The sequence below is a fragment of the Pelmatolapia mariae genome, linkage group LG16_19, assembly GCF_036321145.2.
Source record: "Pelmatolapia mariae isolate MD_Pm_ZW linkage group LG16_19, Pm_UMD_F_2, whole genome shotgun sequence".
NCBI classification, from domain to species: domain Eukaryota; kingdom Metazoa; phylum Chordata; class Actinopteri; order Cichliformes; family Cichlidae; genus Pelmatolapia; species Pelmatolapia mariae.
In genome coordinates, this window is record NC_086241.1 from 16,510,796 (window position 1) to 16,582,884 (window position 72,089).

General features: G+C 38.6%; 2 protein-coding genes across 9 annotated transcripts in view; both read left to right on the top strand.

The window, feature by feature from the left end:
* The first annotated feature begins 5,945 nt into the window (after nt 1-5,945).
* rapgef4a (Rap guanine nucleotide exchange factor 4a) lies at nt 5,946-44,544 on the top strand. 8 transcript variants are annotated; one of them, XM_063497910.1, is made up of 31 exons: nt 5,946-6,051; nt 9,054-9,196; nt 9,291-9,379; nt 9,912-10,058; nt 24,370-24,442; nt 28,011-28,072; nt 29,056-29,106; nt 29,176-29,282; nt 30,829-30,950; nt 31,049-31,232; nt 31,313-31,397; nt 31,825-31,885; nt 32,022-32,098; nt 32,217-32,363; nt 33,361-33,476; nt 34,386-34,471; nt 34,842-34,920; nt 35,046-35,196; nt 36,216-36,304; nt 36,459-36,489; nt 36,581-36,659; nt 38,346-38,492; nt 41,616-41,713; nt 41,954-42,079; nt 42,223-42,401; nt 42,478-42,568; nt 42,654-42,704; nt 42,807-42,894; nt 43,011-43,075; nt 43,168-43,222; nt 43,870-44,544. In XM_063497910.1, exons 1-31 carry the CDS (start codon nt 5,984-5,986, stop codon nt 43,995-43,997), a joined length of 3,075 nt encoding a protein of 1,024 aa, XP_063353980.1. In that variant the 5' UTR covers nt 5,946-5,983; the 3' UTR covers nt 43,998-44,544. The 8 variants fall into 8 exon arrangements, 6 of the variants coding, with proteins under 6 accessions (XP_063353980.1, XP_063353982.1, XP_063353985.1 ...); XM_063497912.1 differs by lacking the exon at nt 29,056-29,106; XM_063497913.1 differs by lacking the exons at nt 5,946-6,051; nt 9,054-9,196; nt 9,291-9,379; nt 9,912-10,058 and adding an exon at nt 11,054-11,144.
* A 4,694-nt stretch (nt 44,545-49,238) lies between these two features.
* map3k20a (mitogen-activated protein kinase kinase kinase 20a) overlaps nt 49,239-72,089 on the top strand; it is a 27,481-nt gene continuing 4,630 nt past the window's right edge. The window contains exons 1-11 of the mRNA XM_063498288.1: nt 49,239-49,326; nt 50,788-50,977; nt 53,195-53,282; nt 57,068-57,169; nt 58,693-58,758; nt 58,850-58,878; nt 59,847-59,984; nt 63,809-63,895; nt 64,781-64,855; nt 64,932-65,038; nt 67,064-67,199. Coding sequence (XP_063354358.1) covers nt 50,819-50,977; nt 53,195-53,282; nt 57,068-57,169; nt 58,693-58,758; nt 58,850-58,878; nt 59,847-59,984; nt 63,809-63,895; nt 64,781-64,855; nt 64,932-65,038; nt 67,064-67,199 — 987 coding nt within the window. The 5' untranslated portion in view covers nt 49,239-49,326; nt 50,788-50,818. The remainder of the gene's footprint in view (nt 49,327-50,787; nt 50,978-53,194; nt 53,283-57,067; nt 57,170-58,692; nt 58,759-58,849; nt 58,879-59,846; nt 59,985-63,808; nt 63,896-64,780; nt 64,856-64,931; nt 65,039-67,063; nt 67,200-72,089) is intronic.

A 72,089-nucleotide genomic window follows, 5' to 3' on the forward strand; every position in this document is an offset into this window, starting at 1 on the left:
TTGGCTGCAAAGGATTTTCACCCAAGTATTAAAAACAGTCCTCATATTTCAAATCACTGTATTTTGTTCAATTACTTTTGAGTTAATGCAAAAACTTTTGTTACACTCTTTGAATTAAAGGTGAAAGTCTACAAGTTCATATTTTAATTGTTTGATATAAAATCCACTGCGGTGGTACGCAGAGGCAAAACAAAACAAAAAAAACTGCACAAACTGCAAAAACATATCGACTACAAGTGCAAGGCAGTTTGTCTCAGCTGTGGTGTGTAGTGTAATACTTTGCTTATGTTAATTAAAAAATATAACACGGACTAACGGTGTCATGAATTCAGCAATGTCATGTGTCTTAGCAGTGATTGTGACTTGGTATTTCTCCATACAACGCAAAGTCTGTCAGAAGTATCTACTGAGAATATACGTGACCTCAATAAAAAATGGGTCACCAGCAGAGATCTTATATCCTTTATGTGCTCGCTCTAGCTTTAATTAGTATTTTGGGTCAATTTTTAGTACCTAATTTCATATTCATTATGCTTAAATTATCTGTCAAAGTGAGTGTACAGGACAGTCAGATTCTCATCGTAGCAGGATAAAACTCCCAAAACACAAAGCCTGCAGATTTTACTTGATATTCACTTTACAAATCAGGTCCCCTCCCAGGAGAGCCATAGTTGTGCAAGTTAACGCTCCACTACACAGTCCATGTACAGTGGTTTGATTCAGAAAAAAAGAGACATTCTGTCTTTTGAGCTCAGCTACAAGATGCTGAATGAGAGCGCAGTCAGATTTCCTCAGTGGCTAAGAACCTACATTGCAAAAATATCATCCAGCCAAGCTGACCTAGGAAACAGAAGCCAGCTCAAGTGGGAGAAGACATCAATGGAATATTTGAATATTTTGTTACAAACTGGCGAATCAGAATCCACCTTTGAATTAATAATGGTATATAGATTTTAGCTTAGCAGATATTTGTTTGGATGTTTTAAACATGTGTAGTGTTACATTTGAAGAAATATTTATATGTGTTGAAGACAGTCTTTAGTAAGTGTATATGCAACTACAAGGAGCATTATATAACAAAATGCAAATAGATTATTAATTATTGATAAAGAGAAACCAGACAGTAGCAAGAGCTTTGAGCAGATGGTGTTATTTATTCAGCTGCCTAAGGAATAATCCCATCTACATTTTTAATTGTATAAGTTATGAAATATTAAATGAACAACTCTGATTTTTTTCCTATCACAGATCACTACTTTAGGATCCCGATTACTAAATTCTTCTCAGAGTATATTTATAAATAAAATAACAAACCATTTTGGGCTGTTTTAGCCCATCATTGTAAATTTGCTCCTTAAAACATTGATGGAGACGTCTCTGGAAAAGATCCAGTCCTCAGGCATTTCCTCTGGAGTTATCTGCCCTAGCATTCCATCTGAGACGTGGTTATCTGATATATAAAGTTTTATGTAGCTCCTTAAAGCCGCTCCCATGTAGTTTATGCAAGCTTCTTGCTTGTTTACGCCGTACTGCACAGCTTTCAAAGGTGTTCTGTGCTCATTTGTTTTATGTAAATCCAGTGACATTTAACCGCCATGGGAATGCTGAAACTCAGAAGGGAACAGTGTAAATTATGGAGCACATTGCTTTAAACACAACTTCCTTTGAATGTGGCATTGTAATTCAGTAATTTAGGTCTGCAAACACATATATCATGGCTCAGAATTATTATCTGACAAGAAGAAACCTCCAACACAATTTAACACGTTTAATCCTGAAGATACTTTTTTGTGAAGCACGGATTTCAAAAGAGTTATATACCAGCAGTAGCAAATATTTCTCCAAATGCTCATCAGCATTTTGAAATTATGCTGTGTGTGCACATAAGGGTTGCATGTGTCCATGTGTTTACCATTTTCAGCTTGCAGGAGCATCTCCTAGCAACTGTGGGTCTGAAAAGCCACATACACAGTCAGTGGGCTCAGGATACGATGGCACATTGCAGCCAAGCCAGTGGTCCCTATAGCAACATTTCAAACACCATCGAATGCACAGGGAAAACCAAATGGAAAAAGGAGCAGGTGAGCTGCTGAGAGTGGAACCTTTGAGACAGTGTCTCAGACTCTTGCAGGCACAAGAAATACTCCACACCTGGTGTCTTGTCTTTTTTCTGCAGAACAACTCTTTTCTGTTTTCTTTTACAACACATATTTGTTTGCAGCAGAAAGAAATGAAAACCCTTTCAGTCGTTACCTTTGTAAATCTTTTTGTTATGTCTTAGAATTACTTTGTGAAGTGATAGCTTGCAGAGTTGCAGTGCATGGCAAATTACTGCAGCGCATGTTGACGTCTTCGCACATTGTTATGTGTTGGTCCATTGCTGCTGTGAGTTAGTGGTATGCAGCATTACAGGAATGTGTGTTTTGTGTTATGCATGCCCTGGCCTGAACTCAGCCTTACACCTCAGCTATTTATTTTAACAAGAAAGGGCAAGACATGTAAGTTCTGCTCACTGGGAAGAAAAACATGTGGGCTGACAACGCAACCTTAATTTAAGGTCCACTGAAACTGACAGAGAAACACCTAAAAGTTTCCTTCAGGTGCAGGGCACAGCTCCCTTTGGTTAGACGCCTACATTTTTATAATCAAAACAAGACTGAGTGCACTTCCTTTTTCTCTGCTCCAGGAGTCAAATAAGTTTGTGCCCTGATTCATCTGTTCTTAGGTTTTTTTCCGAACAAATGCTGCCATCTTGCTGTCGGTAAAGGAACTGGATTTTAAATACTGGCTTGGTGAAATTCTCCTGAAGAGGAACCACTTTGGAACCAGCGTTGGGTGCAGATCTGATGTTTCGAAACATTTCCTTTATCTTTTAGATATTCCATTTTTATCAGTGCCATATTATTTGTGTAATGCTATCCCCACAAAGAAGGTTATGCTTTTGATAGTGTTTGCAAGCGTGTCATTGCTCTGTCTGTAAAAAAAAGTTTTGAATGAATTCTGATTAAAAACTTGTAGAGTGGGGTCATGTTAACACTTCATTGAAAATTGAAATTTGTCTTTCACCCACCAAGGTCACCAAGGTCAACTTAATGATTTGTTAGTCAAAAATTGACATTTGACCTCTGACCTCTCCTTCAAGGTCAATAGATAATCTGAAGGTCAAAGTGATAATAATGCTACATAGAGATATTTAAAATGACAATAGTTGTCATAGCATGGGATACATTTGGAGTGTAGTTGATTAACTGTATTATTACTTTGTTGTGTATATTACAATAAGAGGTTATAACCATTTAAGTATGTAATGATAGGAATAAATGTACAATTTTCCTGAATAATAATAATAATTATTATTTGAAAAAAATAACTTGTGATAAAAAAACTTGATATTTATTAAACATAATTTTAATAAATGAACTTTACTAAACAGGAAGATGAATGCTAGGTATTTACTGTATCTACAGTTAGTTATATTAAATCTTCCAGTAGTCACAGATTTCAAAAGGCCAAGTAAATCTTTGCACTTATTTTTACTGCACTACAAACATCTTAATGTAAAACAAAATGAATATATAGAAAGTACAATATTATTCCTGCTCTAGTCGAGGGTTTTGCTCTTGGACTGCTTCTTGTTTGGTTTTTCTCCCAAACTATCCAAACCTCACTACCTCCTGTTATTCCCACCCCGAAAGGCATTAACTAAATATTTAGTTAAATGAGGGAAACAGGGCTATACTTAGAAGCCCTACTTTTATTATGATTTAGTCAACTTGTGGATGAAACATTCTTTACTTGAGATTGGAGACAAAAATCTTTTTTTAGGAAGAGTTTTCTTTTATGCCTTTTATTGCTGATGACTTGTGTTCAGTAAAAATTAAATAAATAAACAAACATAAGCCTGTAACTTAGGTACCAAGGTATCTGAGCATCAGATGATGGAAAAGAAAATAATTACAGAGGTACACAAATGGTTTTCTTTACAATATTGACAGCACAGACAGTATCGCTGCACCGAGGCTTGGTATTTCTTTCTATGAGGTACTTTGTTGCCAGGGTAACTGAAGTAAAGCAATGGGCTTTTTAGTATGTGGCTTGTCATAACAAAGCCCAATTTTCTCATGGCTATTATGAAAATGTTCCCACTTTGATATGTTGGAAATGTCATCCACTATACAGGGATGAGAGGCGTGCTGCAGTCAGTTAAAACAGCCATGTGTACTCAGATAGTTTGCGTCAGTGTTTTGGACTTGACTGTATGCAGTCTGTAATTGATCAGGTCCACAATCTATAGGAAAAAAAAAAGATTTTGTTGCCATTTTGCATCTTTACACCATCACAGTGATTTTAAATCAGACAATTAAAATGTGATTTAAGTGCAGAATTTCAGCTTAAATTAAAGGGATTTTACTTAAACCGTTTAGGTGGTAGCCATTTCTATGCACAGACCTCCATTGACAGACCCCCAAAATTAAACAAATATTAAATAAATAAGGGATTGTTTTAAATACATGTCCTAACATTTCCAGTCAATGACTGCGTGAAGTCCAGAATCTACGGATTTCACCAAATGTTGTGTTTCCTCCCTTGAAATGCTCCATTAGGCCTTTTGTAAAGCCACCTTTGGATGCTGCTTGTTTGTGGGTGTCTCTCCATTCAGTTTTGTGTTAAATGTCTGAACAGCATGCTCCACTGGGTTAGATCAGGTGACTGGCTTGGCTGTCGAAGACTATCCCATTTCTTTGCCCTGAGAAATCTTGGGTTGCCTTTGCGACTTTGGCTCATTGTCCATTTGCACTGTCAAGAGCTGTCTGGTTAGTTTTTCAGCATTTGCCTGAATCTGAGTGGAGCTTATATGTACACTTCAGAGTTCATCCTGCTACTTCTATCAGCTGTCACATCACAAGTTATTTGGTTCCACTGGCAGCCGTACATGCCCATGTCATAACATCGCCTCCACCATGTTTGAAAGCAGCATGTTTCAAACCATGGGCCATTCCTCTCCTTCCTCTCTCTCTCATGCACTTTAATTATCTTCTGTGGTCTTCCGGGTCTTTTGTTGTTGTTGAGTCAACCTGTTTTTCCATTCTGTTTATAAAAAACCTAAAGTGATTTGCTGTTAGTTTATTTTTGCATCACTTTGGATCTCATATTGAAAATGCCAGTGGAAAACTGAACAACAGGTCTCACCTAGCCATGGAGCTGCTTTTCAGTCAATTTTCCAACTAATTTCGATCTTCTGAAAATGGGGGAACTCAGAAAATAAAGTCTGTAAAAACCAATAAATCAAAGCTGAAAGTCTGCACTTCAATCACATCTCGATTGTTTGATTTTAAACCATCTGTGGCGGTTCACAGAAACAAAACTACAAAAGCTGTATCACTGTCTAAATACTTATGAACATTAATGTGATTAAGACCAATCACAGGTCACTCCTATGCCCTCCACCTCACCTTTGCAACAGTATCCTTCAGTAGAGAAGTGCCACTTTGTGCTGACTCACCTCATTCACGCAACAAAAGCTGCTTCTATTTACAGCTCTCGATGTAAGTTCAACAGCTCTAAAAATGAAATGACTGTAAAATTTCAAGCAACAGTTTGATCATAACACGAACACCGGGACATACTGATATATAAGACTGCATTCATTTTACCTGCATGTGCCTAAAAATTGCAATAGCAGAAACTGACCTCCATTGCTGAAAAAAATAATGAGTGACCGAGCTCTGTTTTTTCCCTCAGCCACATCTCTGCTGAAAACTGTTGCCGTCCTCAGTTTAAGATTTTCTTTCATAACAACCTAGCTTTTCACTACAGCTGCATAAAACCCGTCAGTGTGGGCTGTTTTTCGTCCACGCTGCTCCCGCCCAGGTAAGCAGGGACAGCGAGGACTGTCAGCAGTGAGTGAGTGAAGGCAGATAAAGCGCTGCTGTCGTTGGTCCAGCCCTCTCCTCCGCATTAGCAGCAGCAGCAGGATCGCAAGATGGTAGCAGCGCACACTTCTTCACATTCCTCGGAATCTGCCGAGTGGATGATTTGTCTGGATAAGAGGTAATCACTTTATACCATTTCACCCGACCCATCTCGGGCTAGTGTAAGAGCGATGAATTAACGCGATTTGGATTTTTATCCTGTAAAGAACTTGGGCGTTGTGTTTCAGTGGCTGCATTTAAACATTCAAATAAACGGAATTAGGACGTCGTGAGTCCGATCACAGCTTGAGTTAGTGCATCCCTGGACGCGCCAAGGTTACCGTTCCTACAGCCTCTGACCTCACTGTTGGCTAAAGGAGTCACGCACAGTGATCCACTTAGCTGTAGAGTTGGGGAAAGCAAAGGCATCAGCTTCAGACTGGGATTTATTAATTATGTCAAATTACTTGGCTCTTTGATGCATTCTACTTGCATCAATTGCTCACTATCTCGGATTACTGTAATAATCAGCAGCAAACTGCTTTCTGTGACTACTGAAGGATCAAAGATCAAATACTGATATCATTATAATAAGACATTAAAAGATATTTAATATGTGTCATGGATAGTTAGTTATAATGTATAGTACTTTTTTATTTGAGAGAAATTTGTTCTGCAACTTTTGGCGTGAGCAGTAATGAAATTGCTGAATGCAGGTGGACATAGAGGATTATTGCAAGGGTGGCCAAGCTATGACCATTAACTATATTGGAGTCCTTCAGCTAGCAAAAATCTTTTTTCTGCTTGGCATAATGCTGCAGGAAATACAGTCAACTTTTCAATCTTGTGCTCTTTTGACTTGATTATGCAAACATGGCAGCCATGTACAAGTATTACTGAGGACTCATATAAAGTACTGCTTCTTTCTGCTGCTCCCTTATTCACAAACAGTCGCCACAGCAGGTAACTCTGCGTGTTTAACCTCATAGATTTTTTTTTAACGACTGCCCCTCCTTGACTCTTTCTATCTTCTGCTGGATCAAACAGGGATCTTTCACTTGTTAGGTGACCCCGTGGTTCTGCCCCTGCTGTCAGAAGAGAATAAAGCAGCTGTATTATCTATCTATCTATCTATCTATCTATCTATCTATCTATCTATCTATCTATCTATCTATCTATTTTAATTCGTACTGCATGTTTTTTTTTTTTACATTATTTTGTACATTTACATGCTTAGACAGTTTGGCCAATATGCAAGTATATACTGGATGCAGCTCAGGTGTTAGTGGGTTGCTTACTATTGATCTACAGGATGATGACAATAAGGGGTGCAGCATATATCAAAAGGTCCAAAGTACAACAGCTACACACAGCAAAGTGACGCAGGGTGCCAGACGTGTTTGCACAGTAATATCCTCTGCTTGCTTGTAGAAGCCACCTGTGTCCCTCAAGTCAAATGGTTCTTGGGTGACTCACCTTTTCCAAACAGAAAACAGCATCCATGAGTCACCCTATCATTCATTTGACACTTTTACATTGAAATTCAGATGATAGACATCTAAGTTTATCCAAACTGCTTGACTATTTGACAGTTTGGAAAAGATTGGTGAATACGAAAAGCAGTTGTGTCATTTCCTGAACTAAGCTCACAGAAAGATTACATCTCGCTCATCAACACGCTCATTATTTGACATCTCAGGTTGGATTACTGGTCATTAGGTTCATCATTGTTTGCATTGTACAAATTGTAACAAGCTTGCATGATGAAAATAATCGGTTCTCACTTGCACGTCAAACTGGCACTTTCTGCTTTTTTCTCTGTTCTTTTTGTTTTTTTCATCTAGGTCAGTTTTCAAACAGACACTGGCTTTGAAAGTCAGGCTCCCACACATCTCGCTCTTTCTCTCAGTCTCTCTTTCTCTTGCCTTGTCCTGATTATGATAATGCAGGGTAGAAAAACAGAATACATTCAAAGTGGCTGCACTGCTGAACATAGGGTCTTATCAAGGAGTACCTACAATTATAGAGGCATAATGTGATGTTAAAGGTTTCCAGGGAATACATGATGAAAAGTCTTTTTTTTCGCAAGCTGTTTCTCAGTGTATTGTAAAACTATAGAGCAGTACATTTTGAAAAAACAAAAGCGCAAAGGTTGTTTCCATCTTTGAATTATTGATAATGTTTTGTTTCACTTTTTTAAAAAGCCGGACCTTGTTTCAAAGGTGATGTAAGCTGCAGTTCATCCACCCACAAGTTACATCAGAGGCTCTGGATTGAGTGTAACAAAAGTGAGACAGGCACAGAACAGAGAGGTAAAAATTCAGTGCAGGGATTAGTGCAATAACAAATGATATTCAGAAACAAATAGTCTCAGTTTGAACGTGTCATTAAAAATGGAGCAAGAGTCAAAACTGGGTCAGGCTTTTCAATTTAAATAAAAGGACAAAATAAATTTTTACTCTAAGGTCTGTGCAACTTTGGAAATAAAGCCTTTCTTATTGCTGCAATGCAACTCATGAATGCAGCAGCCGTGCACACTGGGAAATTGACAGTTATTGTTTGAGAGGAACAAAATTATTGGTTCAACAAAAATCTGACTGTAGAATAAAAACAAATTGTTCTAAATGAGACAGATGCGAGAGATAGTCATAAACAAAATTTGGTGTGCTTTTATTAAAGAGTACATATTCTGTTAATTGCTATATTTTTATTCCTGGACTCAGTTAAAATAGATTTGCATGATCCACAGCTCAAAATAACCCATGCAAGAGTCTTGAGACTTTCTTTTAATTTTTAAGGTGCTCTTGAGCAATAGTTGTCCAACATCCAAACAAGATCTTTCGAGAAACCTGGAAAACTATTCTTAATTACAAGAAAGAATTTGTCAGAGATTTTGAGGCTGTATTGAAGAATAAATGTGGTCATACCAAATATTGACTTTCAAGTTTGTTAAATAGAATAGTACAGTGTGAGAATTTAATGGTGTCTTCTGCAGAGCTTCATATTTCAGAGTTCAAAGTAAACTTTACTTAAAAAAAGGTTCAGTTGCTTTGAATGATGCAGGCTCTGCAGCTCTGCAGTTAGCTTTTCATGTAGATTTTTAGTTAACTGTACATCACACTGTTCTTTTTATTTCTCCAGACCAGCAGAGCGCTCGGGGGCAGATGTTGACATAATCCTGGCACGGCTGAAAAATGTGAAGGCCTTTGAGAGATTTCACCCCAGTTTGCTGCAGCAGATATGCCTGTGCGGATTTTACGAGTGCTTGGAGAAAGGCATCACCAGTAGGTGAAAATGCGAGCTCTGAAACTAAGCTGAGGACAAGACGGTGCATCCATTTTTATTTTATTTTCTCAAACTTTTTTTTTTTTTTTCCAGTATTTCGACAAGGAGATATTGGCACGTGCTGGTATGCTGTTCTCTCAGGTTCACTGGATGTAAAGGTGTCTGAGACATCAAGTTATCAGGTATAATTTCACGAGCATTACATAAAGCCCCAGATTAAAATGAAGGATGATGAAGTAATTGATAATTAAAAGAAATCGCTCTCTTCTTTCATGCGTATCACACAAGATCACACTCATCTTAATCAATCTTAGCTTCACACACTAATGCTCCAAATTTGCACCCAAAGCTCAATTACTCTTTCTGTGAAGATCTCGATAATTTTGTAAGCAAAGCTCCACCTGAAATTCATCAGGCTTGAAAAATAAAAGTTAGATGAGGGAATATTACTGACCATTTGTTAACAGTGGAACTTTGCACACCTTAGCCTATTTGTCTGGGTGCTTATTGGAGTGATATGTTTGTATCTTGTTGAGTGTATGGAGTGCTCAGGAGTTCTCCTTTAACCTTTGAGAATTGTGCGATCAGCATAAATTCATTTGCTAAGAATATTACATTTGAACTTCACAGCATTCTCATCTAGTTGAAAGTTTTTAATCCCAATGAAGGAATGATCTAAGAGGAATGTGTGTGATGTTGGTGTATCTCATGTAGGATGCTGTTACTATATGCACACTGGGGACGGGAACGGCCTTTGGGGAGTCAATCCTGGATAACACTCCCCGACATGCTACCATCATTACACGGGAATTCAGTGAGCTCCTACGCATCGAGCAGAGGGAGTTTAGGTCCCTGTGGGAGGTATGTGCCTCATTTTGCTCCATCTATACTTGTTGCAGAATACAGAAATTATCTGGGTCATTATGATTTGTGGCACATCTCAGACATCAAAGTCTCAAAGTAAGATTTGAAAATGCTATGGAATAAATGTGTCCACAGGAGCTAACTTCTCTCATTTTAGTGATAAACAGAAAATTCAGACCGCTTTTGATCATTTGAAGACAAAGCAGCGCCTTATCAGCTGAGTGGGTAGCTCAAAGGCAGCACACGCTGGTTTCCAGTTATCATTTAATTTGTGAGTAACTGAGGGGGCTGCTTAAAGTCAGAGAACAGCCACCTGTCCTAGCCTGTTCTTGTTGCAGCTGAAATGTTAAATCTGAAAACTGTGACGAATTGAGCTGAGCGCTCTCCAGAGCGTAGGTGGTTATACACTCTGGTTATACACCACCTGTGGATCAGTGAAGGTTGGGTTATGAATTTATTGTTGGGCCTCTGGAGGAAAAATCTGTCCAATTCTTTTACTGTAACCTTCTGCTAGTGCTCCGTCTGATTTTGACTTATGAGCGGTTGGTTTATCCCTTTTGACCACTAGATGGAAGTGTAGCTCTGAGGAGAAACTCTCTCCAGCCTTGTGTTTTCACTCACACTAGCATCATTTCAGCAGTCATTCGGTGTAAGTATAAAACTGGGCATTAACATTCAGTATTAATAAATATAAAACGTTTAAAGACTTGTAAGAAATGACTTTGTTGTGTAAATTAAAGACAAACATAATGTTCATGGACCGCTTCAGTCAGAAATATCTCACTCATCTTTCTGTCTACTGCTGCTGTGGGCTGGTGGGTGCCATGCTGTGTAAAAGTTCCTCTCGTCTCTCACCTCCCCCTCAACTGGGCTGGGTTCCTGAGAGAGAGACAGCCCATTTCCTTTGGGACCAAAGGGCATCAGTGGGTTAAGTTATGAGCTGTGTGTCTGTTCCAGCACACTGGCCATCAGAAGCTGTGTGTGGCTGGATACTTTAATTTGGCTGTGTGTATGCCGTGGATCACGTGGAAGTTCAACTGGGATACACATTTCACCTCTGCCCCGGGCGGCCTCTTCAGTTCGGTTAGTCTCAAATTAGATTTTTGAGCTTCTGTATCTGGTGTCCAGATTGTCTTATCTCACTCTTGGATCTTTCTGGTCTTGTTTGTTACTTAATATAAAGACTCACTGCAAAGTGATGGTGAAGATGCTGTTTGGCGCATGAAGATAAACAGATACTATTTTTTCGAGGCTTCTGATTTTTTAAAATTAATGAGTGTCTATATTTGGAAAGAGTTTCCCACAGCTCCAGTTTCAAACTCAGGTTTAAGTTCAAGGTTTGTGAAGGGCGTCACACCCACGATAGATACATTCCTTAGATAATGGCACTGAAATACTTTCTGCTCAAACTTGGTCCTCTTTGTTGCTTGTGTGACGGTCCATTCTTGTATTTTCTAACTAATAATATTACAGTATAAGTGTTTAAATCTAACTTTAAGACTTGGGCTTGTAAGTATTATTTTGCAGCATCACAGGTACAGCTGTTAAAAGGCAAGGATCTTACCAGGCACTTTTCTGAGTTTTCCAGTGCTCATTATGGTTTTAATGTGGTAAGTTTGCACATGTAATTTTGAGGCTTTTTGAAATTTTCTCAAGGTAATTGGTATTTTTGTGTAGGAAAAAAAGGATAATGGGTAGTTTAAAGTTGAAGCTCTCTAAATGAGATATGTCCTACGCTGAGATGTCTCCCGTCCTTGCAGTGTTTCTTGTACAGAACTTCATCTAAAAAAACAGAAAAGTGATTTACAGCATTAGCATCAATACATGGATCTTCTGTTGTTAGATGTGCTGAGTTAGCCAGCCTGTACCTGAGCAGCACTGCGGTCAAAATTCACACATTCGAGACAGATAATCATTTCAGTATTTTGCACTTTGTTGGTCATACAAACAGTTCGCCAGAATGTTCTTCCAGGCGTTTGTGCTTATTTTTTTCTCCTAGTTTTACTGCAGTGCTGAACGATTGTTTAAGGTGTATCTTGTTATTGGTGGCATCAGACATCAGACTGTGTGAGCCACTTCTGATGTGCTGTGGTGACTCTAAGTTTCCTGCGTGTCTTGATGGTTGCTTTTGCAGATAAAGCTCAGCTGCTTCACAGGGTCTTAATTTAAGCTGAATTGCATTCTGTGGTGCATGATGAATGTTAAGCTGCATGAGGTCAGTGTTCTTACTGCTTCCAGCCCCTGAAAGATTGGGTGAAAAGAAGAATACAGCTTGATTACAGCTAATGTGAGGAGATGGGAAAAGAGTGATGCTAAAGGAAATATATTACCTGCTCCGGTCTGAGCCAAAGGAAGCATTTAAACAAAGCTACACGCCTCCTCCTTCACCACCTCCTCCTCCACCACCTCCTCCTCCCTACATCACAGAACTGTCCCCTTGCCTTTGGCCAAGCAGTCTTAGAAAATTTTGCAAGAGTGAGAACAACACTAGCTTTATTTATGATTATACTTGTGAATAATTTAGTGTATTTTCTCTGTAGGTGTTTCAATTTTCTGTATGGAATAATACAGTAAATAAAAGAATTACAGAGAGGTGACAAATTGATAAACGTAAGATAGTAAGTATTTGGGAAAATACTTTGACGTGCCTTAGCACGCTGATTCTTCAAGTCTCCGGAAGTCACTTGGAGTTATAAAGTACACTCACCATTCACCATTTTTCTTTTAGAAGTGCCTCAATTCTTTGTGGAATAGATTCAACAGGGTGCTGGAAACATTCTTCAGAGATTCTGGTCCATATTGATATGATAGCATCACAAGGTTACACCACCTTTGTTGCCTTCAAATCTATTATATGACATGTTATCCTGCCTAAAAACCACTTATATAAGGCATGATGGATCCATGCTTTCATGCTTTTTACCCTGCCACCCACTGCAACAGAACGCAACACAGTGTGCCAATTTTGGCTTCAGTTGTCTGTTTACAGCTGACAGGTGTGGCACCTGGTATGGTCTTCTGCTGCTGTGGCCCATCTGCTTCAGTGTTTCATGTGTTGATTATTCAGGGATGCTCCTCTGTATACCTTGGTTGTAATGATTGGTTGTTTGTATTACTGTTGCCTTCGTCTCAGCTTGAAGCAGTCTGGCCATTCTTCTCTAACCTCTGATAGCAACAAGAGTTCTCCTAGAGAACTGCTGCTCAGTCACTGGATATTTTCTCTCTTTCAGACCATTCTCTGTAAATCTTAGAGGTTGTTGTGAAGGAAAATCCCAGGAGATCAGCAGTTTCTGAAACTCTCAGACCAAGTCGTCTAGGACCAACAGCTGTGACACGTTTAGTGTCACTTGACCCACCTTTTGCCCCCATCCTTGACCATGTCTACATTCGCAAATCTAATGAGTTGCCTCCAAATTTGAAAGTTGCAGTAAGGAGCAGTTGAACAGATATACCTAATAAAGTGGCTGGTAAATATATATTATCTCAATTGGTTTTTGATGATGGTTGTCTTGTGAAATAGTCTTTCAGATGATTATAAATTACGTCAACATCTGGTCCACAGGGGGTCAAAGGTTCAGGTTTTGTCCTTTCATTTTCACCATTTTCACCAGTCCATATAAATAAATGTTTTCTACACACAGCTAATGTTAACAAGACACTTTGCTCCATATTTGTTCCTTAAAATGTTGTATGTCTTGGTGTGTGACAGCTATGCATATTAAAGCCTGAGCGCTCATGTATGCATTTTTAATATTTATGTTCTTATGCTGAATTGTCCGAGCACCGAGAGCGCCTTTCATGTAACTCGGCACGTGACAGAAGCTGTCCGTATGCTTGTTTGTTTAACACAGCAGACATGAGCCAAGCTCAGCATACACAGGGAGGCTGACTGAAGCTTAGACGGCCTGGTCATCAGCTTACTCTTTACTTTGTTTCCTGCTTCCGATGGCCACTGTGATTGAAACAACACAATTGTAATTTGTGCTTGTCGGGTGGCAAGGCGGCTGTATTACAATCACATCAGCCTGCGGCCGCCCGGACGGGAGGCTTTGTTATCTTCTATCAGATCTGACAAAGGGAGTTTCATAGGCATGTGCACACTCAACATATAGTATACTGAGTAAAATGGAATTACAGACGCTTATATGTGTAGTGTTTTCATCCTTAGGGCAGGTCTGTTGGTCGCTGAGCCCAGCAGGGAGGTTGGTATGTCAGTATCATCAGTCTATAGAAGCAACCCGGTGTGCAGCCCTTGGAAAAAAGTGATGAATAGAAAGTGGCAGGGATGCAACATGCCCTCTAGGGTCTGAGGACTGGGTAAGGGGGAGGTTGGAAAAATCAGGCCACATGGGAGCGGTCGGCGGATACGTGCAACGAAAGGGCAGGAAGATTGTATCAACAATTGCCTTATCTCCGCCCAGAGTTGTTACATCATCGTAAGCCTGCACCATGAATTTCTGTAAAATAAAACAGCACCTGTGAAGCTGCAGCTGCCCTTGCTGATCTTTGTAATCCTATTCAGCCAGACTAGAAGAATTGCTCCGTGGATAGCAATGTGGCTGACTGACTCATCACAGTCATTGTGTCAAGAGGATGAACCCTGTTGACTTTGTTGGCACACGTTTATTTATTTTTACGGCAAACCAAATTTTACAACCAACTATGATAACACTGCCGGCATGGCTGCTTATTTTTCTTAATTCACAAAAACAGAGCCAGATTACAAGGCAGAGTAATGCAACCAGTGTCCCCGACCTCAGTTAAGCTTGCAAGTTAAGGCACATAGTCATACAGATCAAATTTGTGACATGAGGGCAAAATAAGAAAAATGGGATATCTTCTTCTTCCACTGTCTTTAGCAGCTACAAAATATAATTTATGCTATTGCCTGTTCAGTACAAGCCTGTATTAATTCAAATTCAAGATTGTTAAATCAAAATATGATTTCATTTGCAAAATTCTCTTGAAGTTGTTGCAGAATCTAAGCCCATTTTTGTTCTCTCGGCTGGATGTGACAGGCTGTCAGATTTGACAGTGACACACACACCTACACCTGTGTGATCAGTGTGTGTTTCAGCAACTTCTCTCATTAGTAATCCCATTTTCTTCTCTGTCCTATATCAATAGCTGTAGAAACTGAATAACTATTTAAATTTGTAGGTATTTTCATATTGTCTTATGTAGAGAAATTAGAATGTAAATGACAAAATACTTAATAAATAAGTAACATGACTCTCAGTTGTCTTTGATGGATTAAGAGAGATAAGACATGTGATGTGACCAATTAATAATTAATATATTTTTAAAATAAATAAACATCAGTTAGATGACACTTGGTGTAGTATGTTGCTTTCTGGCTTCTTTTACTTTCTACTTTTTCACTTTGCTGATGATATATTCTTTGTATACACTCCCTGGCCATATCATTAGTTATACCTTGCTTCATTAGTTAATGGGGACTCTCTTTTACCTTCAGAAGTGCTTTAAATATTTGTAGCATAGATTCATCAAAGTGCTGAAAACATTCTTCAGAGATTTTGATCTATATTGGCATCATAGCATTACACAGCTGCTGCAGATTTGTCATTTGCACAATTTGAATACAGTTAACTCTATGCCGTGCTCAAAATGTGCCCTAAAGAATATAAGGCAGGATGGATCTGTGCTTCGATGTTGTTCATGACAAATTCTGACCATACCCTACAGGAGGCATCCCAGATTGGGACCTTCTAAAAAATGCGATTTAAACTTCAGCAGGTCATCTTAACCGTGTTGTTGAGTTGCTGCCATGTGGTTGACTGATCAGATATTTGTGTTAACAAATAATTGAACAGGTGTATCTAATGAAGTGGCCAGTGAGCATATATGTTAAACACTTAATAGTGTGAACAATCACCTCCAGGAATTCATTACGGCTGTCTTGTGGCTCTCTGTAACAAAGCCAGAGATAAGATTCAGATTTTCTCTGTTCTTGAAAGGGACATTAGACATAAGTCTTAACGTTTATAGGGTTTAATGGACAATTGATAATGAATTTAAATCTTTAAGTTACACCGAAAAAATACACAAAACAATATTTTTTTCCTTTTTGAAAAAACTCAACACAACTGATTGGTTCAGTGTCTGTGCTGCACAGTTTTTTATGTACTTCTTCAGCCTTTTATAAGAAACACATAAGTTCTGGAAATGCGATAAAAACAACTCATTAACTGTCAACTCACACATTTTTAATGTCATATGTCAGACAACCATAAAAAGCCAGAATACAAAAATGAGCCGTGTTTTAACTCTGTTTTAATTGCAAAAAGCTGTTGTTTTATGAGACAGCACAGCTGTACTGAATCATATTCTGTTTAAAGACTGGCACAATTTTTCAGTGGAAAATTAAAGTGCACTAAACTGGAAACACTGAACTGTTTTATAGTACTTAATATTGGGTGAAGCTCAGCAGCCTATGCTACTCATTCAGCATGTACTACCTATGTATTTTTAATTAAAGTTTTTCTTTATATTGTATTCATAGTTTCTTGGTATTCTAAAGTATTTTTCAATTATTTCACTGTTTAATTTCTTAATATTGATTGAAGTATATTGAAGTATATACTTCAATATATACTGGCAGATGTCAAACACCTGACAAACTAGAAGCAGGGTAGTACTTTTCCAGGTATAACACAACATAATGTGCAAAGCCACAAGACTTTTTCTGTCTGCAGACGAAAACATCCAAATATCCATTTTTAGACTTTACTTGAAATTAAAATCAAACCACAATTCAGCTTTGATTGGCACATCTGCAGTTCATTGCAGTCAGTTTTATCTTCCTGAACATTAGTCTTCACATCCTGTCTGTGACTGGCCTCACTTCGCTTTTGCTCTTGCTTTATGAAGGTGGCCATGCTGAAAATGAGCAGGATTGTGTGAATAGATAAGCTTGAGCTTGTGACAGAGAGAGGGAGAGAGAGGGAGAGAGGGAGAGATTGAGCATGCTCTCCCGTGTGCTCGGTGCCTGGAGTTGAGTAATCACCTAGCAACTGCTGCTCAGAAGAAGTCAGCAGCTGACTGGCACACTGCTGAGCTCTCCGGCTGACACGGTCTGCTCGCACTGCTCTGAGAGCAGTTTGAGGGCGTTGCTGGATCCTGCTGGACCATGCTGACTGTGACCTGCGACTGACTGCTTGATACCCTGGAAATCTTAAAATCAGACATACATGCTTGGAGTGTTTGCCAACATCTGGATTAAGAGAGCGTGGCGAAGCTTTCAGTAGCAGGCTGCATGGGACTCTGGTAGCATCTTTAGGTAACATTTGCAAAACTTTCCAAATTGATTTGTTGCATTTGAAACAAAATGTAGAAATGAAAAATGCTTCATAGAAATTTATCTTTCTAGTTGCAGGATAGTTACCTTGTAATTACCAGGGCAAATTTAGACATATGAGGATAACCTGAATGTTCAGTTTAAAAGCTGAAATGTACTTTTTTCAGTCCTACCTCATGGTTTGAATTTAGTTTGGAAGAAAATCTATTACTGCAGAAATGAAGCTCTTGGGAGGGTCTTCCCTAAATGGTTTCCCTTTAACTCAAAGCATCCCTATAAATATTCAGAATAACTGCTGAATACTTTCAGAACAGTTTGCACTATGTTTGCTTATGTAATCTCTCGTGAATTATTCAAAATACAGGCGTGCATTCATGCACGGTGATGCTCACAACGCAGTAACGTACTCAAGCGTGAAAGACCGTGAAGGAACTTGAACTGAGACTGCACTGAGATGACTCGGTTAACAGCTTCACTGATCTGCTGTTATGACATAGATAATATAAAACATATATGTCATCTCTTTAAAGTACACCAGCTTTGTGCATCAGATGCTTATTTTGCAATTTTCATATCACGGTGACAGTTTTTTCAGTTGTTTAATGCATATGGAAAAACATAAAATGACATATCATAAGAGAACAGGGTTAAGAGATGTATAAGAGCACATCCAGGCTTATTCATTTGATCTTTCAGATGCCACTATACTTACACGCTCCTAGTTAACGTGACGCTTACAGCATTACGTGGCTCGTCTGTCAGTTTGAACCGTGTTTTTGGATGGTTGTGACCTTTTCTGGTTGAATCCTTCCTAACAAATTAAGATGAGCAAATGGAAATCTAAATTTTGGCTCTTTAAAAAAAAGTCAGATGTGCACTAATGACTGTCAGTGTTTGTTACTGCACAACAAGCAATCACCAAGGGTGATATTAGATATTACACTTACACAAAATAACAAAAAAATAAAAGTAGTGATCCTCTCTGAGAGATTATGATGCAAAATTAATTAAAAAATCTTGACTTCACTATTGTTAATCTGTGGCATCGCTCAGAAGTGCAAGATTACCTTTTCTGTTGAAATTTGCTCACTTTTAGTCTCTATAGAGTGAATGTGGACAAACATTAAATTTGAACCTTTTGTTTTCAGAAATTTCAGGAACATTGTTTTTTATTATTTATAATTCTTTGAACTTCATCATTTGTTCTGGGTTCAGCTTTGAAGATGCTACTTTAAATGAGTAAATTCATATTTTTAAAGCATGTTTATACCTCATTTCTATACTTCAGGTTGAAAAGGGGACCTTTTTAAGCTGCTCTTTGAGTTGAACTCTTTAGATCTATTATCTATAGTTCTGCTTTTACTCAGAGCGTTCGACTCCAACGACGAGCTCTTTCTCATTGCAATTTTTTGAAATATTTATGAAATATAGAGTTTTTGCACAAAGGTAAAAACCAAACTTAACAGTAAGTGAAATGCAATTGTAAAAATGAATAGAACAAAATGGATGAAAACAATATTCCCATGTTGAATTTGCACCACAGTGTCTTGGATGAAAGTCCTATTTCACCATGTTTGATGTCCAAAACTGTAAATAATTGTAAATAATAATTTCATGACTGTGTTGGTCTGATCTACTATCAGTTTAAACAGCATCATTCTTAGTTTTGAAGTATTTGTAAAATTACTGATCTGCTTTAAGCAAAAGTTCAAGAATTTAGTCATGGAAATAACACAGTCATTCATTTGGATAAAGGGTTGAATCAAAAACTGTGGGCTGACTAATCCATTGTGCTTGCTGACTTAATGACAAACTGTGAAGGATAATTTGATTTGCATATCTTATTTGGTCTTTCTAATTGATGCGTTGCACATTATGCTGTCAGAATCAGCTCAAGTACAAGTGTGGATGTTATTTTCCAAACTGCCTGTGAGTCCTAATACGGACTCTGTGTTAAAAATATGAACCAGTACATTCTCCCTTCCTAAAGATACTTTCACACAACCATCATCAGGGTTCACAGAAAATGGACTTAAAAGAGAAAACATCCAGTGAGCAGCTATTCTCTGGGTAAAAATGCCTTGGTGATGTCAAGGGTCAAAGGCGAATTGATAAAATGCTTACAGCTGTTATAACACTTGCCAGCAACACTTGTTACAACCAACGTATGCAGAACATCATCTCTGAAAGCACAACACATTAAACCTTGAAGCAGGAGTACATCAGTAGAAGACCAGACCAGGGTGCCGCTCCAGTCAGCTAAGAACAGGAAACTAAGGTTACACTTCATATAAGCTCACCAAACTTGGACATTAGAAGATTAGAGAAACATTTCTGCTACAACATTTGGATAGTTTGATCATAATTTGTTGTAAACAACATGAAAGGTGGTTCATGTCACTTTGTGGTGTAATTGCTGTGGATAGTGTAGTGCTGTATGCGCCCCTGAGTGCCAGTCAAACATCATTTTAAGGCCACAGCCTACCTGAGTATTGTTAGTGACCATGTTGTCATGGTTGAAAGATTTCTGGATCCAAGTTACCTACCAAAGTTAAGAACTTTAATTATAATAAATGAACAAAAAGGCTGATTCGAAGTTGGCTCTAAATTCAGTATTAGGCGTAAGGTAACGTCTGAGAGGCACAGTTAGACTGGGCAGGTATGGCTGAGTAGGTTTACTGCGAGTTTGGTGAGTTTGATGAGTCTGGCAGACCACAGAGCAGCAGATGCTGTTGCTATTTTATTGAGAAATAAATATTTGAATTAGCACTTCAGAGGAGCATTCCAGGCACATTTAGACATCTTAATAAACAAGCCTCATAAATTGTTAGTGCGTAATGTCAGAAATGACTTTTGTGCCAAATCTGCTTATCAAAGTAATTGTAGTATAGCTGCAGTTTTAACCAGTCTAGCTGATCTGCGAGCTGATTTGATGCTCTAATAATCTTCTAATCTGGATGAAAGCAATAAAGGCCAGTGAGTGAATAATCAGACTGATTCATTTTAGTTAAGCAGCAGTTTGACATTTCAGGAGATTGTTGCCTCTCTAATGTCTGGCTTATAAATGCTAATTTTCTCCAGAGGATACCGACTAGATTGTTTTATGTTCTGTGTTTATACATTAAAAATATAACTGTCAAACTATTTGTTTAACTTGTTACAAAGGAATAAGAAATGTCAATTTTGAATGTTCCCTTTGCAGTATGGTAAACGAATCTGCATGAAGCTTTACTATTTCATAAAAGAGTCTAAACATGAAAGTATGGATTTATAAAAGCAAAACCACAACTAACTGTTATTACTGTTTGATGCATTTACAAAAAAGAAAAAATACATTTATTAAATAAAAGAAAATAATATACATTTTGAACTAATTTTCTCATCTGAAACTTTTATGAAAAAATGAATATGTTTTTTTTTCATTTAATATACCATGAAACCAGAAGAAACTGAGTGAAGAATGATGATAAAAAATGACATCCAAGTGAGAAACTTCTTTTTTAATGACTTAAAAGATTTTATTATTACATGCCTGATGTTTTAAAATAAAATAAACACAGTTATTATACAGGCAAAAGGTTAGACAGTCCTGAAAACATGGCAGGTTACAGTGAACTGGTATTAAAACAATTCCCTGCAGAAAATATTGTGTTGTGTGTCACAAGAGTCAGAGACGTCATTACGAATAAAATAGAAACCGATTGCTTTTTACACACCTGACAGCGGTCCTAATCCCCCTCGAAAACAACGCTCCCATCCCGCCTGCTGCATTCAGTCCCTCAGGGAGCATGGCTTTACTGGCTCAGAGGGATTGAGTTCATTTGTTCATGCGTGCCTCAGTTTAAGTGCTCCTCCCTAATCCTAAATCCTTTAATTGTCAGCCGAGATTGATAGAATTGCTGGACTCTGACTGAATCACTGCTTTTGCATTGATTAATTAAAAATGAAATATCTTGTTTTGCATGTTCACAGCAGGCACATTATCAAAATCGGAGCTTGGAGAGCTTATATCTTTTAGTATCTTGGTGAGCAACAAGTCAAGTTACAACCTGAGGCCACTGAGGTATATCTAAAAGGCTTTAAGGGAAAAGGTTGTGTGCCACTGAGGGGTTGCTTAAGTGATTAACTGACTTCAGAGTGCAGAATTGAGTTTAAAGCATGACCTCTGAGTACGCTGCCATCAGGGGAACAAAGGTCTCTAGAGTTCTTGCCTTCATTCAGTCTCCACTGACCAGAAGATAGGATGGTAGGGAAAATTGGTCTGGCACTAAGTGGTCCTCAATCAGCTTTTTATTGACCTAGTACGCGGTTGCTGCAGCACATAATCAGTTTTTGTTCGTCTTTCACCCCATATTAATCTTGAGTTGCCAATCTACTTGGCAAATTCCTATTAAGAAAATATAATTTTAACAATCAGCTGTGTTGGAGTGACGTATAAACATGGATTATAGTGAGTGACTCTGGGAGCTGGATTTTGTGTGTAAGAAATAAGGAAATCAGCTATAAAATATATAAGATGTTCCACAAAAAATTTGTCAAGAACTTTAGGAAAATGGTGTTCTCTAGGAAAAACTAAAATGGCCATCCAAATATATTTTAAATTATAATATTGCATTAGTTTGCAATCCTAGCAGATTATCTGATGTTTCAGCTGGTATTTATGTATGCAGATCTCGTTATTTGAGTGACAATGTTTAAAATACGATAACAAATGCACACTCACTCAAAGGCTTATTAGTTGTACCTTTTTAGTAGCAGTTTCAACCCAATTTTGTCTTCAGAAATGCTTTAATTTTTTGTGGCACAACAAAGAAACATTCCTCAGAGATTTCCAGATATGCAGATTTTTCAGCTGCATGTCCATGATGAGAATCTACCACATCCCAAAGGTGCTCTATTGAAGCTCCGCTGACTATGGAGGTGACTCGCATACAGTAAAATCATTGTCATATTCAAGAATAAAGCCTGAGTTAATCTGAATTTTGTGGCACATTAACCTGGTGCAAGCAGCCATCAGAAGGTATACACTGTGTATGGACCTGGTGTGGTCTTCTGCTGTACTTTCAGAGATGCTCTTCTGCATACATTGCATGTTAAAAATGGTTATTTGAATTACTGCTGCCTGTCTATCAGTTCAAAGCAGAACTGTTGCTCACTGAATCTTTTCTCTTTTTAGACTATTATCTTTAAAGTCTAGAGGTGGTTGTGTGGGAAAATCCCATCAGATCAGCAGTTTCTGGAGTTTCAGTCCGTCTTCCGCCAACAATCACGGCATGTGCAAAGTTCCTTAAATCGACTTTCTTCCCCATTGAAATGCTAGGATCGTACTTTAGCCGGTCACCTTGACCATGTCTACATGCCTAAATGCATTGAGCTACTGCTGTGTGACTGGCTAAGTGTACGTTATTAAAAGCTAGTTGTCTGTACCATCTAACTATACTTTACTTCCAAAGCTGGCTGAACACATTTTGTACAGTAATATGCTGCTAGGAAAACAGTGTTAGTTTAAAAACCACAGAAATAATTTGGAATTAAATGGGGAAGGTGGTATTCTATGCATCTTTTTAGTGTTTTTTATTCCTGAATTTGAAAAAAACTGTCTCGCTGGTTGCTGTTGGAGTGTCCTATTAGTGCTCCAGTGTCATAAACATTGCATTTGTAAGTGCATGGGTGCAGTATGATGTTCATTATGTAATATCTGTGCTGCCTCAGGACACAATTATGGTGCGAGGGAAGTACACTTGTATTGTCTTGCTGTGCTTGTTCTGTGGCTCTCTGCAGTTGGAACAGCATTAATGGACATGTACTTGCTGGCAAAAAGAAATATGCAACATACAGGAGGTATTTGTATGGGGTTTTCCCCTATTTTTAATAATTATGCACTGAACCGTTCTTACATTTGCATGTTAGGACTAATAAGAATGAAATATCATCAGACACCCGAAACCCTCATTGACTTTTTTTTTATCCACACAGCCTAGAGACAAGTGATGACAGTGGGGGTGATTTCTATTCCTCTTGTGCTGCCTTTGTTAGACGACACATTAATGAGAGGCAGAGACGGGAAATGCTGGAAAAGAGGGAGATAAAGAACATGGAAACAAAGACATTTAAGAAGTATAGATTTTTGAGTCCTAGAGTGATTCCTGAGACACATTGAAGTATTTTTCCAGTTATTGTGATCTTTTTGATGCCATTGATCATCAGCCATCTTGATGAGGCAGAAGCAGCTAAATAAAGGGCATCGAGAGTATATTTTAATTTCAGTTTTGGTGTAATAATGATGGATTGACTGCACCTGTATGCATTTATTTGATTCCTATTGATACATAAGCTGCTGCAGTGAAAATTGATACAGTTCAGTTTTAGCTATTTATGAATCAAATTGCCCATAGTGTCATTGCATCCCTTTGGGCACCACCATTAGCAGCATGGCTTCACAGCTGGGTTCAAATCCACCAACCAGTTGGAGCCTTTCTGTGTAAAGTTTGTGGGTTCTCCGTGTATCTGTGTGGGCTCTCTCCAGGTACTCTGACGTCTTTCCACCATCCAAGAACATGCACAGAGTGAATGGTTGTTTTTCTGTCTGCATTACCCTGTGATAGACTAACAACCTGTCCAGGGTTGCCCTGTGACAACTGGGCTCCATCCTAACTGTGACCCTGAATTGGATAAGCAAAAGAAAAGCCAATCGTCAATAAAGAAAGTTGACTTAGAACTTGACTTGAAGTGAGCTAAAACTGATTCTTTCAGACAGTGGATGTAGGGATGACCTCAAAGCCCAGTATAAGATAAATAAGAATGATTTTTAGCTTCAAATCATGCAAAGCTTCACTAGTAGCCCCAAAATGCAGTAAAAATGGGAATAGATACATTGTACTGATTCCTGTTAGCATGTCTGTAACCTGGTTATATTTTTTTTGCAATTTATTTGACATTAAACATTATTTTATTTATAAGTATAACCAGTATGTGCTTTTATTTTTACAGAAATATCATCACTGTATGGCTGGACTACTCGCCCCACCCTATGGTGTCATGGAAAGCGGTTGTAACGCAGACAGTAAGTGACCTCGTTTGGACCTAACAGCTATATATTTCATTCCTAACTTTGTCAGTTATTATTAGCAGTTACGCCATCATAATCAACAAATGCCTCAAAATCACAGCCTGTCCTGTGATTTTGAAATGTTCACTGAACTTTGAATAAAATCTCATCCTAACATTCAACTGTAAAATGTCGCAGTGCTGATGCTCCGACATATTTAAACACAGTAGCTTGTACAGATGGTTGTAGTCTTAAAAGCTTGTGGATTTGTTTTACTTTCAGCAGCTTTTATGTCACAAATGATAAAACATTTTTGTGGCCGACGGTGTAGAGAGACAGGAAATTTAGAGAAAGGGCAGCTCCGTTTCGCTAAATGAAATGGAGCAAGAGTACAGGCAGAAAAAAAGTACTCACTGCTGATGTGCTTCCTAATTGCTCGGCTGTCATGCCGTCCTCAAGTTGATTCAGTTTACTTCAGTGTTAGTATGTTGATTGTCTTCAGAGTTTATCAAGATGAAGAAGAAATTCTTCATTTTACAGTAAATGGCTCCTCTGACTTTATAAATGTTTTTACAAACAACCAATTTTTCTGCTCCTACAATTAAAAAGATCTATTATTGTATTTCTTTCTGACTAACTCCATTACTGTTGGAACCTTCCTCTGGCATTGTGTCGAGGCTGATACTATCATTTCTGCTTTTCTGTTGCAACCTAACTCGATATTGACTTTGCTCTGCTCAAACAGAGCACTTAACTTGCTTCAAAGTCACGTATCATAAAAATGATGAACAGCAGTCCATAAATCCACAGTCTGCTGGTTTACCAACACTGGGCTCACTGTCTATTGTTATGTATTTTTAATGATGATGGACATATTTTAAAGAAAATGCTTTTTAAAGATTTTCCTGTAAAGAACTCCCAGCCTCAAACTTACAGTCCCTAAAGCTAAGATTTGATTAACTACTGTAGCTTTTAAAAGTGGATGTGCCTTTTTGGTTGCTGCATGCTTTGGTGCAGCAATATAAGAGCTGGGGTTTGAGTATTTTTGCAGCATAGAGTTGAGTACTGAGGGGTTTTACAGCCTGAACTCGATGCACGGATGCAGAAAGACATAAGTCACACAAGCACCGGCGGCTCGAGGCTGAAGCACTCTCCTGTGCAGAGGCTCAGTCGCTTTGTTACTGTCACAGCAAATCAAATAAATTAAACATGTTTTAAACTGTTTTCTTACAGTGCGCTTTTAAATCACTTTGTTATTAACAGGTCAGCATTGTTTCCTTCACTCCAGTCACTCCACCTAAGCATGCATTTGTTTGGCCACTACAATGGAAAATATTTCTGCTCAGAAACAGCATTTTTCTTTCCTGGCAAATGACCAACACTTGGTTTAACTTTCACTTTACTCTACATTCCTGGATGAATGAATGGACTGATATCACAGCTTTGCAAACAAAATGATGGGCAGATGTGTTAACTTCTGTAAACGTGCACAAATTCTATACAAACACATAACATGAAAAATATAATTCATACTAAAGCCGTGCAAGGCTGGTACGTGTCTTTAATGTTAGTATGAAATGCAATGACCCTCTCTGCTGCTGAAGCTTTCAATAAAATGCAAAATCCTCCGGGCTGAACCACGTATACAGTGGGTTATATAAGATGTTTGTGCTTTTAGTGTGTTTCATTTTTTTTGCACTTGTGGTGAGGAGAACTTTGGGGAAATTTATTTTTTTAAGGATTAATATTAAACAGAAACCATGATGTCAACTGTAAAAGCAACTATGTATGGAGTTTGTTTTCATTTTCAACATTTATTTACACGATGGCTGTAGAGCAGAAAAAAAATGGTACTGGTCCGTGTGTGTGGGCTTCCGGTAAACTTCGATGTTGAGGTTGCCATTCTCTTCAATGTGCACAGCACAGTCCAGGAAAGGCAAACACTTATCCTTTGTGTCTTCCCTGGTGAACTTGATGTTTTTATCCACGGCGTTAATGTGCGCAGTGAAGGATTCCACTTCTTGTGTTTTGATTTTGACCCAGGTGTCGTCTACATATCTGTACCAGTGGCTGGGTACTCTCCCTTTAAAAGAGCCAAGAGCCTTTCTTTCCACTTCCTCCATGTAAACAAACTTAACAATGTGGTGTATGCTGTACAGTGCAGCGAGGAATGCCCAGACCTCTACATTGGAGAGACCAAACAGCCACTTCAGAAGCGCATGGCACAACATAGAAGAGCCACCTCCACGGGACAAGACTCAGCAGTCCATCTGCATCTAAAGGTCAAAGGTCACTCTTTCGAGGATGCCAATGTTCACATTTTGGACAGAGAGGACAGATGGTTTGAAAGAGGAGTGAAAGAAGCCATTTATGTCCACTGTGAGCGACCATCTTTGAACAGAGGCGGTGGTTTACGACACCAACTGTCTGCCATCTATAATCCAGTTTTGAGATCCTTTCCCAGACGCCTTAACGCCCACTCACATCCTGGGCCATCTCACCTCAGGAAATCACATGATAGGGTGGGACCAGGTTTCACAATGAGCTCACCCGAAACCCTGGCTGATTGTGACCCACACCCGTTTTCACACCTTGGCTCATGTGATTAGGTAGAGGATCATCAGGGGGTCCTTTGTCCCTCTTTGGGGGGAAACTCCCACCCGGTTTAAATCTGGGACTCTCCACCATCTGACCCTTAGAACTGAAGAAGCTTCTCGGATGAGAGGTGAAGCGTCTTCAAGCAACTTAAAGAAGTCCAGACGCTTTTCTTTCCAAGCTCCTTAGACTACATCTGAAAAGTAAGATCTGAATTTGGCACAAGTCACATGAGGTTGATGCTGATCATCTCCATCCTTTAATGACCACAGAGTACCAATCTTCTTATGGCTGCCTCCAGCTGGATAACACGTCATGTCTCGAAGCTCAAACTGGTTTCTTGAGTTCACTGCACTTGAATGGCCTTGGGAGAGTCACATCAAAGATGTCTGCAGCAAGTGTGTGATGCTATCGTGACAATATGAGCCTAAATCAGCACCTTGTTGAATGTATGCCATGAAGAATTAAGGCACTTCTGAAGTCAGGGTGGTCCAACAAAAAGAAATAGTATAAAGAAAGAAAAGTAATGCAGGCCAACATGGTTTGACATTCAAACCACTGACAGTTATTCTACAGAGTCTATGGAGGAACCTAATTATTTAGCATAAAAAAATGCGTCTGGACTTCTTTAAGTTGCTTGAAGATGTTTCACCTCAGTCACCTCCACCTGAGAACCTTCACAGACACCACTGGATGTTCAGGATACAATTTTTAATTAAAGAATTCTAACAGAACATGTACAGTATATGTAACTTTTTTTTTTTTTTTTTTTTTTAGTTTTGCTTAGAAAGTGTTTTAATGGATTCATTGATTTTTGTTATAATAAATTGGATTCCCCTGTAAAGCTTCTTGTGTGTGTGTTTTAATTATAACTTTAGCGGACATCTCAGTGATCATAAAGTCTTTTTTTTTCTCTCCAGCTTTACAGGATCTTTACAGATCCTTCATGACTATTTTAACATACATCCTCTGTTTTTTTTCCCACCAGGACTGCCTGACAAAGAGAACATAAGCAACAACTCATTTGTTGTCTCCAAACCTCTGAATAAGGTAATTCCTCTGTCTGTATTTAGGATGAAACCTTTTCATTTTATGAGGCCACAAGAGCATCCTGTACTGTTGCTCACCTCCTCAGTGGGGCACAGAAATAAGTGTGGAATGTGAAGTTTGTTTAAAGTTGCTCTAAATATAAACACAGTGACTGGATTTCTCGTCTCCATCCAGAACAGTTCCTGTCCCCTCTCCTGCTGTCATTTCCTGACCACTGAGTTGATAACGCTGCACTACAGCAGATTTATGGAGCTACGTGCGTTGTTCACTTATGGAGTTTAGCCACATCACAATCGCTCTCTTACATAAAAAGAGAAACTGAAAGTGTGCATTCTTGTTATGTAACCAACAAAGACAGAATAAATTTACTTTAACATATATAAATAAGCCCAGTTTCTTTGGCAACTGAGTGGTCTAATGTCTTGTAAATAAATGATGAGGCTTTAAAGCTTTCACATAAATGCATGACTTGCACTGCTCTCTGAAGCATTCAGAATGCATTTTAAATGTCAAAGTCCTGCAGCCCACCCCATGGCCATCCTCAGCTGGAAAAATCAAAAACAACAACAACAAAAAAAGCACTCCCATACTGTAATTCACAGTATCTGTGTCCCATTAAAGCAACTGAATGCATCAGTCAAGACTCTGGTAACGGAACAGTATGGAAAGAAATAAAAATCAAATTTGAATGCAATAAAATCATAATGTCAGCTGTGAGTCATGCAGTAGCAGCGAGGATGACATCCTGTGGCCCCACAGTGAGAGGAAAAACATCAGACTGGTCTCTCTGACACATTGTTTCTTCCCTGATGTCTTTTATCGCAAATTACTGGACTGTTTTGTTCTTTGGTGAACCTTCAGTTTCACCCACTTTCTGTGAGATTCAGTGTAAGTAGATCCTGAGTTTCAGTGTCATGCATGAGGCATTTTATTTCACCTCCTCTCATTTTTTTTTTTTTTTTATGTTTCACTTTATTTTGCAGAAGTCATTCATTGAAAGCCCAGCCAAACCCCACCCTAAATGCTTTTCTCAGGTAGTAAACACAATCACTGAGTCTGAACTCCACAGTGTGCTGAGATTTAACTGAAATTCTACCGGGCAGGTCCCCTCCGAGAAGATCCTCCGTGCAGGGCAGATTCTCCGGAACGCCATCCTCTCCAGGGCGCCTCACATGATCAGAGACAGGAAGTACCATTTGAAGACGTACAGGTTAGTTCAATAAGGAGAGATCATTAGACAGAGACGAACATGATTTATTGATGCAGAGAATTTAGATAGAGGTATTTGGTGGTTAGACTTCAACAGAAGCCCAGCTGTGATAGGGAATAGAGCAGGACCCCCCGCAGTCTAGACGGTGGTGGTGGAGATGAAGAACGGCGCCTGAGTGATGAGAGGCAGTGATGTAGAGGAACTGGGTTGAGCTTGGGTTCTGCAAAGAAGAATGACAGAAGATTTAAAGTACGCAGTGTGAATTAGCCTGAAGAAGGCTAGGAGAAAGATGATTGGACTAGACCAGTGATGTCACAAACAGCTTGACAGCATGGGAAAGTGGAAGTGATGTGAAACTTAGATTTAGCTGGCAACACCTGGGAACAGAAAGATGTGAGACCCCTTATTGAACTTATGTATAAGCTTCATTTGGCACCCTTTTCTTTTTAATGGAAACACTCAAGCAAAGTGTATTTATTAATTTTTTTCTATTTTTATCACTCTGTAAAAGCAAAGAAAGCAGCTGAAGAACATTAAGGATTTATAAGAGTATCCAACATCAAAAACTGGGATGTGTGGGATGAACCAGTGTCAGTGTCAGATGGTTTAGTATGGTGTTGTGCCTGAGCAGAGCTGACAGCTATTGGACTGAGGAGCTTCACCAGGTAATGTCCAGAAAAGATCAGGGTTGTTGTGCAGGTGTGAAAACACTTTATGGCAGAATCTCGAAACTCTAATCTGCATTGTAACCAGAGGGGCACAGATGAAAACCCAGCCAGTGGGTGGCCATCGGTTCTCTCCGGGTACTCGAGCTTCCTCCCACAGTCCCACAGTTATTTTGGTGATTCTAAATAGCCCATAGGTGGGAGAGTGAGTGTGAATAGTTGTTTTTCTCTCTGTGTTAGCCCCGTGATAGACTGCCAACCTGCCTCTCCCCTCAGTAACAGCTAGGATAGGCTCCACCACATGTTCTGGAGCTTATTTTGGACTGACAGGTGCAAAAAGGGCAGTAAACACACTTTTTGCTTCTACTGCTTCAGAGTAAATGGCAGCCAGGTAGATTTATCCGGTGAAAATAGAGGAGCATTAAACATGAAAAGAACCAGATATATCTCTTCAAAGCTAAAAGGTGAGTAAATATCATTAGTGGATTCAAAGAAATGATAATGTTGAACTGTGTTTGCCTGATGTGTAAATGTAAAGGTTCACCACGTCTTAGTGTTGCGTTTATAGTTTGTTGTCAATCATCAGTTATATTTATTTGAATAAATCTTCATAATTTTGTTTGTTATGAACACATTAAATGTATTCACATAATATTCAATTTTATTTACCACATCTATCAGTACAAGCTGTAGACAGCGGCTGAATATAAAAGCTCTTTTATAGCAAAGCCCTGTTTGCACTTCAAGAGAATAAAATATAACAGCAGAAAATCATAAAAAAGGAAATCAGTTCATAAAACATAGAACAAACAGAAAATCAAAGTGATCTTTCGTACCTGCTCAGCCATGTAGGAGCTCATATAGGCATTTGTCTTTCCTAGGCGGTGTTGTGTGGGGACAGAACTGGTTGACTGGCAATTGCAGCAGAGCTCATGCGTCCACTCTCGCGTTCAGGCTGTAGGCATGTGGCAGGTGCTGCTGGAAGAAGGTGTTCTCAACCACGGTGAGGCTCTGTGTGATGTTTGTATGCACGTGTGCAGCGCGCGATCCAGTGATTTTAAATTGAATGCCCGCTGTCTGCGCTGTGTTTCTGTGATGCAGTGGACCAGGAGCTGAGCTTCCAGGACAAGTACCTTTTTTACCGCTTTCTGGACGATGAGCAGGAGGATGCCAGTTTCCCCACTGAAGACGAAAGAAGGGAGTGCCAAGAGGAGCTACAGGATACCTTGCTGCTTCTCTCGCAGATCGGGCCTGATGCCCATCTGAGAATGATCCTGAGGAAACCGTAAGAATCTGAAGCAGAAATCAGTAAAGGAATAAAAAGGGCGATTGTTTCATGAATTATTTCATCTTCTGTCTTTTTAGTCCATCTGAAAGGACAGCAGATGATTTGGAGATCATTTATGAGGAATTGCTTCATATTAAGGCCTTGTCACACCTCTCCACCACTGTGAGTACAGTTTACCTGCATTATGTGACCATATTATTCCTTCTCTTAATGCACAGATTGAAATTACGTCTTTCTCCTGGTGAAAAACATCATATCTGGCTCATTAGACCATTTGAGTGGTGAGAGTGAAGAAAAATGATGCAAACATGAAAACTTGCTTTATCTATTAAACACTCATTCACTGATCCTGTCCAAGAACACTTTAACGTACATGCCGGATAAGCAAGGCATCGAATATGTACTGCATAGCTTCGGGGGGGGGGGGGACTGCTGTGCGTTTCACTCACATTCAGTTTTAAAGAAATCTTTTAAAGAACTGTGCTGCATTGAATAGCTGGAATATTAAGCTTTGCACACATACAGCATGCCTTTACTGTTATTTTGGCTGCTTTCTGTTAGTGTTGATCCTCCTGATCTTCTTGTGCAGGTAAAGAGAGAGCTGGCCGGAGTGCTGATCTTTGAGTCCCATGCAAAGGCAGGAACAGTATGTAAGTAATCTGGTAAAATGAGTAATGTGTAATAGATGCATTGTTAATGCTGATTAATGATTGAATTTGCTCAGCACACAATCAGTATTAATTCAACAAGGACAGCCTATATGAAATCAAATCTTCTCTCCCTCAGTGTTCAATCAGGGTGAGGAGGGCACATCCTGGTACATCATTTTAAAGGGTTCAGTCAATGTTGTCATCTATGGAAAAGTAGGTATTTTCCCCCAATGAAATCATGTGACTTCTAGAGACATCAAACTGATTATACTGCTCTGACCCGGACGTTGATTCATCACCCAGTAACTGATCAGTATGCTGTCCTGGACAGGGTGTTGTTTGCACTTTACATGAAGGAGACGACTTTGGGAAGCTGGCGCTTGTCAACGACGCCCCCCGCGCCGCCTCCATTGTCCTGCGAGAAGACAACTGTCATTTCCTGAGAGTCGACAAGGAGGACTTTAACAGGATTTTGAGGGTTAGTGTCTGTTTAAACTCATCTCATTAACAATGAAAAAGCACCAACACCCTCTGTTGGCAAAAATGTAGTAATGCATCCATAAAGTTATTTAATGGATCTTTTGTGATCGTATGCCAGTCCTTTGCACCCACTAGCTCAATCATCCCACTAAATATGAAATATGTTGATAATGACCTCTTTTACTGATTTGAGGTTAATTAGGTGTGGATGTAAACTTGCGTTGTGGAAGCTAACATCTGGGAGCTCTGACACGTCATAGATTACCTGCTTGAAATAGAATATAGAAGGAGAGATTTTTTTCTAGATTAACTACGTAGTGATGGTCTGCAGATCTAAATGTGTTGAAATTACACATGTAGCGACTGATTTTCCAACCATCTGATAATGCTGTAGTAGTGTTGGAAAACTGAGTGACATCACATGTTTTTATAAGAATTTTTATTAAAGTGGTTAAACGTGCATGATTGATTTACAGAATATCATATTAGGTCTGCATTTGCTTCTTTGGACCACATTAAATGTATTATACATGACAATAAAAATACTTATACACAACCAATTAAACAAATTGTACTGAAATTTAGCCAGAAATACAGTATCTGGTATTACAGATAGTGCATGCTTATTGCATGGCTCAAAATAGTGCAATGATGGTTCTGTATATGAAATAAATAAAATAGGGAATGAATAATAATAATAATAATAAAAAAATGAATTAAAAAGCATATATTTATAGTAAAATATCCAAATATGTATAAAAATTTAAAATATCATATAATAACTGCTACTTTACATTTCTAAAGAATAACATTTTCACAAAGCTGCTTATGTACTGGCAAACACGTCACTACTGTTTAACACTGTTTAAATGTGACCTCTGGCATGTGACCTGGGTCGATCAGGTCACATGACTTTATAAACTGAAACAACATTATCATAGGTCAGTGGTCTCCATAGTAAATGCATTACTGTGTTTGTGTTTATTTGTATGAAGGATGTGGAAGCCAACACCGTGCGACTGAAGGAGCACGGTCAGGACGTTCTGGTGTTAGAGAAGAGCCTCAGCAGCAGTCGAACATCTGTCCAGGGATCCTCTTCTTCCCATTACAAGTAAATGTGCCCACCACTAATGCATGTATAATGCAGAGCTGCACTTTCTGGCAGTTGTCTGTTAAACTTGTATCCTTAACTGTCTTCACGTTACGATATAAATTAAGTTGCTGCTTTTATTTAACAGCAAAGAAAAATTGATACTCAAAAATATTTAAAATTGTTTCAGCCACCCTTTTTCTTTGAAGTAATAAGTATGAACTTTTAAAAAATATAATACACATGACTATCCCAGGTTGCTGCAGGAGTGATCCTTTCATGGTCACTTTCGAGCTTGTGATTACATTTGTGAACAATAGGAAAAATGCTGGACGCTAACAGTGAGTGTGACCAGCAGATAACATGGAGGCAGCACACACACAGCAATCCTGTGAGCTGCAGCCAACAAGCATTATCTTAATAGAGGCATCTGTCACTGCAGCACAGTTGCTAGAGAGACATATTAATGGTTATGATGGCCTTGCTCCTAGGGGGAAAAGAAGACCCGGCAAGTCACAATTACTTGTTCAGGGTCGCCCTCTAATCAACTCCACTCCTCAAACGTAAGAGTGTCAAGACTGTGTTCTCCCCCATGAGTGGGGAAGACATGGCGTTGCTTGTGTAGCTCCCTCTTGCCATGCTGTTATCAAGTAATGAAAACAACCGAGGCTGGATTGTGTTGATTCTCCTTCACGTAGAAGATGCCCCCTCATTTTTTTTCTCCCCTCGGCTTTTCTCGTGGCACTTAGCCCAGACTCCCCTTCATCTTCAGCTGGCCAAGAACACTGATTGTAAATAGGATTGTTATCAAATGAAGCAATCACAGACTCACGTTGAAGGAACAGTCGAGGGCCATAGCTGTGTCATCAAGCATTAAGAGCCAGTGTTTCTTGATTAGTGAAGGGTGTGTTTTATTCTGTTTTCCTGCAGATACAACGTAATGTCTGGGACGCCGGAGAAGATTTTGGAGCACCTCCTTGAAATGATGCGATTGGATTCTCAATTCACAGAGTCAGGTACTGCTCACCATGACACATCCCATGTGTCGAATTAGTGCCATCTAGCACGGCCTGTCAATACGATGATCATTTATTGTGGAGAGTTTTCACCTATGCAACATTCTCCTCCGCCCTCGCCGGCTCTGTTTCTCTCCTCTGTCCTCTGCCGACTGTTCTGCACTGACCCGTTTGTTCTTGCCTATAATTAGCCACACATCACAGGGCTGATCTAATTACTCTCGCTTGCGTGGATACATATGGTTTTCATTCGTCGGCAGAGGTGACACAGACGGGGCCACGAGGATCAAGGCCCGATGCCACTCTTTGATGCTCTCTTTCACCGGCTACACAGGTGTTTGACATAAGCGTCTTTCTTTTTTTGTTACAGACTCAGCCTTAGATGACTTTGTGCTCATGCACTGTGTCTTCATACCCAACAGTCAGCTGTGTCCAGTGTTGATGTCCCAATATCCTTTCAGCATTATGTTCCCTAATTCTTTTTTAATGTTCTTTACCGTTCCTGTGAACGTGAAAACATAGAGCTCACTGGTTTGCTGCAGCTACATTGTTTTAATCTTTAACTGCTATGCAGCTACCATGCCCAGGCCTCGCAGGGATCTGAACAGGAGAAGCTGGACTACACGCTTAATAACAAGCGCAGGGTGATCCGGCTGGTGATGCACTGGGCTGCCGTACACGGGGATCACCTGCAGGAAGAGGATGTCTCAGTGTTGTTTCTGGAGGTCAGCCTAAACATATATGAAGGTTGTTCTAACCTCTGATATAGGTACAGAATAGTCACAACAGCAGAACCGTCTGCATCTCTGACCAAGACTTGTTCCAGTGTTTCAGATGTGCTCCTAATCAGTTTGGAAAGTCGGGAATTTGGAGGGTAGGTTTGTGATTTTTCTTGAGCCATTCGTGGGCAGTTTATTGAAGTGGGATCATCTTGCTGAGGTAAAATGCTGCTGTTAGGACGTGTCATGGAGAGATATGTGAGTGAAAGACCTAACGTTTTCCAGTAGAAAGAGTTGTAAGAGATGATTAGTGTTATCCATTTCACCTCTCAGTTAATACTGAGAATGTTGCGGCGAATCAATATGCTTTACTTAAAAACAATTAATTGTTCATAATCCTCTTAGATTCTTTGATTCTTGATAATGATAAGATTTTGAAATGTTTTATAAAGCGAAGGCGCCACACCACTAACCATAACTAATAAATTGATAGAAAATCAGATGTATGTGTGAGTGCATGATGTCCAAATCCAAGAATATTCACAGCTATAATGCTGACAGCTACTCTTTTGTTTCATGGCTGATATTAATTATTTACAACTGTAAACACATACCTTTGCAGTTATGCAAGGTGTTTGCACCTTCTGCTAAGTTTAATTGCACTCTCTCCTCACTATAAATAAACAGACACATGTCAGAAAATCAAAATCACTGAAACTGCAATTTTAAATGTGCATTTATTATAGATGTGAGCATTAGAATATATATATATATATATATATATATATATATATATATATATATATATATATATATATATATACATATATATATATATATATATATATATACATATATAAAACTCTTATTAAATGAAAGGAATTATGATTCTTGAGGATATGCTAACTTAATGTGGTGTGGTGCTTGAGAAAAACTCAAGAAAAACTTTGTAAATGTATGTTAAAATGAGTTTTAATTAGTTCTTCTGAATCATTGTTTTGCTCAGAGCTTGCTGTGTTTTGCAGGAGTTTTTCATGGCAGTATCTAATGATGCCAAAGCCTTTCCAGCCCTCAGGGATCAACTAACAGAACTGGAAAGAATTGTAAAACGCAAGTAAGTCAGAGCTTTGTTTTTTTGTTTTTAGGTTTTGATATGGGTGAAAGGTGCTGTATGTGGTTAGTGTTGAGAATTTAAAGGAGAAAGGCTCTTTAGATAACGATCAAACTTAACTAAAGAGTCATTAACTGTTTTTTATTTTATTCTTCAGTGCTGAAGATGCCAGATCCTCACAGAAAAAAGTATAAGACCGACTCTTTTGGTTCCAAATTAAAGTTCGTGTTTATTCAAATGTCTGTGAACCTAAACTGTGAACCTAAAATTCCCACACAGCACAAAGTCCTGCTGCGGCATTTCAGTGTGGGAGAGGAGAAGCTTCAGAAACGTCAGCCCATCAGGAGTAACGATGAAAGTGAGTTGTGGATGAACATCCACTCTCCGGTTATCATAAACATAGATAGCTGGGCTGCTGTCTGTCACATTCAGCTATCTATTTGGAAGTCTTTATCATGCAGTGATAGCGATAGTCAGTATTTTGAAATAGCGACAGAGGTTCACTACTCATAAACTCAGAGGATGTTTTCTGTTAAAGTATGATGATTTGGTACCGCTTGTTCTTCACGTCATCTCTCCAATCTCCAAAAGACACACTGAAAATTGTTGTTCTTAGTTTGATTTTTGTTCTTTGTACTGATTTAAATAATTTGTTTAGGGGCAGTTCAGTGGTGCAGTGATTAGCGCTGTCACCTAGCTCAGCTGGAGCCTTTCTGTGCAGAATATGCATGTGTGGGTGCTCCAGTTTCCTCCCACAGTCCAAAGAGATGCTTGTTAGGTTAATTGGTGACTTTAAATTAGTTGTACATGAGGATGCGAGAGGTTGTGGGTGTCTCTCTCTCTCTATCTCTGTGGTAGCTGTGCTAATTTGGATAAATGTTTTGGTCTCTTTAAGGCCATTTAGTGATTACAACATGCAGAGTCTTCCAGGTAAAGAGTGTTTGTCAGAAGTAGCAGTAAATTTTTCTTTGCCTCCACATATTTTGTATAGAATTAAACATGGCAGTTTCAGTCTTTTGCTTTTACTTTCCACAATCACATGGAGAAAGGAGCGGTTTGTGGCAATGACAGATCAAAAAATACAAATGATTACTTGGTTGCATCGGTTAGGCTGATGATGTTACTAATGTCCCTCAACTGGCTGCAAAATCATAGATGAAAAATTCTTCATGTTTCCCAGCATGTCGCTCCAACATCAGAACTTTTCAGAAAAGGTTCCCATTTTAGTCAATGGAGTTTAAAACGAGTGAGTAAATATTTCCTGCTTAACGTATATTATATAAATTAAGTTAAGCTTTGGGTCACAAGATACAGCCATGACTTAAACATGTGGTGGAACTCTTGTAATTTGTCCACTTTAATGCAACACAGCAAATATTTGCATGCCTGTAATCTAAAAGATGCATTTGATAGTCATGTTGAGTGGGCCTCTCCTATATCTGGGCACTGAGCCATTGCCTGGGCTTCCACTTAAAAAGTTATGCCTGTGACTAATACATATAAAGGAGTATATTTTCCTCCCCCTAGCTTGTTTTTATTACCAAAGCAGTATGCACAGAAAAATTTAAAGTACTGACACATGTATGGAATATATTTTTTCTTCCTGCCACATTTCTTATCTCCTGACACTTGCACATTAATCTGACTAGTACATGCCCACGTTAAAGTTCTGTTTGGGATGCTCATGCTGTTGGCTAACTTATACAATCAGTCATGTTGGAAAAGTGAAAAAATTAGAGGTGGTAGATTTTTATATGTGAAAAACAGGATGCCTTATGTTTGCTACATAATGGGGTCATAACATGTGGCATAGATAAGAGCCTTCAGGGGCCTAAGATGTACCGGTGCTGCTGAACTACTGATGGTCTAGAAGGAGTTTGCATGCAATAAAACAAACAAATACACACCTACACACACAGAGAGTGAAAGCTAGAGATCTAGAGTATTATATTGACATTTTGCCTTTATCTCTTCATCGCTACTTTACCATGCCATCATTCCTTCTTGTTTACAGTCTTATTTTTGTTCTAATTCATTCCTTCAGTCCTGTTCAAAGTCTACTGCTGTGATCACACCTACACCACAATCCGGGTCCCTGTAGCCGCTTCAGTCAGGGAGGTCATCGGTGCTGTGGCTGACAAGCTGGGGTCAGCGGAGGACCTGCTCCTGGTCAGCCTCAGTTCGGCAGGAGGTGAGAGCAATGGCAGTTACTTGTCAAATGATTGGAGATGACAAAAGGTAGAGCTAAAGCCGGGTGATGTATTAAGTCTTTCTGGATGATGTGTGACCTTTTGCGGTGAGTTTGGTGACGGTAGTAGGCTGCTTTAGTAGGGGCTAAAGAATGGCCTTTAAGTGGCCCAAGAAATAACCTGAGCTCAGTTTTCCTCATTACATTCAGCAGAAAGCTGTTGGTTCAAGTGGCTGCCCTTTATTGTACTGATATTTGTGTTTGCCAGAAAGTACTAATGCAGTTCTGCCTTCCTCTGAACTTGACCTGGACTTTCCTTACCAGTGTTAAGTCAACAACGCTGAGGCTCCTCTTATTTGGAGTGGATTATCACAAGGCTCATAAAGAGCATCCAGAAAGTTTTCTGGATCCTAAAATCGATATATTTATTTTTATAGTCACAAATGTACACATAGTTATCTGCAATGAAAAAGCAAAGCAGGTTTTGAAGTTATTCTCTGGTGCCTGTGCAACTGTGTCGGATCCACTGATAATAAAAAAGATACAAAAGGACAACTGCGTTAGAAGGAAAAAATAAAACTATGAGGTAGAGAGAGAGATGTCATCAAGGAACAGATCAAGCAAAGGACACAAGAAAAATTCTGCTGCATTGAAAGTACCCATGAGTGCAACATCCTCTATTATTCCTAAATGCTGGATTTAAAAAAATAATTCCCAACAATGTGTGGATGAAACTAGGCATCATGTCATTAATACCATCTCTGCAGTCAAAAACAGTGCTGTGGGGTTGTTTTCCTGCAGGGCATTGAGACTGGTCGGTATCAAGTAAACTTTTTTCCAGGCTACTCAGGCTGGTAAAAGAACAATACCAAAGAAAAGCTCCTTTGGTCTCATTTATAAACTGTGCCTGCTAAAAAATTCTCTTCCCCACGCATAAAATTATATTTATAAAGGATGAATTTTGGAATAAATCAGACTTTTTTTGAAAGTGAGCCAAGCCATATGTGAAATGGAGATTTTAAAAAGCATGACGGGACTTATCATAAAAGAAAGCAGACTATTCTTAGCAAACCTAGCTATATTAAAATGAACTATTTATTATTCACAAACCTCACTGCAAATTTACTATCTAATTGTATCAGTCCTTTCATTAATGTTAATAATATTTGTAGCCAGCGTTGGTGCTAAAATCACTGGAGCCTTGCATAATGATCTGCTTTTTCTCTGTGAACCGATGTGCTTTTGTGCTTCTTTTTGTTTGTAGTCTGACTGTTTATTTTTACCTCTGCCAGAGTCCTTTGGTATGAACTTCACAGCTCAACCTGCATTACATTTTTATTCTTCAGTAGCCTTTCTTCTCTTTGTTAGTTCAGTACTGAGACCAAAGACACCTTTTTTGTTTTGTTTTCTCCACGTCTCTGGTTAGGCAAATCGCACATCTTCCCTTGTTTAGTAAATGGATGAAGATGAGAAAAAAATAAGAGGTACATGTGGCAAATTTTAGGTTGACGCTTATAAAAGTCTTTGTGTTAGAGCAGCTTCATAAATCTAATGAAAAGAATGTGTATGCACTTTTTGTCCTTTGTGCATACACAAAGTTGTAGTCATGAGTTTGAATGATTGTTGTGCGTCTGATCTGTAAACTTAAACCCAACAGTGCATCTGGTGAGACCTGAAAGCAGCACTAATGATCTACAATCAGGCTGGTTGAGTTTGAATATTTCTGCCAAGAAAAATCTGGGCATGACTTTCAAAGAAAGACAGCCAGGTTTATGGGATCAGGTTTGTTAAGTTTGTAGGAACATATCTGCAGGCTATTGCTGCTGCTAGAGTGTTTAAAGGTGTTTTAACCAAGTAAGCTAGCAAGTATGATGTTAGTCTTTTATTGGTAATGCATTTGGATAACACTTCATGAAATATTGTGTCTAGATATATAAAAACAAATAAATAAATAAGCATAATTTATCTGAATTTCAGGACCAGGAGCACACCTCATACATACACCTTCCGGTTCTTTGTCTGTTTGTAATATAGAGAGGGCCGGTACTACAAGCTGTTCTCGTTTCCATGCTTCACGCTCTCTCCCTTTTTCAGTTCATTCACCTCTCATAAGAACATGCTTACAGTCCTGTCTGAGGCCTTCCCCAAACCGCAGCCTGAATTCATGCTCATGCCATCTGTTCCAAAAGTTTCAAAGCATGACTTCAATTCAAATTAGTAGTGCCAATTCGCAACAATAGTTATACTGTAAGGTAAAGCCCCTAGAATATTAGAAAGAAGACCGCTACTATGAACAAGCGTTTGGACACAGTGGGATAGAAAAACATCCTTTTAACAGCAAAAGACCTCTAGCAGATGCAGCCTCAGGGAGGGGCAGCCATTTATTATGACCAGGTGAGGGTGAGAGAAAAAAGAGGAGAGTAGAGGGATTCAGGAAGAATGCACACTAGAAGACAGCCATAATTTAATAATTACTAATGTTGGCTTGAACCTCTAAATGAAATTGTGGTCTATAAACATATGCAGAGTAGTGCATGAAAAAGAAATCCTCAGTGCATCATGCCACAGCAGTCTAACCCTATTGCACTATAACTAAAGGATGGTCAAGGGTCCAAATGTATGCAGTGTTTTCTATCAAATACACTACAGCAAAACTAAGGCTTTAATCACCTGGATATGTTTAAAAAAAAAAAGAAAAAAAAAAGCATATGCAGACAAAGACAGGTTATTCTGGTTGTTTGATACTACACACAGCAGCAAATATCTAATGTCAGCATGGTAACATGTTTGCAAAGAAAATACTATTGATTTCTGTAGTTTATACATGCCAATTAATTCTGATGGTATTAATTCTTTCATTATTTGGACAAATGTTTAAAAAAGGATTGGAGGAAATGTTTTGGGATCACATAAGGTGTGGAAAATGTCAAGAAAATCTCATCCTCATGCTAAAAGTAGAAAAAAGTAACAACTAAATAGGGCACTGGGCACCTGCATGCCTGTTCTAAAATCTTTTGACAAGCCATCTAATGGTTATTATTTCTCAGTCTGAGTGAAAACGGTAGACAAATGGATGTTTTCCATTCATTTTTTTAACCTTTGTGTGTTATGGTCTTCCTTTTGCAGAGAAAACCATCTTTAAGCCCAGTGATGTGTCGGTGTTCTCCATACTCAGCATTAATGGACGGCTGTTTGTGTGTCGGAGGGACCAGTTGGATTCTTTGGTGTGTTGCAAATTACATTTACATGAGAAACTCCCATATTAACATGTAGATCAGCTGCAGCTCCAACCCCAGCTGTACACTATATCAATATCACCCAACACGTCATGTTTATGAACTCATCTACACTCCCAACCAGTTGGCTTTAAACACTCCATCAAATTGATAGAAATGACAGTTAGTTACCTAATTCAGCTTTCAGTCTCTGTTTTATAAATGTAATGTGTTTTTCATGCTTTGTAGACCCCTTTACCTGAGCAGGAGGGTCCCTCTACAGGGTCACTGGCCAGCTTTGAGTTAATGAGCTCTAAGGACGTGGCTTACCACATGACTTCCTATGACTGGGAACTTTTCCACTGTGTACATGAGGTATTCAACAGCAACTGAGTCTGATTAGAAGAGCTCAATATATATCTTTCTTTTACTTCTTTTATTTATTGGCATGAAATATTCAGTTACTTCACTTGCTTATTTTACATGAAAATCAGTTGTTTTTCTTCTGCATCTTGCAGCTTGAACTCATCTATCACACATTTGGGAGGCAATATGTGAAGAAAACCACTGTGAACCTGGACCTGTTCCTGAGGAGGTTCAATGAAATTCAGTTTTGGGTGATCACTGAGATGTGTTTGTGTCCTCAGCTGAGCAAGCGAGTACAGCTCCTTAAGAAGTTTATCAAGATTGCTGCCCAGTATGTGGATTCCTTGTTATAGTTCAGTTTGTAGTTTGGTTTATTTGCCACACTAATTTCATGTTTCCTGTTAAAGCTGCAAGGAGTACAGAAATCTGAATGCCTTCTTTGCTATCATTATGGGCCTAAGTAACCCGGCTGTTTGCAGACTGAGTCAGACCTGGGAGGTGTGTATTTGTGCATTGTCTGTCTTTGGAAAACTATTAATTACTTAACTGCAAGCAAACTTTTGTCTGGTGTTTTTGTTCGCAGAAACTTCCCAGTAAATTCAAGAAGTTTTATGTGGAATTTGAAAACTTGATGGTAAGCTCCAAAGTAAAAATTTAAGATGAGCCACCTGATCAGAGTAAAATATGAGGTTAGTGTCCAGACTGTGATTGATCCACAGCATGACTGTCTCCACAGGATCCGTCCAGGAACCACAGGGCGTACCGGCTAACAGTAGCCAAACTGGAACCTCCCATCATTCCTTTCATGCCCCTGTTGATCAAAGGTTAGTCCAATTTATTGGATAACAGTTTATCATTTTGGCCTGTAGACCACAATTGTTTCGCTGCTGAATTGCTTCAACAGCTTTAACACTTTCCAATTGGTCCTTTTTTTTTCTAGACATGACATTTACTCATGAGGGCAACAAAACATTTATCGACAGTTTGGTCAATTTTGAGAAAATGGTGAGGCTCTGCTGTGCATCTGTGAATCTTTTTCTTGTTCTTCTCAGCTAATTGGCGATATTTGTTGCTGATCATTGCTCTTTGTCTTGCAGCGGATGATAGCTAACACAGTGAAAATAGTGAGATACTGTAGAAGCCAGAGATTCAGTAAGTTTCAAATGTTTTCTTTTTTTAATTTTGTACTAATTTCACATATGTCGCACTTAATACAACAAAAGGACACTTTATAAAATTAAACATAAAAATAAATAAACAAAATATATCTTGGAAACACAATATCAAAAAACTGTATGATGAAGAAACAACAATAAAAGACTTTATGTCCTGTTAATTTGATGTCTTTTGGATACATCTTAGAATAAACCTGCAAGCTGGAATAGAACTAATAGAAGAGTCCGTTCTCCTAGAAAGCACATTGGGAGAAATTCTGACAACAACTAGCTTCCAATAATTTTAATTTCTTATTTCCAAAATAAAAAATAAAGTAATATTCTCACAATAGATCGAGAAAAGTACCTGTTTTGACTGACTGACAGCAAGCTGTAATATTAATCTTTTGAAGTTTAGTTGGAGTATATTATTGGTATCTCTGAACCTTTAACATCTATATTCGATCATTTATCCAGCAGTTTCCTATTAATCCCTTTATATTGATTGCCCATACAGCTTAGATATACTCAATCAGCAGAAATATTTTTTTAAAAAGCACAAATATTTTGGGTTCCTATATGATGAACTTACAAATTTTTCTTGCATTTTTTTCCTGACATTGCCCATCTTTTCAATTAAATCAGGTCCAGAGTCACCACTGCCAAGCAAGAACCACCCTGACGTTTGGACTTATATTCGTCAGCTTAACGTGATCGATAACCAAAGGATGCTTACTCAGCTCTCTCATGGACTTGAACCCCGCAGGTCTTGAAATCCACTCAGGGACAGAAACATTACACGAAGACGCTACTCCATGACGTGATGTGCGCTCGCTTGGGATGAGTTTACTTAGTACAGGATTGAGGACCTGATGTTGTATCAGATAATGAGATATTGTTTCAGAAGCCTGCCTTGTTAAGCTTTTTCTTACAGTAATTAGTGATATTTTAGCAGTAATTGTTGGCGGGTGACGTACCTCCTCGTATCATTGTCGTACAGATATCACAACAAACAGCATGAAGAAATGAATGATGTTTGGAGGGATCTCATTCATCGAACTGTGTAAGATTTTAGATGTAAACGCTATATGATGCTGACGCTTACAGGTCTCAATATTCCTGATATTCAGTTGTTTCGTATATTTTGTATCAGACAATATTTGTATATATTTAAGTTTTTAAGACTCTTGTGTTGTAAATTGTATACAGATATTTATTTTGACAAGCATGCAGAGGATTATGATTGTTTTACTTTTTATTCATGTGAGCAAATTTCTCTTTAAAGCCTGAGATATCATAAGTGTCTGAAAACCTTTTTGTGCGCTCTAAATAATAAAAAACCTTTAGATGTATTTGTTCAACTTTATATTTATTATCTAGTATAAAGACAGTTTGATCAGTATACTGTCAGTGTATAAGATGGAAATCAACCAAGACAACTCATGAAACGTTTTCTTACATCTTATTGAATTAGAGCAGCAACAGCAGCAGAACAGGTCAGCTGATCACAGTCTGTACATTATGAAAATCTACTGGAACACACAATAGAAATGACTGTGAGCTGTGATGATTTTCATCCTGATTATCATCCCGACTGTACTCATTTTCCTGTTTTGATGTGGAAGCAAAGTCACCCTCTACAATGTAGGCAACTATTTTTTAAAGATTCTCCTTCTTTTCTCTCTGCTCATGTTCTACTTAGTGATTCAATTCATTAGAAGTAAAATTTAGAGTGAAATAAAATTTGGATTCCCATGCATTAATATAATTTTATTCTATTAATATAGTACAAGGTTCTGTTTGCTTTGCACAAAAGTAGCTGGTAGAAATGTCCTCTAAAAAGCTACTTTTAACATCCTTACTTACTTTGAATACATTTCAGAGTCAGTACTTTTTCCACATTTACTTGAGTAAAAAAGTGGAATCAATACTTTTAACTAGTATTTTTTTTTTTAAACAAAAGTGTCTGTACTTCGACTTAAGCATCAATGTCTGTAATTTTGCCACCTCTACTTAACACTAGCCTATGAATCATTTAAGCATAAAACTCATTCAAGCACAAGTCAAGGGATGAATCACCGTTGTATCTACATAACAGACAAATTAGCAAAGAACAATTTTTAAGTTGTATCTTTAGGAACTTTGTTACCAGCAGCCTGTCACAAAATTTGTTCCCAAATCAATCTGTTGGACCTACAAAAATAATTAACATAGCACAGTCTGAAAAACAAAATTGTGTTTTTGCGCCAACGAGGTGATTCCCAAAGAGCTATTAGCTAAAAACGTATCTTTACATGCTATGTAAAAAAATACTGAGGGAAATGGATTAGGACTAAAGAAGTGGGAGACTCCAAAACTATCTACAGTATCTGAAAGTCATGACCTTGAGAAACAAGGGGGAAAAAAAGAAAAAAGACCTGACGCAGGACCTGAGACAGGCATCTGGCTCTTCAGCTGATCCATCAACATGCCCAGAGAACTATGGCTGCTCATTAAAGCCACATTAGAAATGATCTCAGTGGAAAGGTGGCTGTCAAGGAGTCATTCTTAAGAAAGTGAAACATGGAGAAAAGGCTGAGTATGCCAAATTACACAAGAATCGTACTGAAAGAAATTTGTGGCAACAAGTCTTATGGAGTAATGAATCCAAATTAGAAAATGTTGGTTCAAATCATTGTCGATATCTACGGAGGAGGTCAGGAGAGTGGTGCGTGCTGTGAGTGTCTGCAGCCATTTGTAAAACATGGTGGAAGCGCTGCAATAATTTGGAGCTTCATTTCAGCCAGTGGTGTTGGAGCTCTTGTCAGAAATAATGGAAATATGAACACAAATGTACCATCAGATTTGGATCCACCATGCAATACCATCTGGACACTTCTGATTGGCTTCATTTTTCAGCATGACAATCATCCCAAAAGGCCTATGCAGTAAAAAAACAAAACAAAATCCAAAAGAGACATGGATAACAAAACAATGGAGTATTATCACTCATGGACTGGCCTCCCCAGACCCTGAACCTTAACATCACTGAAGCAACATGGGATCTTAACAGAGAACAGAACAAAAGTCAGCCAACATCCAAAGAAGAGCTTTGAATGGCCATCAAGAAATGTCCATATTCCTGAAGACTACCTAAAGAAATTACAAGATGTTTATCTAAGAGAGTTCAGGCTGTGTTGAAGAATAAAGGTGGTCATACCAGATATTGACTTTCAAGCTAATTTGAATGGTATAAAGAAATAAAACAAAAATATAAATAAATGAGGAGTGGCATACTGCTTTCTATCTTGTAAATCAGGTTCTGCTTTAAGAAATAGTAGTTTATTAGTGCTGCTAAACTTCTAGTGTAGATTTGTTTAGTTAAGCTGGTGTCATAAAGGATTTTTTTTCTGAAAGCTTAAGCTGAAAATATTTGGGGCAGCAAGAAGGAATTAAATGTAAATTCATTCTTATCTCAGGTTTAGCTTTGAGTGATTTGGCGTGTCTGATCAAACATTAATCATCATCACTTCCATTCATTTCTGGAAGTGCATTAAACATTTTTATTGTTGACTTATACTGTTGACCTGTGAATTGTGTCAACAGTGAAGCAGATGGTTGCTTTATATTTTCCATTCGCCACTACATGAGGAAAGAATGAGTCATTGACAGCTTTTAAGTTTGGAGAAATGTATTGCCTCGATTTAATATGCGATGAAAAGAGAATCAGTGAATCTGATATCTCACAGTGTTTCTGACGTCACAGTGGAGACTGAAGAAGTACTCATATTTTTCTTCCTAAAGCAGGGGTGTTGAACTCCAGGCCTTGGGGGCCAGTGTCCTGCATGTTTTAGATCTCACCCTGGGTCTACACACCTGAATCAAATGATTAGTTCATTTTCAGGCCTCTGGAGAACTTCAAGACATGTTGAGGAGGTCATTTAGCCATTTAAATCAGCTGTGTTGGATCAAGGACACATCTAAAACCTGCAGGACACCGGCCCTCGAGGCCTGGAGTTTGACACCCCTGTCCTAAAGCATGTTGTAAAGGTACAGTTAAATTTATAAGCTGTATTATTGTTATTAGTGAGGAAGCTCTGATGTTGCTCTGATGTACTGGCCAAAGGTTTCCTGATGGTAAACACTTATAGACAGTTGGGGTACACGTGTACGTAATAAATCACAACTTTGAACTCATCTGATATTTTGTTTATAAAGTCTGGATGTGGAGCAACATTAGTTCTTGTGGAGTCAAAAGTAAATTGAAGTGAATGAAAAATTGTTTTATATAAATTGTACATTATTCTTAAATGCTTTATTAAGCTGAAAAATACTGTTGAAGGGTTTTTGAGTGATATATTTCTGTATTAGTTCATATAGATGGTACAGTACATTTGAATGATTCCTTTGCTTTACGTGGTCTTATTGATTAAGAAATCCACATTGTCGTGAGTTTACATGGATTAAATGAGTCGTTGGTGATCTTATTGATTTCCCACCAAGCTTCCTGAGTTGCTGAAATGATGAAGGTCTTACAGCAATTATGTTTTTTGATTGGGACATGAGTATAGGTCTTTAATAGAGAGAAATCCACAGAATGACTTTTCGATTTCAAGTCAAGGATCTTGTTGCATATCTGAATATATCAATTTTATTATGTCGTGTCATCACCAAAAGAAAGAAAAAAAAAATCAACAATCCAATGAAAAGATTTAACACTGCAGACTGATCTAAGCTTTTGCACATTTACAAATACATCTGAGAACATCTGTGATGAACAACTGCATACTGCAGCTAATCCAAGATAACATTATGCATAGATCATATATTAACAATGGTATAATGTACCTCGTGGGCTTCACGGATACAAATGTCCCCAAATTTCTAGCAAATTTCCACTTTACAGATTTCTGAGTCACATCTTTGGCATCTTACGCCACAGACAGGTTGTCAGTCGGTCACAGCACTACCACACACTCTTGTACAGTTAACCTAACATGTATTTGGACTGTGGGTGGAAACTGGTGCATCCAGAGATACCCCACCCAAGCACAGGGACAACCCCATGAAAAAAGGCCCCACCTAGGCTGACCAGGAGGTTTCATTTCAGAACCTGGTTGCTGTGAGGAGTCACATGCAGAAGTCTTTGGGTGTAGCCTGGGTTTAATTGCAAATTGTGTATACCTGGCAAGGTGTTGACAAAGACATTTCTGAGATTGGATTTGGACTGTCAATGCCTTTTAGAGAATTTAGAGTGGTCTCATCCAGATAATGTCTTTTTTAGGGAAAGGCTTCCATATTTCAGTGAGACCGTGCTAAACTACACACTTTTATTAAAACAGCATGTCTTCATATTACAAGAGTGTGGCTGCTGAACTGGCTTGCCCGACCTCTCCGCAACTCTAAACATTTGGCACATGATGACATGAAAAGTATGACAAAGAAGGCCCAAAATTATTGAGCAGCTAGAAGGACGGGACGTTCCTCTTGTAAAAGTCCAGTAGCTGATTGCTCTTTCCAGATGTTCATAAGCTATTGTTATACGAAGAGGACATACTGTGCATTAGTAAGCATGACCCTGTCCAAACCTTTTTGAAATGTGTTGCATTGTAATTTTCTAATTAGAAACATTTTATATGATTTCTGTTATTCTATTGTGTATAAAATATGAGTTTCTGGAACTTCATATCATCACATTATTTTTCATTTACATTTTACAGAGTTAAAAAAGTAATTACAGTTTTAAAATACATTTTTAAACATTTTTTACAGAATCAAATTAATTAAAACTATTTTGTTTTTAGTGTACCACTGAGCTGCCCAGTAAGAGCTTGTTAATGAGAAAGAAATAACTGTGATATCCATCACCACGCACAATGTAGGCTTTCGTGCTTGTGTCCAGCAGGGGGAGCTGTTGCCATCAGTATCACCAGCTGGATTCTGTCCAGTTCAGCTGGCTGAAAGTTGTGCAACCAGTGAAACCACACTGGATCGGGGAAATCAAGCGACGTCACGTGAGATTTCCCGGAACTATCCTTTCTTTCACAAAGTTTGTCTTGTGCCCGGTGCTACCTGCGTGGAGGAACAGCCGCTCCGGAGCGCCAGCCTTCACACTGAATGTCGGTATGTGTGTTTCGATAATGTTCACCAGTTATCCAATTAGTCTCAATGAGCAGTTTCGACATAGGCTCACTGTCCAGCAGATTAAATATAATGCGAGTCTTGTTTGATATTAAACACACATTCGTGCAGATGTGTTGATGCAGGCTGTTGAGTGTGACGTGGTGCATTAATATAAGACTGTTATAAACATGTAATAATAACAAAGTAATACCGCTTTAACTTTACTCCTAATGTTGCTCATACTGTATCTAGTTGTTGTTGAATGTTTTGAGCGGTGATTTAACCCTCACACATGTATTATCTGCTTCTCATACACAGCATAGTAACTGAGTAGGGGTTAGATTGGTTAAGATTGTAACATCTGCATATAACCACACTTTTAGCTGTGAAGATGTGACACAAAAGCTGACCTCGCTGTCTCAGTGATTAATTCATCATTTAGTTGAGATTACAGTGACTACCTGTGGTTTGACATATGGCTGTCAGGCCTTATTGTTGCGGCGCTTGCAGTCGTGTTTGCTATTAAGTGAGAAACTGGCAGCAATGACTGCAGGAGTACTCCCGTATCCCTGTAACCCTGGCTTCTTGAGTGGTCAGACAATACTTGGGGGGCTGGTCCACTGAGCAAATTGCTGCCAGGCTAAGTATAGCATGAATACAAGTAAATCAGCAGAGAGCAATGGCTCCCCTCTGTGACAATGGTGGCATTTCCCGTTGTGATGGATAGTAATCCCAATGAGGACCCAGGTAACAGCCTTTTAAAAGCCGTAATTGCTCAGCTGTAAATGGGAAACCTATGAACAATAGCAATGCTATAATTTCCTGTAATGATGGAATTATTTCTTTACAAGATGCTTTTATGTCGCTACAGACAAACAAAAGGATATGATAATAAATCTGTGTGGTGTCCGGTTTGGAAGCATTATACCACTAACCCTGGCTTACACACACATCATCATGTTTGGCCTCAACACAAGCAAGAAGAGCTCATCTTTTTTGTTAAATAGAGAAAGAGAATATGTGGATCTCTCAAGGTGTTTTTGTCTTGAAACAAAAGCAGCTTTTATTGTCAAAATTGTATGATCTCCCAGCTTGTTGTCCTACTTGAGCCAAACCTGCTGGAGTAATCTGCGACTTTAGCTGCATGATCCCAGCATACCAGACATGCCTTTGTCCTTATACAAGCAGAGTCTGGACCCTGAGCCCATTGCTTACTGGTACTGATGAAGAGGACTGTATGTGTAAAAGTGGAAGAGACAGGGGATGGTAGTTTAAAATGAGCGATATCACCCTGCTATGCTCAATCAACCAATGGCAAAGCAGCCTCAAACCTGCAGCCACACTCACAAATGGTGTCTGACAGTGAAGCTTCGCTTTGTTGGATTAAGTTTGTTTTACCACAGAGGATTTTGTTGTGAACCCAGCTTCCTTCCTTTCCCGTAATCCCCCTTGCTCTTTTAGGAGCTGACTTGGAACTGAGTGCCATTATGAGATGATGTCTCCCAGCTCGTCTTTCGTGCAAGTCAGGTTCGATGACATCCACTTCTTCGAAAACTGTGGTGGCGGCAGCTTCGGAAGTGTGTACCGGGCCAAGTGGATTTCCCAGGACAAAGAGGTGGCGGTGAAAAAACTGCTCAAGATTGAAAATGAGGTAAGAGTCTTAATTACCTGGATCTTTTTTTTTTTCATATATTTTTAATTGTCAGCGTAGTAATCATTTTAATTGCTATCCCATTTAGCGAGATCTGGTGACTTTTGTACCCATCACTCATGGTCATTATACTCCCCCTCTCTGAGCAGTGTGCTGCGAAAGAAACATTATTGCCAAATGAAAGAATGTATTTGGCCCAATTACAGCAAAGGCTGCTCCTGAAGTCTCTTTGAAAGCACAGGCCCATTGTCTTAAAGACAAAACAGAATTATCTTTGAAATCTTTTCAGGGAAATCGTATTATGTGTGTCGGCCTGTGATCGGATGTTCAGAAAATTGTTCATTGTTTCTTTTATGAAATTGTAAAAGATCACAGATATCCATTCAACTTCACTCAAGTGTTGGGGAGATGATTGTTCAATGGGAATAATAATGTAATCCTTTCACATTGAACCAGATGTTCCTTTAATTATAGTGTTTGGTTACGAGTAAATGAGATCGTTTTATCAGGTTTCTGTTCATTCAAAAAAAAAAAGAAAAAAAGTTACACATTAACCTTTCTGGGCCACGATTATGCATTGATACGTCTTTGTATATGCTCCAGAAGACTCCATAGGACCAAGAATCTTTGAGAAAAACTCATTGGCGTCCAGTCAGGGTTTGAGAGCCATGCCACTGAGTTCTGTAAAAGTCTGAAAAAGTCTGCTTTGACTTTTCCTGTTGGGGCATCAGGATAACCAGCAAGTTCTCATTTCTGCTTTTTATTAAATTCTTTTTTATGAATTCACAAATGGTGACTCCTTCAATGATCCACTTTAAGTTAACTGGGTTCTAAATGGATTGCAGTAAATCTTATACAAGCACTCATGTCTGGGTTAGGGTGGTGGAGCTTTTATAATCAATTTGAGGAAGTATTCTATGCAGTTATCAGGTCATAATTTTAACTTTTATACTTTGGGATACTTTGTGGTTTGGTGCTAATAACAGTCATGTGAAAAAGAAAGTTCTCACAGGACTCTGTGCAGTCCTTTGAATAACCAAGCATTAATTCCATAGGAATTAAGAGGTTAAACAGCAGCCAAATGCACGTAACAAAATGATCATCAGCAAGTGTGATCAACTCTATAAAGTTAGAAGTTTTGACAGTTTGCTTGTTCGGGGCATTCAGGGATATGCCACAATCTTTCCAGGACCAGATGTCCCAGTGAAATTACCCCGAAGTCAGATCATGCAATGCTCTGACAAAAAGCAAAAAACCCAAGAGCTGCATTTCAGACTTTACAGACCACAGTTAGCATGTTAAATCTCAAAGTTCGTGAAAGCATAATTGCAAAAAGTCTGAACAAATATGTCTTTCTGGAAGGATCGTCGGGAGAAAGCTTCTTTTGTCTAAAAAAGAACATGGTAGCACAGCTTAGGCTTGTACGGTTGTATCTGAACAAACCACAAGACTTCTGGGACTATTTTTGACAGAGAAGATGTTTGGTAAGGTTACATACGTATGATGAACTAGAGTATATGAGCATGAACACCTCATACCAACTGTCATGCATGGTAGTGGGAGGGGTGATTTTTTAGGTTTGGTTTGCAGCTACAGGAAATGAGCACCTTGAAGTCACTGAGTTGATCTTGAACTTCTCTGAATACCAAAGTATTCTAGAGTCAAACGTCAATAAAGTTGGGCCATGCAGCAGGACAACAGCAAAGGAAAGAATGAAGGTGTTGCAATGTCCAAGTCAAAGTCCAAACCTCAACAGCAGATTTGTCAGGAAGTGTGGTGATATGAAAGACTGATGAAGTCATACAGAAAGTGATTATTTTAAGCTATTGCTCTGAAAGTTGGTTCTGCAAGGTATTTCATCATGAGGTGTAGTAATCAAATAGCTTGTTCTTAAAAGATTGTAGTTATCTGTAGCATAGTAAATTTGCTATAAGGAAAGTATACTCAGTGCATGCACGCTATGTGCAATTCTGCTAAGTATGTACATGCTGAATAGAGTGTGAATGTTGTCATTTCCTGAGACTTAAATGAACCTTTGGTAAAGGTGATTTAAAAATAAAATATTACTTCACACACACTGAAATCATGTGTGTACTAAATTATAGATCCAGACTTCATTTATTTAAACTGTAATGCAAATAAGGCTTCTATTTTCTCTTCTATTCTCATGAAAATTCCAAATGGTCTTATCTTCTTGTGTGTGTGTTCACTGGTCAGGCTGAAATCCTCAGCGTCCTCAGCCACCGCAACATCATCCAGTTTTACGGTGCGATTGTCGAGGCTCCCAACTATGGAATTGTCACCGGTAAGTTTATAAATAATGATGCATATTTACAGCAAAGAAACCTCAGTGAAAAACAGCGTACAACAGAGCCACCAGAAAACATCATGATAGAAAAGGCAGCAGCCAAATCTGTTCGCACCAGTTGCTCAATGGAGCAGAAGTTTCTATGGAAGTGTGAGTGAATGCCAGAGGCCTCAGGAAGTGCACACATTCATACAGTAGTTGTGTGAGCCTGTTTTCAGTTTTTGTCTAGGTCAAAGACTGAAAAGAATAAAGCCTCAAATGCTTGTGTAGCTGTGAACTGTTGTAAACAAGGGGCCCATCATGCTCGCATCTATCAGGGAATCCTGCAGAAGTCATTTAAATCGAGCCCCAGCTCAAAAATGTGTTTAACATATTGTTCGACCTTCACTGCAGAATGGTGTATATGGAGTTTGACTGTTAAATGTGCCTAATGGTGTCGCTCAGTATCGGTAGAAAGGATGCTATTATAGGCTCGTAATGTAGTTACTCATTCTATATTAAAGATTAAACTTCGCTTTGCTTCTAGTGGCGAACTGACACCTAGAGTTTCGGTTTCATTGTGCTACTATGAAAAAAAATGTCCATGACATTCAGGAACTGCTGCATGTTTGGAAATCCTGGTTCTTCCCTTCATCCATCATCTTTCTAATATGTTGTCCTTGCTTTGACAGCTCACTATCTGTTTACGAAACAGTAAAAAAAAAGAATGAATGAATGAGTGAAACACCCTGACTCACAACAAACATAAGGCATCAAATATAAGATCTTTGTTCTTCTGAAGAGGAAAAATGATAAAGCAGTAGTTTACATGAGTCTCCACTAAATACTTAAAATTGCTTTGAAAGTAAAGCAATGCACTTTTTTTCTCTCTCTATAAAACATGGCTCTATTTAATAAGTGTGCGGCATTACAAACAAGTAGGAGAGACATGCTAACAGATTGTGGTTTTCTGTATTTACCTTTATGCAAATGTTTTACAAGGGTGTTGCATTTCCTCTGCAGTTTGTAGATAAACTGGTAGCATACTCACAGTTAAACAATATCTAATAATGAAAACATGTCAGAGAGATTCATGATAATCTTTGTTGTCCTGGAAATGAAATTGAATCTTTAGCCATGGCTGAAGACCAGGCCAACTAATATTATGATATAAAAGGAAAGTTAGGAAAAATAAAATAATACAACAATAAAAATTATTTTACAAAAAGTAAAAAAAAAAAAATTCAAAGTGATTATTTTTATGTGAGGTTGTATGAAGTTAAATCCGAAGTGGTAGAAATGTATTTGAGAGGATTTACACTTTATGTTCACACTTTTAACATTTGTTGACATATGAGAGAACAAGAGGTAGTTAAATGAACAAAAGATAAAAATAAAACAGTAAAACAAAATTATTCTTGATCAACTTCAACTGAAAAATAGATCCATCATTGTCAGCACCGGAAACAATTGTTCTTTAGAGGCTACATTTTATTGTGGAGTACCTCAGGGTTCCATTGTGGGTCCCATCTTGTTTTCTCTGTACATGTTTCCCCAGTGTCGAATGACCCATAAAAATAACACAATATCGCCTTTCGGTCTTATGCTGACGATACTCAACTGTACCCCACATGCTTTGAATACATTGTTACATGAACTGGATGGCACAGAATGTCCATGAATGAGGTTAAAACAGAAGTTTTAAACAGGACAACGCTTCTGTTTAAAACAGAAGCGTTGTCCTGTTTTTTGTAAAGTTTTTATGTCTTTCTTTTTTCAATGTCAAGCCACATGCTAAAAATTTGGGTATCTTTAAGTTTGACAACAGCTTTTTACATCTCCAGCTTTTTCTTTCTCAGAGAGATCTTGAGATTGTCGTTCACGCACTCATTTCTACTACTACCTTAGTTCTGCTGGACACTGAGGACTTTCTCAAAGCAATCAGAAAGGAAAGCAAATTTCTTTAAACAGCTTAGATTAGTTCATGCGAATTGAATCTCTTTCGCCCATGCAAAACCTTCCTGTCATTAACTGCTGCTAGCCACTTTCCACCGTCCCTTATTTACAAGGGATTGCCACAGCAGGTAGCTTTGCATGTTTGATGTGGCAAAATCTTTGTCCTGGATTCCCTTCCTGATGAAAATCCAGGATCGAACCGGGATCTTTTGTGTGTTAGGTGAAGGTGTAATCTACTACACTATGGAGTCAGTAAAATGTTATTACTTAAATTATTTTGTGTAGCACAGTTATGTAAGGCCAAGTCCATACTTTCAGTGTAATTATTTATCTGTAGACATTATCTAAGTGTTCTAAGTGTCTCTCTTATAAAAGTGTAGAAAGACCTTTGATATTCTTAAAGAGGTGCTCTTTCACACAAGGATATTTGGCTGCATAAGAAAGAAAACTGAGATGATTATGAAAAGAGTAATCAGGCCTAACCACATTTTGTAAAATGTTATTCATTTGCCATTTTCTATGTAATAGTGGTAAAAAAAAAAAAAAAAAGCACAAAAGAATCAGAAATCAAATCAAAGTTTAGTGGAAAAACGATCAGTGCACTCTACTCCTTTGCAGCCTTGGTTGTACTTCAGAGCTCCAAGAGGGAAGGTTTTGTTGTCAAGGAGTAGGTTGTGGTCTCTATTTAATAAGGCAGAATGTAATTAGCAGCAGATAGAGGGAAAAAAACGTTTGCCGTGCTCACATTCATCATCTCTGTTATGACTGTGTTGACACACAGCATCAGTTCCCTCTTTCTCGCAGCCACTATCTACAACCTATCTGAGAAACCTGATTGTCTCTGTTGACCTGCAGGAGTTTAACAATAACTGCCGTCACTCAGTGGCTTCATAAACCTGATGAATTATAGGAGAGTATTGTTTCAGGGTTAAAGTACATTTGCCAGTTACAGTCATTTTAAGGCGTTTTTTTTTTTCCTTCCACTGATTAAGACTGCCGTGACACTACGCTAAACTGAAAGTGCATTTTACATTGAAGCTGGCACAGATTATCTAAGGAATGTGGATGGGTGCAAAGTACAGAAGGAGACATGTATTCGCAGATGATCTAGCTGCATGATGTCTCACACATGAGTTTGCTTGTCCATTTTCATTCAGGTTTTGCTGTATCAAAGTCAAAAAACAAACAAAAAAGGGTCAACAGGAAACTCTGGCTCATAATAATAATAAAAGTCCTCGGTGTATTTTATGGTTGTTAATTATGTTCCTATCTCGGTGCTTGTGCATGTTTACAGTATTGTGTTGGGATATGATGGGGTTATTGCGCACAAATGGAGGGTCCCTGCTGTTTAGCTGGTGCTTGTTTATCTCTGTTGAAGGACTTTACTTCACAAGATTGCCTCTGTCTACACATAGTAAAGCTTAAAGTTTATGTTCCTGTTTCAACCATCTTTGATTCATCATAGTTGTCTTTTAGTGTCGTCAGCGGTCTTGTGAAGGAGATTTTGCAAAAGTCCACATAATTTGCAAGTTTCATACATTTCTAATGGCCCATTAGAAATGCACGAATCCTTTGACAACAGAGCACGAGCAACTTTGTGTTGTAGAAGTTTAACAGCCATGTCCGGCGGGAACAAGAGAGCTCTTTATGACTGGTGCTCACCCACAGCGTCAAGCCGTAGCAATCTAGCAAGTCACTATGAGTGGTGTGACCGAATATCCAACTTGTTTTAGCATAACACTTTCGCATACTGCACTCATATGCATGCTGTAAAACCCGTTTTGCCACTGTAACATCATTCATTTTTATTCATTAAGCAGCAGTATAAAGTTTTCATGTTTCCTCAGAATATGCAAGCGGCGGCTCACTCTATGATTACCTGTCCAGTGATGTCAGTGAGGAGATGGACATGGGGCAGATCATGACATGGGCTGCAGAGATCGCCAAAGGTAAACTTCAGATGTATCTTATTAGTAAATAACAGCTGAAATGTTGTGAGATTGATTTATGAACTTAAAAGCTTAATCCTTACTTAAGGACGGTAGTAAATGTTTTTATTTCATTTTATTTTATTTATTTGACAGTTATTAAAAAAAATGGAGTTAGCGCCATAGAATTTCTGGCCAATTCTTAGAAATGCAGCTTATAGAATAAAATGAGGTATATTAAAAAATAAAGAGACACGCAATTTAACACCAAAAGTAATAAAATGAATACTGATATTAGAAGTTTTTTCTTAGCTTGTTATATGTTAACCAGCCATACAGTAAATAGATCTACTGCATTAGCAGCAGTCTTGCAGTTCAGTTTTGTAGTGATCTGCTTGAGCTGTGTAGTCATCCTTCATGGAAATATAAAGAAAATGAGTCAACAAGGCTGCAGGTTGCTCAAAAGAGCTCCATGCCTCATTGCTCATTGCTGATATACAACAGGCATGTGACATTGTCATTTAAAGCATGCATTATCTTCTCATCAGAGCAACTACAACTCTAATTTCCCCAAAATTTGTGATGCTGTGTAAAATGTAAATAAAAACAGAATGCAGTGGTTTGCAAATCTCATAAACACATATTTTATTCAGGATGGAACAAAGAAAACACCGGATGTTTAAACAGAAAATGTGCCATTTTAAGGAAAGTATTAGCTCATTTTGTATTTCATGTCAGAAACACGTCACAGAACAGTTGGGACAGAGCCATGTTTACTACTCTGCACTATCCTCTCTTTCTTTAACAACACTCTGTAAACATCTGGGGACTGAGGAGACCAGCTGCTGGATTTTTCCAAGAGGAGCGTTGTCCTGTTTTTGACTGATATTAGGTTCTTGCTGCTCGACAGTCCTGGCTCTCATCGTGTCGTATTTTTTAATTTCATGATGTGGCAGATATTTTAGTTGGGGAAAAGTGTGGACTTCAGCAAACGGGCTTTTCTCTATGAAGCCATACTGCTGTAATAGCTGCAGTATGCCTTTTAGTATTGTATATACAAGACGTAATTGGGTGAGAGCATATGTTGCTCTAAAACCTGTATATATCTTTCAGCATTGATGGTTCTTGTCCAGATGTGCAAGCTGTCAATTTCATAGGCGGCAGTGCACAACCACACCATCAGAGATGAAGGTTTTTAGACTAGGCACTGACATTCCTTCTCATCTTTAGTCATCTTCAGTTTTGTTTTCCAAAAATAAATTTTTAATTTCAAATTTGGATTTATCTGACCACAGAACAGTTTTCCACTTTGCCTCAGTCCATTTTAAATGCCCTTTGACCTAAAAAAAGACGGTAGTGTTAATGTTAATGTAGTTCTCCCTGAAGTCATGAAAATCTAAATATGGTTTCATGAGATTTGTATATCTTTCCCCTTTTTATTTACGTTTTACACAGTGTCCCAGTGCTCGTGTTATTAGGATTGTAGTTTCCAAATGAGTTTTTAGTAATGTTCCTCTGAAAATTTGTCTTTACTTCTGCTTCAGGAATGCACTATTTACATTCAGAAGCTCCTGTTAAGGTGATCCACAGGGACCTGAAGTCCAGGAATGGTAACTGACCATGACATGAGTTTACCAAATTTAATTTCTTAAATATTTTAAATAAACATCTGCATTTACTGACTTTTTGTTTCTCTTTCAGTTGTTTTATCTGCAGAGAAAGTTCTCAAAGTAAGCCTTTTTATATAACCTATGGACTGAAACCTAATCTCAGATGATCATAAAATAATTGGAAATAATCCGAATTCTGTAATCATAAAATCTGGTTTCCTAGCCACCTTGAAACACCTCCAGGCACTTTTTAGGACAGAAACATTATTCAAACAAACTTTGATGAGGTGGAAAAAAAGTGTTTACAATGTTGAATTTGTCTTAAATTTAAGTTTTAAAAGCTTTTCCTGACTGAGAAATTGTACCTTGTTGCTGTGGCTCTGTTGCATAGATTTGAATTCAGGATTCTTGGAGTGCCATGTCTCACTGCTACATACTCAACCTGCTCTTTGATGTGATGGCCCTGTTAGCTAAGGATTCACATTCTATTCAGTGTTTAAAGAAATATAAGCATGAAATCCTCATTTGATATTTTCAGCAGTATACGGACACAAGAGGGCAGTGACTAACTTGGCATGTTCAAGAAATCAGGGACAGTGTTATGGTGTTTCTCGTCATAGGTGGATTAGATTGAGAGAAAGGAGAGCCTCTTTGCTGATCTGCTGCTGACCGGTGACCAGTTCTTCTCTGATAAGACTTAGATAGATAGACACAAAACCAAAGTTGGTAGTAATTGTGTTGGTACAGTATGTGATTGCTTTAAGAGTCCTGCAAAGTACATCCACCTGTAAATCTGCTGAAACCTTATGTTATATATGTCAGTGCTTTGAGGCTTTTTCTGTATCATAGAGACAAATTTTCATATGTGCTGCATTTAATTTGCCCGTGACTTCACAGTGACTGAAACATACGATGACTCCAGGAATAATTATATGATTACAGTGCTGTAGATTTGTTGCATCAGCAGCAGGTGAATCTAAATCTGCATGCTGCTATGATTGCTATATTTTAAGTGTGACACAAGGTTTATGAATGACAGGTTACTCTGGATACCCAAATAAACATTAATATTATTATTATTTCTACAGATCTGTGATTTTGGGGCATCTAAGTTTGTCACCCACACAACGCACATGTCCTTAGTGGGTACGTTTCCCTGGATGGCTCCGGAGGTGATCCAGAGCCTGCCTGTATCTGAGACCTGTGACACCTTCTCCTATGGAGTAGTAAGTGGCAAAATGAACCTGAGTTGAAACACACACACACACAAATTGTAGAAAATGCTGATTTCAACTAATTTAATTACATAACATTTTCCCTTGTAGTTTTGTTACATAAGTACAGTGTAAAATGCTGAATTTAATGGAACCTGGTGAAATTAAATATACTTGAGTGTTATATCACTTTATACAGAGCACATTTTCCTTAATGACTAATTATTTGAATAAATAAACCATCATTGCTTCATATTTATGGAGGGTGAAGATTTTTTTTATTGCATTTTCATAAATCTGATGTTTACTTTTTGTCCTCAGGGCAACATAAAGATCTTTAGGAGTGTCATAAAAACATCGTGTATGAATTAGCTCATTTGGACACAAAATATACCATCTGTTTCCTGTTGTGTTTTATGATATAAATATAGTTATGCACGCTTTAAACATCTAAACAATTTCATAATAATATACTTCTTCTATCTCAGTACCAAAAATGTTTGGCATCTTAGCCCTTTGATTTTTATTTTTTATATTTCAGTTAAAAAAAATGGAATAGTTTTGTCTGGTTTTCTTTAGTCTGAGTTTTGCCGTTTTAAATCTAAGCCCCGTGAAGCTGGAGCTGGTGCCATTTTTCTGTATAGTTACCATTTATTCGCCTCTATTCTAAGGTTAATAGAAAAGTCTTAGTGTTCGTGTCCCTTTGCCCTCCCTTAACACATAACCTCCTCTGAGTTAATACAGTTAAAGTTTATCACTTGCAGTCTCTGACTGTTTGAACAGACCTGCTTTCTCCTCCTGTCCTGCTCACTTAGCACCTAGCCTCTCTCATACAGAGCAGCATAGTCATTCAGAGGACAATTTACTTACTTCTACACTAAAATCAGCTTCCTGCCTGGGTTTAACAAGAAAAGAGCGGTTGGGTAATAGCAACACATTTATCCACAAGTATTTCTTCAGAGATCCTAGAGGTTTGGAGTGTCATTATTAATCCTGAGCTGACTCATTCCTTTTGATGTGTCACGAAAGACGTCAGACTGAACGTAACGCTAACATTGCACGCAAACAATTTGTGTTGCAGTAATGGTGTTACGTCTTTTTAATGCGACCTTCTTGTATTTGTTGAGTGCTGCCTGTGTGTTTGTAGCTTGTCTCAACCTGTTATGTGGCCACTTCTTCTCAGTGTGACGAGTTTAGATCATAAACCTGTTTTTGTCCAGGAACTGGTAACTCCAAATGGTATCATAGTGAAAGATGCAATAAGCTTCTTATAAGAACCACAGACCAAACAGATAAATTTACTGAACATGAGCGATTTTTGGCAAACTAAACTTTTTAGGAGCTACCATGAGTGATTCTACAGATGCTGGAGGATTACTTTTTTTTATCATGAAATAACAGCAATGGGTTTTGGTGATGAGTTGATACTCCCAGAAACACAAAACACTGTAGACTCATGGACTGACGCCTGTTTCTGAAAAGTGAAACAAATGAGGAAGTGTTGATTCCAGAAAGTTTATTCACTTCATCCAGATGTTTCTTCCGTGGAAGAAACACTCATCCAAGTGACTTCTTCCATCTCAGCCGACTGCAGATTTCCCCGAACTTATAGCAAGTTCAGTTGCATAAGGATCAGTTTATAAGGTTGGGGGAATTTGCTCTCAGCTGAGACGCAAGAAGTCACTTGGATAAGTGATGAAATGTTTTCTCACATCAACAGCGTTGCATCCAGGTAAAATGGATCAACTTTCTGGGATTGAAAAAGTACTTTAAACCTGCATTCTTGCTGGGTGACTCCTGTGGTTGCAAAAAGAAGTGTGATTTTATAGAAGACTTTGGTCAAATAACTACTTCTTCCTTACTTTTATGACCTATGGTGGGGAAAAAGACACTTTCTCAATGAGTTTGTGGTCTCATTCACCAGTTAAAGGATTTACTAAATTCTGGTCCCCATTTGAGTCAAAAAGGATTATGAAGAAGGTTGTGCTTCATACTGGGCCTGCTTTTGGTACATAATTCAAATCCATCTCTCACTCAACACTAACAGAGTCAGCCTAACAGAGAAGTTGGGATATCTCTAATGAGTGATGCCACAGTGGCTATATCCATTTTTTTTGTGAACTACTGGCAAGTGGGCAGTGTGGAGACCTAAGTTTGTGAATGCAAGAATGAGGCGATGTAGGATCTTCAAATTGATACCATAGTAGGAGCTACTAAAAATCTCGGACGAGTTACAATCTCGGTGACCTTGACCTCAAGGTCAGAGGTTAAGTTTTCTGAAAATCAAGGCCACGTAGGATTTTGAAATTTATACCATAGGTGTGTCTACCAGGAGGCTGTGGGGTATTTTCCTCGTATATTTATGTACTGTATGATTATATTTTATAAAGAATAAATGTAAAGAAAATAACAAATAGCAGTACTCTTTCAAAGACATGAATAATTAGACAGTATATCAAAACTGATGACAGCTCTAGGCAGAATCAGTGCTTAAAGGATGCCATTGTGGACACGTATAACAGAGGTCCTTCACAACAGAAGTCACTTAGAGTTTGCAGAAAGTTTCTTTTTGCTTTTTTTTTTCCAAATCTGTAAAGTTGAGTAAGAATCCATTGGCTCATAGAGCAGGTCAAGGCCATTTCATTGGAGCTTTGTACCGCCTGCTAGATTTCTGTTATTTCTCATTCAGTCTTGTGGTAAATAATATAATCAAAACCACTGAAAATGTGTTCATTATTGTACCTCAAAGATCACAGAAGTGAATAATTCACCAGGAAGTGCAGCTAAAAGCCTGAGGTCAAGAAGTTGGAGCCAATTTATGTTATTTTTTCTTTTTTTTTTTCTCTTTTTTTTAGAGGAAACATATGATTGGCAGGCTTTTTATTTCAGTCTAAAAATAAGATTTTATCAAATAGAACGAACGCAGTCGACCAAATAGCACTAAAATCTCTCAAGAGGAAAAAAACAAAAAACAAAATCAGGCAACCGGTCCCATTGATGTTTTTCATTTGAACATTTCTTCTCTCTGCTTAAGTGGAAAAAAACAGCATTTGCGACCTTTGCAGGATTACAGCCTCTTAGAAACTTAGTGTCGAGAGTAATTTGGAAGTAGTTTCACTATGGAATCGCTTATCGGTTGCCCCAAAGTTGTTTTGAAAGTTGCTTTCACTCTTATACAAGAGTGAGTCACTCTGGTAAAATTCAAACGCATTAATTAAAATTATTTTTCCTTGGATCTATGCAGGATTTTACAATCTGCCGTTGGTAAAATTACCTCAGCAGGCGTGAGTTTCTCCCTCAGACGCCTGCACGTTCATCTGATTTCTGTAGTCAAATACATACATGTAATTAGACACAGCTGTCAAGAAGCATACATTTAGGAATGTGGTATACATATACAGTGTTACTCTTTGATGTTTGAAAGCGGCGCTCCTCCACCTTTTCATTATGTGGTTTTTAAGATGTTGACACAGGTGATTATTTCTGACACTAGTGAAGCCCAGCTGAAAAGAAGCTGACTTATGAAGGGAGTACTTCAGCGGCCCAACAGCATTTAAATCATACGTGATTCTTTTTCGATGTTTTTAATGTTTCGTGTGGTCTCCAAGGGAAATGCATAAATGTTTTTAGTGTTTTATTTGTATGCTATGAATACACATGCTATATAAACAGACAGTATTGATATATTTATGATATTTCGGTGTAATCCAACCATGTGGTGAAGGATAACAGCAGCAGATCCATGCTTATCACGGCTCATGTGTACATTCACACATGTAGTGTGCTGTTGTGTAATTTTATAACACTGTTACCTGACTCTTTACCTTCTGCGACAGGTGCTTTGGGAAATGCTCACCCGTGAGATACCATTCAAAGGCCTGGAAGGCTTACAAGTGGCCTGGCTTGTGGTTGAGAAGAATGAGGTATTTTACTGCATGATTACATGAATGCAATTCTGAAGTGAGGAGTGAAACTGCCATATAAAAATATATAAATAAATAAATGAAAAAGTAAATACATGACTTACCGAATAAATCAATAATCCACTAATTACACCAGAATAATATTAGAAGTTTCATTAATTTATAACGTTATACTTGTTTTAATTTCCTCTTGTGTTTAATTACCTTTGCATCAATAACCGTTTTCCAAATTATAAAAAACAAAAAGTTCAACCTTGATGTATGCTAAACTGAAACGCACTTTTATTCAGAGTATTAACAACAACAACAAGTAATAATCAACACGTAAATAATCATTACTGGGCTTAATTTTTGGCTAGATTAGCTAAGCGCCTCTGGATTTCGGGGACCCCTGTTTGCGACAGTGGGTGCAGGCTTTTAGATGCGTTTTCCCTCCTTTGGTGGGTGTCGGAAGCATTAGGTCAGCGGCGACTTGTACCCTACAGTATTCAGGCAGTGCACACACTGAATCAGCTGCAATTGGTGGAACATTTTGGCAGTATAAAAGGGTGTTTTGCCATATTTTGTCAGGACTGAATGCAGGCCTGGCCACTGCTGTGAGGAGCAAGGCATGATGGAGATTAGGCAGTAGGTGAAAATTCACATAATGATGCAAGGTGTACTCAATAAAATGGTCACAAGTGTATTTATGTGTATCTTTATTTTTTGATTATGGCAGTTGTGATCCTTCACATAGAGCAATAATTAAATGCTTGACAAACAGGAGACCCTTTAGGACAAAGACAATCTAACAGACACAAGAATGGTATTGAGCTTCTTATCTAAGTTAGCATATTAAGGTTCCTTTAAAGCTGTTCTTTCTTCTGCCTGTGTGTGTGTTTTTAGAGGCTAACCATCCCCAGTGGCTGTCCTTCCAGCTTTGCTGAGCTCATGAAAAAGTGTTGGGCAACAGAACCAAAAGTAAGTTGCACAAGCATGCAAATATGAAGCAGATATATGAATTATATACACTGCTAATGGTTTTATGTTCATTTAGGAGCGACCAATGTTCAAGCAGATCCTCTCCACTTTAGAGTCCATGTCTAATGACAGCCAGCTTCCTCAACAGTGCAACTCTTTCCTTCACAACAAGGCTGAATGGAGGTAATGTGATCAGCTATTCTTCAAACCTTGTAAATGTATTTATAACTGTCTTTTTTTCGCCGGTATACTGCCTCAGTGTAGGGAGATGTGCGACTGTTTTCAAAGAATGATGTGGAAATGTAGCTGACGGGGGCCGTGAAACACAAAAAAGGACTTGAGATCATGCATATAGATCTTTAATAATCACACTGATAGCTACATAAAGACATAAAAACCCCCCAAAGAATCATCCATCTGGATATACTTCCTCTCTTTACCCATAAGACCCTAAAAATAATCACCATCTTTTTCAAGTAGAAGTGTTTAATTGGCCTGTATGAGCAGCTGGAGGTTTGGTGATGTTCGGCACAGCCTGAGTCTCAGCTGTTACTTTATTCTCTGTCTGCCTCTCCCCGGGCCTTGTCTGCGCTTGGAGTTTTTTTTCCCCAGAAGTTGTGTTGGTGTTATTGTGTCCAGGCAGCCATCTGCAGGTGGAGCAGGTTGAAGTAAATCTCTGCTTGAAAACAGAAAGCAACAATGTGTTTTGGCCCAAGAAGTTAGATCCTGCAACATTAGAGGGCTCAAAGTGAAAGATGACACATCCAGTCGTAAAAAAGGGATGTTGAGAAACTTGTTGTACCTGTTTCTAGCTTCCCAGGTATCTGTGTTACCAAGAAAAGCCCAAATAGTTCTATTTTTATAGATGCTATTTTTGACTCTTTCCTTGATAATATTTAACTTAAATTGAAAGATTTTGAGTTTCATTTTAAGGTTCATATTCTTTCCTGTTTTAGCTGTATGGTTACATTTGTCACATTTACATAATGGACCTGAAGTGCTTGTGTAAATTAAAAATGAATGCTTTCTCCTTTCCAAGTACAATAACTTAAAAATACAATAACTTGGCTGCTGGATAATACCAGTATGTAACTGGTGTATGCAGCTGAGATGCGGCGCTGGAAGCTGACACATGTGGTCGATTCCTTCATTGCTAGGATTCATACGCTGATTATTTCGGTTTGAAGTATTTTTTTTCTATAAAAGGTTTTTTATCTGTTTATAATGCTCACGGAACAGGAAGGGTCAGGGCATTGCCAAATGTAGAGGCCTGTCTGTACAGCGGGAGGCCGTAGAGCTCACTATTTGTGAAGGAAGTGGGTGGAGGAACTGGAGGACTGGGAGGAGTAAGTCATGGCCTTCCTGCCTGGGCTGCATTTGTTTATGAAAAGAGTGTGGGAGTTTTAGCGGGCCTGAAGTTCAGCATGGCTTTCTGCGATACATTGCGCAGCCCCACCTGCTGGGCAAAACAAATCCCAACATGCTTTGTCCTGCACTTGGTATTTAAAGTGTCGGGGTAACGCGTAATCACCTCCTGAGTGCAGGGCTTTATTTTGGATTCATTTTAATGTTGTGTCACTGGATGCTGTCCTAAAACTCTCACTGTCTTATTTTGTGGTTATATTCTTTATTTTTCTCACTCTACAAATCCCCTCAAAGACCAAAAGCAACAGTGGAATGATTCTTCTCACAAATTTCACTAAAGTCAGACTGATATATTGAGATTGCCAGTGGATTTCTCTTTTGTTCCCTAAACGTCTTTCTGAAATGTGATTTGTCAATGGAACTCGGAAACCAGAAAACTTCCCATACCTAACAATATTATCCCATGTTTGTGGTTGCTGTGAGTTATACACATATTTAAGAAAAGAAAAAAGAAAACCTGGATTATTATTGAGCCACATGTTACACCTTCGTTTATTCCTTCAAACACATACCTTGTCCTGGTGTCATGAATAGTTTAACTGAATGTAGTCCCAGATCCATTGCATGTTTGATCACTGCTTTACAGAGGTTCGTTAAAAACTACAGGGCAGCTGTTTTTGGAAATTATGTAAGGAGTGAGCTTAGACTGAGTGGTGCAGACTGTAGGGAAGCCAGAAAATAAAGAGATGTGGTTTAAAAAAAGAAAAATGTTGGTTTTGGTCTTTATAAGAAAAATCCAGCCATCCTTAAATGTTAACAGTTTTCTCCTGCTGTATGATGAAGGTTTGAGATTGAAGCTACACTTGAGAGACTTAAGAAGCTGGAGAGAGACCTGAGCACTAAAGAGCAGGAGCTGAAGGAGCGTGAGCGGCGACTAAAGATGTGGGAGCGCAAACTCATCGAACAGTCCAACAGTCCGGTGAGTTCCTCATTATCCCCTCTTCACTTTGGTCCACCTTCACCTTCAGGACAGCCGCTCACTTTGTCAAGTGGTCACAGCAGCAGCACGTCGACTCTGCGCTGTTGTTCAACCTTTTTCTGGGTGAAAGGAAAGCAGTGAAGTTGTGAACATTTGCATCGTGACAATAAAAAATTACTATTAGATTGTAAGCATCCAGCCTCTGACATGACAGTCACAGCTTTAATTCTATTCCCTTTTTTTGCCATGTAGGAAATGGAATCCTAATCCATCCCTAACATCCAATGCAACATGATTTAGGGCTGCAACTAATGATCATTTTTATTACTGACCAAAATCCTATCAGGCCACAGCTCCTCCACCAGGAACTGAGTAGCCAGAATTGGCACACAGGTATATCTGGGGCCCCTGAAGTTTCTCATCTATATTAGATATTAGAACATCATAATGTTGCCAAGCAACCACCTACCAGTGGTCCAGGATGACCCATTTGTTGCATTTATACACCTATACCGCCTTATAAAATTTAAATAATTTCATGATGCTAACATTTCATTTATGTCCACAAAACGCACATTTTCCTTGGTATATTTTAATATCATCATGTTGCTTAGTAACCGCCTACCAACGTTAAAATGACTCAGCATTTATGCACCTCCAGCTTATCCGGGGGAACACCAAGGGGTTCCTAGAACAAGAGAGATAAGCTTTCCAGCTTGTCCTGGGTCTGCCCCCTGCCCCCTGGCCTCCTCCTGTTGGGACATTCCCAGAACATTTCACCCAGGAGGTGCCAAGGAGGCATCCTTGTCAGATACCCGAACCAGATCATCTGGCTCCTTTTGATGTGGAGGAGTAGTGGCTCTACTCTGAGCCCTCCCGGATGGCCGAGCTCTTCACCCTAACTTTAAGAGGGGAGGCAGTATCTGTAATCACGTTCTTTCAGTCACTACCCAGCGCTCGTGACCTTAGGTGAGGGTAGGGAAGTAGCTCGACCGGTAAATATTCCGCTTTTATGCTCAGCTCTCTCGTCACCATGACAGCATCCGCTTCACTGCAGCCGGAGCACCACTGCTTCACACTCGGCTGCAAACTGCTTCAGTGCAAACTGAATGCCACCACCTGATGAAGCCAACAGAACCACATCATCTGCAAAAAGCAGAGACGAGATTCTGAGTCTGCCCAGGTGGAAGCCTTCCACCACTTGGCTACGCCTAGAAATTCTGAAAATTATGATCAGAATCGGTAACAAAGGGCAGTCCTTTGGGGAATCCAACACCCACCAGGAACGAGTCTGACTTATTGCTGGCTATGCGGACCAAGCTCTAGCAACAGTTGTATAAGGATCAAATGGCCTGTAGCAACAGGACACAGTCAAATGCCTTCTCCAAGTCCACAAAACAAATGTAGACTGGTTGGGCAAACTCCAATGCACCCTCAAGTATCCTCAAGAGCATAAAGACCTGGTCCAGTGTTTTTTTGTGAATGATACCTAGTCATTTGTCTTAACCTATATAGGGCCATGCGTCAGAATCATGCACATGTTAGATACCTGTCACTCACACATAGACAACTCACAATTTCTTTAACAAGTCAGTTGAGCCTTTGAATAAACTGCATTAAACGTGCTTCCTTTCTATGTGCTCTGTCATTCTGCTGTGCTGTTAACTTCACTTTAACATTTGGCTTCTTAAATGATTGTATTAAGGGTTCATGCTACATCCAAACGGACAGAATCAACTTTTTGGGGTTTTAGGGTTCACATTGTTGATTTTTCTCATCTACCTTTTTCTTTGTTATTTACTTCTATGTCTCTTGTTTTCTATCCTCTTTTCTTGTCTTTTTCCCCGGTGTCCCTGCTTTTGACGTCGTCCTGCCTCTCAGCTGTTCTTACCTCTAAAGTTAAGTACTAAGTCATGCTTTCAGTCTGTGACGGAGGAGTCAAATAATTCACAGATGTCTTCTCATATCACAACCTCTGGTAATGAGTACGTGAGTCTGCAGTCTGTGATAAAAGACTTTGAGGCTTCCTTGGCTGGCCTGTCCTGCACTCTAACATGCAGGTCAACACGTGAGTCGAGCAACTCCTCCAGGTCTGTGAGCTGTGTCAACATGACAGTGGAAATGGGACACTTCCTGTGGTCTGATGACACTGAATGAACCCTTCAAGTGTTTGGTATTGTTCCACCTGCATCCATCACATAGTGCGATCTCACTTAATACAATGGGGGAAATAATTGATTGAATTTGCATATTTTCTCACTTACAAAGAAATGAACAGTCTCTAATTTATATGGTAGTTTCATTTTAATGGAAAGAGATAGAATATCAATCAAAAATCCATAAAAAAACATATTACGTAAACATTATAAATTGATCTGCATCTAATTGAGTGAAATATTTATTTATCTCCTACAACCCAGAATTCTGGCTCCTATAGATTGGGTGTATGCCCATATGACATGTTGAAAATCAATCAGTCAATGAATTACAGCTACTCCTGATCTCAACTTGTTATGTGTATAAAGCAAACCTGTCCATAGAATCAGTTTCTTGCAGTCCAGCCTCTCCACTGCCATGGGCAAGACCAAAGAGTTTTCAAATATACAAGATTGCAGACCTGCAGAAGGCTGGAAATGCCTATAAGACCATATGCAAGAAGCAAGAAGTGGCGAGAAGGGGACAATTATTGGTGCAAAGAAATATAAAATGACCATCACTTGCCCTCGGTCTGGAGCTCCATGCAAGATCTTGCCCCCTGGAGGATGATCATGAGAAAGCTAGTCTTCAGACTTCAATCCTATAGAAAATCAGCAGAAATTTTGAGTTCCCAAGCAACAGCCAAAAAACCTAAGAGTTTTGAGAGCTTCTGTAAAATCCCTCCCCAGATGTGTGGAAACCTGGTGACTAACCGCAAGAAATGTTACGTGTTTTTCCACCAGGGTACCAAGTCATGTTTTGCTTGGGAAATACTAATAATCAAATACTTATTTTAGTCAATGACATGCAAATCAGTTTATAACTTTTATGTAATTTATTGATTTTTGGTTGAAATTCAGTTTCTCTCCATTAAAATAAAGCTACCATATAAACTAAAAACTGTTCATTTCTTTGTAAGTGAGCAAACTTACAAATTCAGCAGGGGATCAAATAATTACATCCCCCACTGTATATTACTGGTGTTGTGAAAGCACTAATATGAACAGCTTGTTAAGTTACGTTATTAATTATTCGACAATTATTTCATTAATCATAACTTTGTCACACCATAAAAGAGCATTTATTCTGCTTTATAAGCTGTGTTCATGATGTATTTCCACCACATACGGCGCGGGAACTTGGTCACAATTATAGAACATATTTGAAGCCCTCCACCTGTGGATATTATGGATGTAATTTGCCGTATGCCTAATGTTCTGGATGTATAGTGCCATGCTGTGAAGAAAGAGCCATGTGAGCCAGTTGCCTAGAGAAGGCCAGGCTTTTATGATGAAGTGACATTTTGCTGACATTAAGATTGGCCAATTTGTTCTGGTTGTGGTGGAGTGCAGTTGTTGAGACACAGTCTCTTACCAGGATAAGAAAGTACATGTTTTTTCCTCTGAGTGACCCAGGTTCAAAACAGTAGGAGAGGGACTTTGCTGTGTGGCTGTCAGCTTCATTCTCTCATTTTACTTTTGAAAACAGGTTTCTTCCAAAAAAAAGAGAAGAATTTTCAGCCAAAGAATTTACATTTTAGAGCTTAACAAAGTAACATCTTTCTATAGACGCCACGCTGTATTTATCCACACAGAATCACGTCTCAAGAGCTGCTCTTTACAGTACAGAAAATCATATTAGCATTAGTGTTCACTTAGGTATTATGCCTCTTCTGGGGGAAGGACATGCTTCCTTGAGCATAGCCCATTAAATTGTCCCCTTCGCTTGTTATAATCAGTCAGTCTCATGAGGATGTAATCCTCTGTATTCCTCTGTTGTTGCTTGTTAGCTTCTTGCCATGAGCTAATAATCCTGTTCAAACATTGCCTATCCTCTTGTGCCATCAACTCCTAAACATATTGCACTATACATAACAATCAGCATTTTGTGTTTTTCCATGTGAAAACTTCTTATTTCCTTTATTTTCCATTATAATAGTGAAACTTCTTCATCTGATTTATTTTCCTGTTAACAGATGATTTTCTTTTTACTTTCTCCTAATCTGCCTTGGCTCGATTTCATTACCTTCCACATCTGAACAATTAGTGACTAAAAAAACAAATGTTTTGCCATTAAAATGATATTGGTTACATTTCTATAGCTAGTATTAAGAAACTTAATGATAACAGAGCATGGCTTCTAGTGTTTTCATTAAAAAAAGTAAAATATGCATTTTCTACGGCCATTTTTCAATCTTTTGTTGAGACATTAACTACATGCTTCTTTATAAGTATATCCATGGCCTTACTACCCATCATCCACTTAGTCCACATGGGGGCACAATTGTGTGAATTAAACCCAACTCAAAGTCCTTTTCTCCTGCATGTTCCACATATAAATCTTAAAACACAAAGACTGTATCCCCCATTTCAGATTTTTAGATTTAACCACACTTGCCAATGACGTGCCACACAAGCATGGCTGCTCATTTGTGAGATACAATATGGCTTTTGAAAAGTGATGTTAAGTCACTCCAGTGAGACTCTGGCATTGGCTTAGTGTTTCCGAATCTGTTTACTTCTGAACTGCATTACAGGAGGAGGCGGAAAAGCGCTGTAGGGCTGAGTGGCTTTATGAGGCAGCAGCCCGCGCTATAATGTATGCCAGCGACTGTCGACTGAGCCCGGCATTTAGTTCATAATCCGAGCTGTTACAGGATGTCGTGGGAAGAAGACAGTGAATGGGGGATTACTC

Coding starts and splice junctions, on each gene's coding strand:
- rapgef4a (XM_063497910.1), top strand. CDS start 5,984: ATGGTAGCAGCGCACACTTCTTCACATTCCTCGGAATCTGCCGAGTGG. Junction 32,099..32,216: donor ATGTTGTCATCTATGGAAAA/GTAGGTATTTTC, acceptor TGTCCTGGACAG/GGTGTTGTTTGCACTTTACA. Junction 42,402..42,477: donor TTTATCAAGATTGCTGCCCA/GTATGTGGATTC, acceptor TTCCTGTTAAAG/CTGCAAGGAGTACAGAAATC.